This window comes from Hesperophylax consimilis, chromosome 18 (genome assembly GCF_061612785.1).
Source record: "Hesperophylax consimilis isolate HC1 chromosome 18, BYU_Hcon_1.0, whole genome shotgun sequence".
Classification (NCBI taxonomy): Eukaryota; Metazoa; Arthropoda; class Insecta; order Trichoptera; family Limnephilidae; genus Hesperophylax; species Hesperophylax consimilis.
In genome coordinates this window covers 28,374,639-28,446,727 of record NC_142853.1, presented here as the reverse complement: position 1 = coordinate 28,446,727, position 72,089 = coordinate 28,374,639, and positions in this window count along the sequence as shown.

Sequence of the window (72,089 nt, the reverse complement as noted above, 5' to 3'; positions counted from 1 at the left end):
TTCGGCGTCGAATTAATTTATCAATAAAAGCTCTACGTTTTTAGCTGCGTTTTTGGTTTAATCCTTCAGTTTGTTTACTAGTTATAATTATAAGCGTATAAGCTGTTATTATCCGGTTCTCTCCACTTCGACCATTGCTTTAAATCTTGGTAAGTTTGTTAAAGTAACTAGATGATTTATCGCACGACTTGTCTAATATTATTGTCGGTAAATTTTTCGGAGAGCAAAATATATCAGAAGGATCGTTTTTCTGCATTTTCTGGTATTTTTTCTTGGTTTATGTAATGATATGAAGAATTCTGCATGATCGAATACTCAACATTAATTTAAAACAAGCAAGATCATTGTAGATCTGCTTCACAAATGACTTCATGTCACAATCGGTATTTGGTGTCGGGTCGGTTTATCCGTAACCTCGTTCTCGGAAACCTTCCCTGCAACCGGGTACAAACATGCAGGAGACTCTCCCAGATATTGTCCGAGGCTTGTGTTATTTCTATTTATAATTGATTTGACTTTGATTTGGAGGACGTGCAGATGGCTTGAACCACCACCACCCCCCGAGAGCCTTCGACATTATTTAATGTTCCCGCACTCGGCTGTGCTCTGACGATACATTTACAAGATTTAAATACTTAATGAACGTGTTTATTTCCATTAGAACAATACATTTACAAGATTTAAATACTTAAAGAGCGTTTTTATTTCCATTAGAACAATACATTTACAAGATTTAAATACTTAATGAACGTGTTTATTTCCGTTAGAACAATACATTTACAAGATTTAAATACTTAAAGAGCGTGTTTATTTCCATTAGAACAATACATTTACAAGATTTAAATACTTAAAGAATGTGTTTATTTCCATTAGAACAATACATTTACAAGATTTAAATCCTTAAAGAATGTGTTTATTTCCCTTAGAACAATACACTTAGAAGATTTAAATAATCAAATAATGTGCTTATTTCCATTAGTACAATACATTTACAAGATTTAAATAGTTAAAATAGAGGTGGAATCAGTTTATAACATAAATTAGAATACGTGCGCGGTTATTTTTAAATTATATTGACTACTTTAAATGTGTCATTAGCGGGAGTCTGTTATTATATTGTCGTTTCGAATTAATTTATCAATAAAAGCTTGACGTTTTCAGCTGCGTTATTTGATTTAAGGCTTCTTTTTGTTTACTAGTTATTATTACAGGCGCATATGCTGTTATTAACCGGTTAAACATCAGATACTTTCCTCACATTGGAAATTGTTAAGATTCTTGCTAGTTTTGTTAAATTAATTCCTCACAGGAATATTTCTACTATTTTCGTCAATAATAACTATCGAAAAAGTTAAATTATATCAGAAGTATCTTATTTCTGCATTTGCTGGTATTTTTGCTTGGTTTATGTTTATACCTGCTGAATTCTTTATTATTAAATACACAATAATACGCCATCGGTAAAACATCAGTTATTTTCTTACACGCTAGAAATTTATTTCTATTTGTCCGTTTTCTTTATCAGTACTTGTTGAGAAACAGCTCAGAAGGTTTCCCCTCATCTTCTTGTCGGTCGTACGAAAAATCGAATTTTCCCATGGTGTTCTGCCTCGAAGTAACACACCACAATAAAATATGTGTTCATGCCGCAATCCACTCGAAAATCACCGGAACTATTAAATAGTATCGTAATGTTTTTGACTATAATTAACCCCACCACTCATTACAGCAAACAACGCAACGAGTTTTTTCGCTGAAGATTAACCAATATGTTTATTTTATTTTTTTATTTATAAAATACATGATAATACATTAAAATACTGCTTGCCACGACACGGCGCAAGTGGCAAGTAGGGAAAATCAATAAAATGTGAACATCAGATCCTTTCCACCAAGTTGAAAATTGTTTCGATTCTTGTAAGGTTTGTTAATGTTTTTTGTCAGTAATACTTATCGAGAAAGTAGCATTACATCAGAAGGATCTTTTTTTAAATTTTTTATTTGATATTATATATATATATAAGTGGGTACAGTGGTGTTATATAAAATACATATGGGTACAAAATATATTTATAACTAATTTATGCTACTGAGCTTTTACATAAAGATCACAACATAAATTTAAAACCACAATAAAACACAAATAATAAAGCATAAAATACAGTAAACTTAAGTTAAGTTATTATCACAATTAACTTTAAAGATACTCTTTAAATTTATATACGTGTAATGCAATAGGAAAGTATATATCTTTGTTCTGCATTTCTGGTATCTTTGCTTGGTTTTTATGTTTTTTTTACCCGCTGAATTCTTTAAAATTATAATGCGTGCTTTTTTCACTTACCTAATGTCTAAACGAAATTTTCTATATTTTGTTTAGTTACACGGCGGTAATGTTTTATGAATGACTCGAAAAAATACTTTATTAAAATTCAATTACCTACGTTGTTTTCAATAAGCTATTTTTGCAGTCAACACTTAAGATTTCTCTTCTTATATTAATTAGATTCTCAAAATATATTCCACCTTTTTTATGCCGAGATTAATGAAATTTTGTGCACTTGACCTTCTAAACAAGAGGAAGGTCACTCTCTGCATGAGATTTCCCGTCCTTTAAAGCAAAATTTTGGTTCTTGATGTAATTTGGAAAAGGTGACCTTCAAAATGGAATGACAGTCACTGTCTTCACTGGATTTCTAAAACAATCCCACTCCTTAAATTTTGGTACTTGTTAATGCAATTTTGCGCACTTTGTCCAAAACCCAGTAAAATTTGCTCAGTTTTGTGCTCACATTTTGCTAGATAAGCTATAGTAAACTATTGTCGTATTTATTTCCTCTTAATATAAATTTATCGTGATTCTTTATCAAGTAACGATCATCCCAATCATCTGGCTGCAGTCCTTCGCCATCCTCTTCTGGTACTCAGTCCTAACCGTCTTTGGTAAAGTCCACTTTACCTCTTCCTCGTTCTGCCTCTGGGTTGCTTCCACTGGGGCATGTTCTGGGAAATAATTTTTGGTATCCTTACATTTGGATTCAGCTCAACATGTCCAGCTTATCGCAGTCTTTGGGACCTGCAGAAAGGTACTCAATTTAATTTTCGTTTTCATGGTTAATTTTATTTTTGTATTATCCTTTTTCAAGTGTACATAGAAATATTTTGCTTTCAAAGACTGTAAATTTGATATCTTCAGTTTTGTTTCTTTCCTACATACTATAATACTACCAATCTGTTCTAGTAATTACCGACTAATTACGTAGGTAAACACAAACTATGAGAAACTTTAAAATTTGCAACAATTTATAAGTTTAAAAGTGGAAAAAATGACTTGTTCCCCTACATACTCGTACATATGTATCATTCTCAGCAGCTTACAATGCTCTATGGCCAAGGCTTGGTGTTAAGTAAATATATATTAAAATGTTAGGAGGGTATTTCAATATCTCAGGTTGTGGACCTTATGAAGGCGACTATAATACTTGGAGTGAGCGGAATATTGAATTAATTTTAGTGTATTTCAATGTAGAAGAAACAAATACAAATATTATAAAATATAAAATCTGAAGTAATATGGGCTGGAAGCAATTCAATTCAATTTCAATTCTATTCAATTCAATTCAATTAGTTTATTCCTTTAAAATCGCATTACAAAATTAAATTTTATTTCCTTTTTAAGTACCTACATTTGTAAAATGGTATTACATAATAAGTAAGCGGTGTATCAACTATGCCAGCATCAATAGAGCTTGCCTTTCAAAGGCAGCTTCACCGATGCTAAATATGTCGATATCCGAATTGATTCTGTTCAACAGCATGACTGCTCTCCCCACCGGCATGACCATTGGCAAGTTAGCCCTGCAGGCCGGGAGATAAAACAGCAAATTAGGCTTTAGTGTTAGGTTGTTACCTGATTTGAAGACGAACTGGTACTGGCGTATTGATCGAATTGAAGACGAACTTGGTATCGCGGATATACCCTCCATAAGTGAGGCATCTCATACCTTCATCTGTCTGCTGACGGATGCTGAAACGGTGGGCTGGAGTAACAGACAGGGCTCCAACCTCGCGGTTCCTGGTGACGTCAAATCAAGTCGCCAGGGAGGTGTCAGCCAGCCGATGGTAGACCGGCCGCTGCCGAGGACATCAGGTCCTCCCGCGCAACTACTTCTGCACACCGCAGGCCTCAGCGCAATCTCGTGAGGAACAGCTGTTCAAAACGTCTTTAAAGAAGACTTCGCTTGGGTTTCCCAAGCCCAATAAAAGAATATTTATCCATAAATAAAATCTTTTATTCTATGAGGGTTCCGATGGTCACGGATGATGATTCCAACAGGACGAAATATACAATGATGGCGAAGATGTCGACCAGCCCCAAGAATGGTGACACTTGGCTAGTCAAGGAATGAGTTCAAGGCCAATCTTGATTTCTTAAATCCTATGCACAGATGGTCAGCCTCACCAACTGTGCAGAGACAAATATAAGTTATACCAATATTATAATTCCAAAGTGTCAGGTACCTAGATGTAACAAACACTCACAGAGAACTTACACTGAATATCCATCCATATTACTATGTTTATATATTTGACATAGGTTACAGTCTTTTCGAATTTAATTGCTTGTCATTCAATATTTTGGTGACTGAAAAGGCCGTTATTACTATGTTCTGTTGGATTTTGTATAAAACAAATTTAAAAAAAAAAGAAAATTAGAGGTTAAAATTTAAAAAAAAAAGAGTTTTTTTAGGTAACAATATTTTATTTAGGTAGGCATGGCTTATAACGTTGATTTTTTAACTGTATGCCACTGCTTAGTCATGAAGAGTTTCAGCTTTAAAATGATTGACCTGTAAAAATATTTCATACAGCAACAAAAAAAAACAATATTTGCCTGTAGGTATCAATTAAATGTGATACAAATTCAGAACAATAACATCGATAAGAAAATAACAAAAACTTTAATTCAAAATTTAACGGCTATTGTAAAAATGCTTAATTTCTTGTGATTTACCATTTGTCGCAATTTGCAGATTAAATTTCCTAATTCCAGAACACTGATACGATGGATACTACTTGTAGCTAGCTGCTTTGCTACTTCAGGGGAGGATGTTGTCAAGGATTTGCCAATTTGCGATATCCTCGAATCCTAGTGACTTCTGAGAAGATTGAAGGTTTATTTTGGTGAGTCATCGAATGCTTTAAACCATAATGTAAATAAATATAGTCAAAACATTTTAAATGTCCGGTCCAGTGAGACAATGTCCTCCCAAATTATTAATTTTTCATATTACTCGTACAATTAATTTGTAAGGTCTCGACTACCATACATGCCCGTGTCAAGGTAGTCGTTCATAGTGCCCTATGGCTTCCCAAGTTTATTTTATGGTGATGCGATTATGGCATATGGTCTCCCAAATTAATGTACGTTGTGAGACGATTGTGGCCACTGACATCAGTGTAAGTTGTAATGCGATTATGGCCCAAATTAGTGTACGTTGTTGAAGCGATTATGGCCTGTAGGCTCCCAAATTAATATATGTTGTGAGCCTATTATGGCACATGGACTCCAAAATCAGTGTTATGTTGTGGGGATTATGGCTAATGGCCTCGCAAATTAATTGGTTTGAGGCGATTTTTGCCTATGGCCTCCCAAGTTAATGTATGTTGTGAAGGGGTGGGGATGAGAGTAGGAAGGTTGGGAAGTATATAACTATTCAGATTTACATGCCATGATTTAAAAAAAAAATCCGAAAGTGTCTTTAAAAATAAAAAGCAAAGATTGAGTACGGTTTTAGCAATGATGTATCGTATTTAATGGATGCAAGTCAGGTGCAATTTTTGTTAATGTTACGGTATCTTTTTTTGCAGGTTTTTTTCTGAAGACTGCTGAAAAACTCTTAAAATGGACTATGAAAATCGGATCGAAGAACAGAATATCATGAATGCATTGATTGATTGATTTCAATTTTCTTGAAAAAATTTAAATCTTTACATTCCATATCTTTCTGGGCAGAAGGAATGGTTATTTTACTTAATTTGAATAGTGTAAACACTGTCAATAATTTCAGTTGAATTTGACGATTTTGTTCTCCTTATCGTAAAGAATTACTGCGGTAATCGACACATTGATAAAACATCAATGACCGCGGAAGATACAATTACTTTTTGTGTAGAAGTTATTAATTTGTTTACACTTTATTACAGTGCATTACAGGTTTATTTAATCCATTACTTACATTAATTACATTACCCGTGACATAATTTACATAACATTAAATAAATGCAAAATTTAAAAATAATATATTATATTATAGTCCTTGCTTAAAATTACTTTTAAGGCCGATGTTGAAAATGTCAAGAGACCTAGAGATTTCATTTAGCAAGCACCATACCTCTTGTCATGGTATGCTGGACCAGAACGTCCGTTCTGCTATGTAGAATGCAGAGCAAGTCATGATGTCCAACCCTGTAAGAACAATTTATAACATTCCAGGAGGTATGGGCTGTCAGTAAAATAGTTAATAATTTTTAATGCTGTTACTGTAGGGGACCATTCCTCCTAGATTGGAGATGTTCGTAGCGCGTTTCAGAGAGCAAGTCCATGTGATGCAAAATTTGCGGGTACTTGCAATGCATTCTCATATATAGAACTTATTTTGAATTTGTTTTAGTAATTATAGATATTATTGCAGGTATTGTGGCCCAAACTGCATAATATAAAATAATATATATCTACAGAGAAAAAATGTTTGATTTGTGAAATAGAATCAGACATAAAGGCATTATTTTTGGTATAGTTGATATAAAATTTCATTGTCTAGTTAAATATTTTAGATTCATTCAATAACTTCAATCTTGTTGAAAAACTGGCAGTAAGTATATCAATGTATGAATGGTAATGACATTGGTTGTTAGGTAATTTATAATTTTTTTTTTTGTGTACTATTCTGAAGCCATTGATCACTGCTTTTCAGTTTAACGATTAAAATGAAATATTTGCGACTCACAAAGAGTAGTCTATCTGCAAATGTGTATATTTTATCTTTATTTGATTATGTTGTTCGTAGTTTTTTTTTCATAATTTTTACTATTTTACTTTGTACATGGAGAAAAATGATATTGTTAAAAAAGTGATAGAATTTCAATTTCCTGATAAAATATTAGTAATTCAGAATATAACGAGAGTACGTATTCTTTTCTCCCTCCCTAAACAATAGTTATTCTCAATTAAGGATGCATTAATTAATAGCTTGGAACATACATTATATACTTACCCTCATGAAGATCATTTTAAATAACATATTGTTGTACACCGTCATTGGACGGTATTATCTTTGGATTATACTTTGTTATTTCTTTGTAATTTTTTTAATGTTAACCCTCTGTTTGTTGTACACTTACTGATGTTCTTACTTTCTTCTATCATTATGTATTATTTATAATCACTCTGAATATATATTATGACGGAATGCGACAATATTAGTATGTCAATGTCTATATCAGTATTTCAATGAACACATTTTCCGCCGTCCTCGTAAAACAATTGCTTTTAACAGATACTTTTTTGGGAACTCTTTCAATTCATTCGTTATAGGCCTGCAGTCCCATTTTTAATAGGAAAAGGAATGAGTTGACAAGATATTTAACCAATTAACAGTATTCCATATTCCAGAAACCGACTTCCAAAGAGAATACTTGGATATGGGCCACAGTTTGTTGCGTTCCTTGAATATTTATTTTAAATTTAGATTCTTCATCGTACAAAATCTATTAGGACTCAATTTTATTGATATATGTATGTATAAAGCTGTGTTCATTTTATGTTATTTACTATTCATAAATACTGAATACTGTTGGCAATAATTTAGAAATAAAACTTCGTATGGACAAATCATCAATTTTTAGTCGATAGTTTCAGTTTTGTATATATTATTGAATGTTGTTGGTAATAAGTTGTCCGATATTATTGTCAATACTTCGTCCACGCGCCACGAATCAGTTATGTAGTCAATGAAAATGTCTGAGTAATATACTACCGTCATAAATGCTTTCATACACCTTATTTTGCCCTTTTGACGGCTGAATTCTTTATTTCCTAGTTTGTTATGTGTTTTATGCGTTGTTTGAACGGTCTCAGTCTGGATGAAATATTGACGATAGTAATATTGATTATCTCGGGAGCATTGACAATATAGTAATTCGTTTCTTTATAATCTTAATCTTAAGGTAAAAGCTTGATTTAAAGGTGTATTTTATGTCGTTTCCAGTATTTAAATTGATAAAATTTATATTATCAACATAACATTATATCCATTGGCTGAAATTTGTGCGGTCTGAAAAGTTGAAATTTTGTAATAGTTGTCAGTTTTAGTTTTGTCAGTGCAATTATTTAAATTGCAACTGTCACTTTATTTGATTTCATTACTATGTTTTTATTGTCAATCACAACGCACTGCAAGAACATTTGAGAAGACGATCATCATCCCGAAGAGGATTATCTACAATCTGATGAGATGAAACACCGATCTTGAAGAAACCCTCACTGTTTTTGAAACCAAAAACGATGAAGACCAAAAATCTTCTCTACACATTACCAAAGAGAAGTTATCAGGATGCGATTGAATTTTAAGAACAAACCTCCTCAAACCATCTAAAATAAACACGCAAAAGATGATATCTAACGAAAGCTGCTATACTATTGAAGGTAAAAAGAATTCCTTTTATTAAATACTATTATTTAATAATTGAAGATATGAAACAGAAAAGATTCAGTCGCATCTCGGAATAGAACCCTGCCAGGGGTAGAGAGCAAAACCCCGGCAAGTGAAATTATGAAATTAAATATATCAATTTGAGCTTTTGCTCAATAAGTTATTACAATATAAAAAAAAATATTTATTGACGCCCTATTGGGCAAGTACATAACAATTACAAATTTCATTTTTAACAACATTATAAAACAAACAATAGAAAATCGAAATCAAATATAATGATTTCTCATACATTATTTACATTTAAAAAGTGGTGGACTAATTTAGCTATAAATGCATTGAAGTTTAAATTAAATATGTCTGCGACATCACTTAGTTCATTGCCCAACCTATGTATTCTTTCTAACACAGAATTCGTAACGAAGTTATTGTTGTAGAATAAAATATTCCGTCTAGTATATTTTGGAGGTATGTGTAAAGATAGCAAATTTATAGTGTCAGGGCAGTCCAACCTTGAATGAACAATTTATATAATAAAAGGAGATCAAATATTTTTCGCCTTTCAGATAATTTAGATAAGTTAATTTTACTGCGTAAATTGACATAATTGATTTCAATAATAGGAATACCGATTTTGAAATTAATAAAACGCAAAAATTTATTTTGAATTTTTTCAATTTGTAAACAATGAGAGTTGAAATGAGGACACATGTCTAATATTGAATTATTATTTTTCTTAGAACTCTTTTATTAGCAATTTTCAACAGTCTCTTCTGCACAAATAATTGTATTGATTTATTCTAATTGTGTGTTTCTTCTTCCGCAGATTACTTATCGTACAACTCTAACATAAAGATTGGTATTCTTTGGAACAATATGAGAAACGCGAAACCCTGTGGAATTGCTAGAACAAACTTCTCCACATCCCAAAATGAAATCAATTAGTATCACTAAATACAAGAGAGGCTGTAGAAAGTCATCAATTGGGATTTTGATTTGGAAGAAGACCGCATAGATGATACGTATCTTATCTGATGTACGTTTCAGACATGGTGAACTCAGGTCCACCAGGAGAAAAATTCTTAAGGATGCAACCACTTATGAGGAACATGAGTCTTCAAAATGGAGTCTTAACTTCATAAGTTTTCCTGGATTTCGATAGACATACTTGGTTAAATCACCAACAGGAGAACATCGCAAATCCTAACGAGGTTGGTACCTATTATGTTGGTATATTTATGTTGTGTTGCCAAAATATTACAGTGATTGACTATTGTACAATTTTACCGTGTATGGTTTCCTCTTTCTGTTTGAGCCAATATTAAAGTGTCCATCATCAACGCAAAAGATCTGCCCTGATGATGTTCACTCAAAAGTTAGTCAAAAAGGTAGGCTCAAGAAGGAGGAAGATATTTTTTTAAATCGATTGTCTTTCTATATACAATTTGTTTTTAAAACAAATCTACGGTTTTAATTGGCGAGTGATGAAATCACATATTCAAAACAAGAAGAAAGCCACCGTCTACATGAGATTTCTAAAACCATCTTATCACCTTTTCCCACCCCTTAATGTATGAATGTTGATACTTCTTGATGAAATTTTGCCCACTTTGTGCAAAGCTCGGGCAACGCCCGGGGGTAAAGTGCACAAACTTCGTGAAGTGATTCTACATGACAGTACAAGTAAAAAAGATTTAAATAAAAAAAATCGAAATTTCAACGTTTTAAAGTAGTTTTCAGGTAAAAAAAAAGGATAACTGTGTGCATGAAAAAAATAATATTCTAATATTCTAATGGAAAAATATTTTGGTATGGGATAAAACTACGAAATTTCTAAAAATTTTGAATCTATTTTTTACTTTTACCATCACGTAGAACCACCTCCCGAAGTTTATGCACTTGAATTATTTGCATTTAAATTCCTATTATTTAATATATTATTTCAGAAATTAGTTCCAATTTTAGCCCAAATTGTCGTTGCTCATATTAAAATATTATTTCTATATTCCACAGAATTCCATCCGTTATGTGGTAGATGAGCACAAGTTAAGTGTGGAACCAGGAACCGAAGCGTGGCATTGCAGCTCATGATGGAGACGACTTCTTGCCATAGTTTCTACTGGATCTTCACCAAAGATGCCTCATGAGAACCAGCAGAAGAAGTAACACTTCATGTACTCGTATGTGGTCATCGGAATGCAGTAGGAGTCATATTATATTCCAACATGACGTCATGACATCCTGAGCAGGCCCACTTGAGAAGGTTGTGTTCATGGCTAGAACTAGACGAAGAGTAATGAACATCAGAGAGGGAAGAAAATTCTACGTAAATAATTTTTTATCGGACGAGTGGTGATATTTATTTTTCATGGTACCTAAATCGTTACATTTGTCTATTTTTTATTCTTTGTATTTTCGACTGTAATTATTGTTTTTTTATTGCATTGCAAATTCTTTCCGCAATAATTTCTATTCTTGTTATTTTATCTTTTTCTATGGAGCTTACTAATAAACGTGTATTAAATTTCACATAATTTTTAACCAAAGATACGAATTATTCTCAGATCTAGGGTCTGCGTCTCATTCTAATGTAAATTTTAAAACACATTTATTAATAAGGGTGTAAATGTTTATTCACCAATGATTTTGATATCAAAATTAAACTTATCAATAATTTACAAACTTCTCTGTGAAGGCGTCCAAGGATTTAACAAAACACTTTCTTTATAGTATTGACGCATCTGATTTAATAGATAAGTTTGTAGATATGTAAGTGTAATTGGAAACCTATGCTAGATGTACAGACTTAGTTAAAAATATATGTTTTTGTTGGAACGCGCCATTCTGGCAATTTGCAGTCCGATTAAAAATATGAAAATTTACCATATTATTTAATTAATATACTTCCTCAAAATATTAAAATGGAAACATCTGAATTGGTTACAACGATTTTAAGTCAATGGATCCACTTAGATTTCTCCTTTTATCTCATATTTTTAAGTTCTACACATTTGGCACATAATGACTGAAACTAGACTTAAAACTTTTTTGCAAACAAGCCAAAAATCGCTCCAAAAATCGTTCTAGTGGATCACATAGAATAGTATATAAAAAACACTATATTATTAAAATTACTAGTTAGCTACAAATGAATTAACCATTTATAATTCTTATAATTCTTAACTAATGCTTAATAAATATTTAATTTTATTTAAAATATTTAATTCTTTAACTAATGCTTAATAAATATTTAATAAATTTTTATTATTTCTTGTCGTTGAGAGACTTTAGTCGCGGCGACAGTTGCATTGCAACAGTTGCCGGTATGTGGAGGTGCGTCCACGAGCGACGCGACACTAGGGAGAATTTTTTATTGAATTTGTATGAATTTTTAAATAGTTTCTAACTGTCGACGCGACTTAAGTCTCTCGTATGCGGGCGTCCTTAGTTATAATATTTTTCTAAGTGATTATTTACCATTATTATATTATATATATAAACTCATTAACAAATTTCCAAACTTCTGTATTTAGATTTATTTATTCTGTATCTGATTCCACATATAGGTTTATAGATTTGTACTTGTAAATTATTTGGAACCTACGCTAGATATACCAAAGTTTGTTTTGTCAAAATAATTCATTTTTAATGGTAATTGCCGTTCTGGCAATTGGCAGTACAATTAAAAGTAATACTTGTATAGTCATAAAAAAAATCTTTGTAAAACACTTCTTATAAAGTAAAACTGGTTAGTTACAAATTAACTAACCATTCATCATCTTAAGCATATAACTTATCAACTAATGTTCTGTAAATATTAGTTAGTTGTATTTTATAAATAATCTAAATTTCACACTCTTTATTATTCTTATGTTGTTCTTAGTGATTTTATTTGTATAATACATAAATTATTGTGAACGGTAAACATTCCGTTTCAGATAAATAAAAATAAATATTTTTAAATTTAACAAGGCGTTTTCATAATGTTTCATTACCATTTACCTACATGGGAACACTTTTTAAAAGTGATAAAAGACATAAAAATGGTGGCAGAAAAAACTAGAAATTAATTTAGTTTTCTAGGCTACTTTTTTCCGTCATTTAATGACTTTAAAAAGACATTGAGTTGTCATAGAATTGGTAAAGCATCGTCTTCGGATCCAGAGATCGCAGGTTCAATCCCGGAATACCCAAGTAAATTTAATTTAATTCAATTATGTTATTCAAATTTAATTAATGTAAAATAAAGTATAGTTTACTTGTGGCACGTTCCAGAGCGGTAGAATTTCATAGTCCCACTGGATTCAGACATGTGTTGTATTAATGTTAAAAAAACAAATAAACTATTTAAAATATTAGATAAAACTTTAGTAATTTAAAAAATATATTTTTTGATGAAATGCTAATATCGGGCTAGTTATTAATTTTTTGTTTGTTGAAACTAAAAATTTAATTATGGGATTGGAAAGTAAACATTATTTATTATCCCGGGAAATACACTTAATTAAAAAGCTATTAATAAGTCATGACTCATCATTTTTTGAAGTATTGTTGTTGACGTAAATCCAAAAATGGAAACACCCATCATTAAGATCATTTGTCAAGTCTAATCCCATAAACCCCAAACATGATAATTTGTTACCTTAATCTACTTTTATTTTTATAATACTTTTCGTATATAATTATATTATATAAAGAAGAGTATCTGTGGCAGGTGGACGGCGTGGATTTGATTTTTGTACATTTCTGCATTTTTATTCGGAGATTGATGAAATTTTGTCAACTAGACATTTTAAATTCAAACAAAATGAAAATTCCGAAGGTTCCGAAACCGCGGAGTTCTACGAAGGGAGAGCTTTGGGATTAAAAAGGCCTAGTTTTTCTGTCCTTTAATTTTCAGTATATCATCATTTTTTAGCAAATATTATCATTTAAATTTTGAGCATTTTTTTATAGGTTCCGAAGCATGATAATTCGAATCTTTGAAAACAGTTATTATTTTATTAAAAATTCAGCCATAAATTACTTTTACAATACCGTATTGAAGATAGATAAAATAAAAATTATCGTGATTTATTTTGGGGGTATTATACCGTCTTGGGCTACCTCCTCCTTTAGCCAACGTTTCACACTGTGTTACACCATCCACCATCAGGGAAGATATTTAATTTTTTTTTTTTTAAAAAGAAAGACAAACATTCACGGGTTACGAATAACCTGACAATATTTGAAAATCTCCTACTTCCACCACAGTAAGCTGAAAATGTTGCTTGTGTTGTGATGGAGGACTTAGCCACCCGAGGAATTGAACACACTACGCCTAGGTGGGACCCAAACGCGATGTCAACTCGGCCACCGACCGGTCATATGTAATAATAATAATAATAATGTGATGTGCATTACACATATGCCCTGGTGATGAACACAAAAATAAATCGCAGTAATATTTTAACCGTGAAAATCTCAAATCATATCGAAGATAAAAGATTGTTGAAACACGGGAGATGCCGGGTAGGAACTAAGTACATTACAGCGCCCTTGAGGTGATTTTGAACAAAAACGGCGCTATACAAATCACCCTTATATTATTATTATATTACTAGCAAATATAAATTGCAAAAAATACATAATGATTTTAACATATTTTTTCGACATTAGCTCCACACAGGAGGCCCTAAGGAAAATAATTTGTATTAGGGGCTATTTCATTTTTGGAGATGCTTTGTGGAGTGTTTCTCGGAGTGGTAAAAACATCTCCCTCAACCAGTCTCTCCAAATCCGGCCCGCAACACGTGGGCCGATACATCCGCCACAAAAAACCTAGACAATCCTTACTCTATAAACCCGGGTACCCATACTAAGTCACTAAACGTAGCGTTACCTTGGGGGCGACCTATAGTAGAGGTGTTGGTTATCCAATGAACGGTTCCCGAGGCAGCGGTACCCATATTAATTTTTTTAAATAGCTGTGAAAATCTCAAATCATAATAATAATAATTGGATGACTTGTATAGCGCCGTTTTTGTGCAAAATCACCTCAAGGGCTCTGTACAAACTTTTAATAGATTTCTATAGTGATCTATGTTATAACTTAACTATTTATGGAGATAATATACAGTACAATACTTACCTGGTAGGTCACTTGAGATTAACACGTAATTAACATTATCTAATTGTTTATTAGCGAAATTTAGATACAGGATTTAGGACATAATTGGAAAATTGAATGTAACTGGACTTTCTCTTAGGAATTGTATATCTAATTTAAGGGTACGTCAGCTTAAAAAGGTAAGTTTTTAGTTCATAATCCTAGTTAAATTATTATTGAAAATCAGGAGATGCCAGATACACTAGCAAATCATAAATTGAAAATATAATGATAATAATAAGGCATTCCACGAAATGATTCGTTTCCTGGCTGTTTAGTAACTACTGTATAAGTAATTTTAAATAAAATATTCTAATTGTATTAAGTGCGATTATTCGGTCAAAAAATTCCCGCTATTAGCTTCGTTCCTTAATTACCCTGACTTGAAATAACCCATTGTCTGTTAGAATTTAATGTGTTATCTCTTATATGGTAAGCGAATCAATGACTAAATTGTATTATTTTTTCTGAGAATTGAGTAATGTGAATGTTTTCGAATACTCAAGTTTCAGGAAATATTAAACATTAATATTAATATTATTTAGTAAGATAATTTTAATAATAACTTGTAAAGGAATATTGCAAGGATTAATTTTTAATGCTGTTTTCAGTTAAGGGTTGATAATTATCCATACATACTGATGAGCTGTTATCTGCTAGGTATAATATATTCCTGCCAACAGTAGAAAATCACGCATTATCTTAACCTGAGATCAAATAAAATTTGTATTGTTTTTCAGATAAGATAGAATATTTAATTTGGCAGTCAGGCATAGGTAATGCCGCCCGGGAACCATTTATTGGATTAACAACACCCCTGACAAAGGTCACCCTAAAGTGGTTCACTAGGTATCATGACTTAGCAGATGTGCCCGGGTTTATGGGGTGAGTTTTCTATATGTCTTGGCGGCGGATGCATTTGCCCAATTACTGCATGGCGGGCCGGATCAGGAGAGACTGGCTGCTTACATTAATACGTCCGTCATCCTTGGACAAATTGACCCCCCGATTCCTACTCACCCATCATACCTATTTCCTTTCCAAAACTTCCTCTCCTCCCTTCCCTTAAAAGACCCTTCACACAGCATCCCCAAATATGAAATAACTAATGTAAAAAAAATATATATAAATGTATTTATTTTTGTTTTTACACACTGAATTATCAAAATATAAAATATAGTAGATTCATTTGCGGCACGTTCTTAAGAGGGATATTTATATTTTATTTAAGAAAAATACCATTACACATATAAAAATTGTGGTCTTATAAACATATATATTTTAAGACCACCATTCAGAATTAAAACGTTGTTTTTTAATGGCTTTAGCCATGTTTAGTAACGAGATCTGAATAGCCAGGTTTTTCCCCACCTTCCTCTTCCCCATCTCATAGAGTGCCAGAGTGGAAGATTCTCTCAGTATCGCCCCGGTGTAAGACCACCATTCAGAATTGAAACGTTGCTTGAAACGGCTTTAGCCATGTTTGGTGACCAGATCTTGCTCTTACCCATCTCCTCCCCCTCCCACTACCTTCAACCTCACAACTTACTCCAATTGGAGATGCCATAGTTTCACTGGCTCCAGATGGTTGGTTGCAGTTAGGACTTGTGTGTGGTATTAATGTTAAAAATATAAACTCATTTGGAACAAAAGAAAAAAATTTAATGAATTTGAAAAAAAAATATATATATATATATATATATATATTATTTTTAAATAAAATCAAAGTACCTACTCGCAGAAACTATGAAAACAAATTTGTTTTTCAAAACAGCCATGTTAAAATAGATTTCGAAAATACCATTAAAATAATAACAACGTAAATACCCCAAAACTCAAAACAGTATTTATATACCTCTCACTTAAATCCATTGTCCGGCCTGCAGTGTCCTGTAATGACTAATACTAACTACCCTTCGCTAATTAGGGGTGAATCGTATAAATTGGCTGAAATCACAGTACAGCCCAACAGTGTTGATTGTCAATTTGAAGAGTTAACACCTGCGAAGATAACTTTATAATAAGTTTTTCATAAGTGAAGCTAATAAGTTAAAGTTATTATTTTAATTAATCAAAAATGGCAGTCCCCTGTACATTGTGTGCTCTTCAACGAGGGAAGTGGGATGATCTTCTACAGAGAAACATCGCAGCCCCCAAAAAGGTAAATAATTATATTTATTTTATTTAAATGCGGTGTACTTTAAAAAATTCTGTCCCGGTGTGCGCAAGTAAATTTTAGTTGATTAATTTGTGTTATTTTACATTTCATGGTGGAAGATAATCTCAGTATCGCCCTGGTGTAAGAGCACCATTATAAATTTAAACGTTGCTTGAAATGACTTTTGCCGTGTTTGATGACCAGATTTGAATAGCTAGGTACTTCCCCGCCTTCCTCTTCCCCATCTCCTTCCCTTTCCAACATTCAGCCTCACAATATACTCCAATTGTAAGTGCCATAGTCTCTCTGGCACGGTACGGAGCAGTTAGGATTCTTTTGCGGTTTGACATAAAAAAATTCCTGTCATTTTTCATTTTACCATTTTGACTTCTAATTTAAGAATTCTTTTTTTCTGAATTTGTTTAAATTATTGATAGTAATAATGTTTTAATGAAGGGTCATTTTTATAGCGTCATTTTCCTGGGAAAATATTATCATAAATATATCACCATTTTTCCACCAAGGAGAAATTGTGTAGTTTAAACATTCTTCAGATATTTAATGACTTTCAGGCGGATCAATTTATGTCAAAAACATTTACCTAAAAACCACCCACAACATAAATACATCAATTAGTCGTCCTACAATATTAAAAAAAAAACGTTTACATCAAATAAATTTGCATTTGAAGTTAAATTGATTCCTATATCAAATGTGTGTGCTCCAATTTAATAACTATTTATTTTTCACAGTATTTCCTGGCCAAATTCCAAGAGGAGTCTGATAGGATAGTTGGCCCCATTTTGAAGGCCATGTTCATTTACCCGAAGAGACCAAAAAGAGTACCCCAGCCAGTACGCGTAGCGCGCGCTCCCGGAAGGGTTCTGACCTCCACGGAGAACATTCCAGAGCGTCCCAAAAGGATCATCAACAGGCCCTCGAGATACGCCTCAGGAGAGACCTCATTCACAGACACCGTAAAGACCATCAAGAAGAAGACTACAAAGAAAGCTGCCAAAGTACCCTCGACCAAGGCGTCTTCAGTTGAGGAAACCCCATTCAAGAAACCATACCCTGTTTCTGCAGCATCCAAACAAGCAAAACAAATCAATATCAAAGTTTTGGCAATTGTTCCTAAAATCAATCAGAGTGTGCAGCAACGTGCCTTTGAACTATCTTCTAGTGAAGTACTATTGGACGATCCAATGAGTCGTTCTAGGTTGATTTAATATGTTTGTTTGAAGTAAAAAGACCATCACCACCTAAAACATGACCAGAAGATGTGATACCGTGGTGTGAATAATTTTTTGAATTAATGGGAAAGTATACAACCCAAGTAACTATGAGATTTTGTTATGATGCCAACGTACTAATCAAGTACCGAATAGCTTTATTATAATTTTAGTAATGTACAGCTCAAGTAACTGATAGCTTTATTCTATATATGTAAATGTACAACTAAATTAACTACATAATAACGTTAGAATAATTATGTTGTTATATCTTCTAATAGATTTATTACTTATTAATATAGGTACACCTAATAATATAGTATATAGTCAAGTAAAAAAATAGCATTTAAGCTTTTTAAAATTAATTCAATGTACAAATCATGTAACTAATAGCTTAGTTATGTTTTATTTTCAATGAACTAGACTCTGTTTTATTTTTAAGTAAGTACTATTTTTGCATCATTCTTATAATTAATATTTCTCTGTAACCCATCAATTGTTATGAAAAATTATATCTTTTATTAATCTTATTTTGAGTGCATTATTGTTAAATACATGTTTTTTCTATACTACTGCATATGTTTTAATTTTATGAGTTCCCTAGGTTTGCGGTGAATACAAAGCAAGATAGAGACATTTAATGTTCATAATTACTCAAATTTTGTCCTAATCATGTCTGCCATTTAACACCCACAATCTCTAAAATTTTGAATAGCAGTAGTCACTGGTCTCTGGGTCTATTGCACCCCCAATAGTGAAGATATTTGGGGAATTATGTGATGGAAAAGGAAAAAAGTTTCAGTAATTTTTATATTCAATAATTGCAACTTCATGGCATCACTTTAATTTTTAATCATTGTATTCGAATTTAATGTTTAAAAGACCCAATCATATCTGATTACGTCTAAAAGGGATCGAAATGACAATCTACTTCCTTCAACTGAAGCAATCTTCCTAACATGCCCTTGATAAGCTCAGGCACGGAGGCTCCATCGAATAGAGTCCAGTTAGCCTTTCAGAAGCTGGGCGTACTGTACAGGAACCACAGATACTTCAGATAATAACTGCAAACCCTCAAAACTGTGCGCCACTGTTGAATTTGGTAGCAACATCTGATCTGGGTCACCAAAATACCTCCACTTAATAGATTTTCCTCCCTTAACAAATGGATTTGCAATCCATAGAGCACAGGCGTCAGGCAGGTATGGCGTCCTTGTTCTACCGGTATTACAATGGAAGATGCTCCGAGGAACAAGCGTCATTGATCCCTTCAGCATCAGTGCATATTTGGCAAACACGTTTAAATTTGTACACGGCTGACTTTTATCTCATATGAGAAAGGGTCGCTTCTGAGTTCAACAGCTCGGCTGGGGAACGATTTACCTGACTCTGTCATTCCTCCCTTCTACAAAATGGGTCTCTTCAAGACCACAAAGCATCCCCAAATGATGACATAGGCCCTGAGGTAAATTATTTTCCTCCGGGTCTCAGTGTGTAGTTGCAGTGTGGAGTTGATGTGAAAAAGACAAATAGAAAGAATCAACTTGTATTTAATACATAAATTATCTATGTATTTCAAAACCAAAGTACCTACTATAATAATATTGGAACTTCATTTATAATACACTTCGCATCCTGATGAAGGAACCTTTGCTTTTGAAATATTTAGATTATTTTACTGAATTGGGTAGAAGTTTAAGCAAAGTTTATTTTTTTCTCAATTTTTACGAGTATAACGATGAGTGTACCCACTTAATTATTTTGACATTTAAATACATTATTGAATATAAGAAAGTTTTTTCAGCAGTTTTCATAAACACAATCAAAAGAGACACTCAAAAAAATATCTAGGGATTATACACATTGGTTGATAGGTTATGAATTCATTTCAAAATATCATAATATTATCAATGTATCTACGTAGTAAAAATCCTTCTAAACTTCTAACCTTTACTAGTCCAATATTTATACTGTATTTAACTTTACCCAGTTAATTTAAAATAAACGAGAGCTCAGAGTGGGTAGAGTTTTGGTTGCGAGGGTGAAGAATCAAAGGGTTTGATATCGATATAATAATATATCAGTGTTCATAGTTCACAGTACAGGGTTTAGCGTGTACTCCCAACTCCACGGGCTGGGAGTTGTAGTTATAGGAATGAGAACACTGAACACTGGGTGTTTGATATTGCTGGGGTATATACGTAATATAATGATCTTGCTGGGGTGTATACACAATAATATTATCTCAATATTTATGAATATATAATTAATAATTAAATTTTATAAAAATATTGTTTAAATATGCAGTGCACAAAAACATAAGAGGTATCAGAAAAAACTTTGACGAATTTAAAATTTTAGTGAAATATTTCAAAGATAAACTTTATATAAAATAATTCTCTGAATTTTATAATTCTGCTCAACGCAATACGCCAAAAATTATACTAATGACGTTGGTAAATGTGTAGGTTATGGCTTAGTGATACACGTGTCATCGATAGTTGCTCCCAGACGAGCCGCACAAAGCACGCGAACCGCTTCAAACTACAAAATAAATAGTTACGCAATCAAATTATTATACGCAATAATTAGTCTCCAGAAATATCAATACAAATTGAAAATATCTACCGAGTAAAAATAATCATTTGTGCTATGCATAAAACACCTTGTCTTATAAACATTAGTTTATCATTAAAAAAATTATAACGCAATCATTGACCGGTCATGGGTCGGTTTTTGCCATGGCACGAACAAAAACCACACAAGCAATAAATTTCACTTTCTGCGATGGTAATAGGAAATTTAAAAATATTTTCAAGTTATTCGCAACCCGGGAATGCTTGTGATTCATTATTTAAAAAAATGGAAAAATAAAGTGTGTGAAATCAAATATGAGTATCATAGTGTATTAGGCACTTCACATAAATATTCAATTACTTAACTTACTTGCTAGTTGTGAGAGTTTTGAGCGCATTTTGTGGCCTGTCTGGAAGCAAGTAATGGAAAATAACATATTGTACATATACTGTCAGTATCGCCATGGTGGAAAACTACCATTTATAATGACATTAACTGTGCTGCGAGACCGGAGCTGAATATCCAACTCAACCTTCGCAACCTTTCTCTTCCCTATTTAACACCATTAAATTCAATTTGCATTCAACCAAGTACGTAACAGCGAGTAGACGCGATATTTGTGCTCTCACTAAAACCGCTTAAAAACTGTGAATAATCTGAAGATTTATATTCAAGTGAGTGAACTTACTGATAAAAAAAGTTTTCCTTAAAAAGGTGGCTAAACATACTGTCATTCAAGTGCTTTATCACGGTGCATTTTGTAAATTTAACTGTGTTCTATTGGAGTCCATTAGAGCTCAACCAGTGATTGTGACAATAACACACAACTCAACGAAATAAACAACACAGTGTAAATTGGGGTAAACATGACGCACACAAATAACCACCAATTTATGGAATCATGCAAGACGGCAATTCAAGACCTGTTGGAGGCAGTACAAGATCCAACAAAAAAATTTACCAAGGATCAACAAAACTTAATTACATTAAAAGTGAATACAATATTGGCACTGATGGGTCACGTCGCCATTGAAATGACTGAAAACAATGTCAAACTTGAGTCGTATGACCAATCAGTAGATAAAAAACGATACTTAAATCGAAAAAACGAATTTTCCCTAATGATTACCCCTAATCAAAATAATAAAGAAACAAATGAAAAACTCCAAAAACGAATCCAAGAAAAAATTAAAAACGGAAAATTAAGGATTAATATTGACAGCATTAAAAAAATTTCTCAAAACAGAATAATCATAAAATGCTTTAAAAAAGAGGACGCACTGATGCTGCAAAAAGAAATTTCCAAAGAATTACAGGATGTAGAAGCAAAAGAACTTATGAAAAAAAAACCTACACTTATATTCAAAGGCATCTTCAATGACTACAACACTGAAGATTTTACTGATGACCTATTTGAACAAAACGAATATCTTAAAGTTTTTACACACACTACAGATATCAAATCACTAATAAATGTGAAAAAGGTTGTTAAAAATAAATACAACGACACGATGAACTTCATTGTAGAGGTAGACAAGGACATCCGAAGAACTATAATACAAAAAGAAAAAATAAATATCGGATATCAAAGAATTTACGCCGAAGATGCAAACCCGCTGGTACAATGTTTCCATTGCTTACGCTTTGGACACACATCAAGTAGATGCCTTGGGAAAGAAAAGGACGCAGCTAGCTGCAGCTATTGTGGAGGCCCTCACACACATACGACTTGTATTAATATAAGCCAAGCACCCAAATGTCTGAACTGTGAACATCATAACCTAAAAAATAAACTGACATTTCCATCAAATCACCGAGCAAATGACAAGATTAATTGTAAGTTTTATAAAAAAATGCTTGAAATTGCACACCAAAAAATCGATTATTGAAAATCGTAATGTTTTAATGTTTTCTTCATCAGGATGTCATAAAATTGACATTTCTAACTACGTTTTACAAATCCATATTCTTGAAGTTTATTTTGTACTCTATAGTAGTATTTTGCGCATAACTCTACAGCAGTATTCTCTCGTATTATTATTGAAACATATCTCTTTTTATATATTCTACTTACACGCCGATATTATTCAAGTTTGTTTTGTATTACTCAATACTAGGTTGTACATAGCTTCTCGGGAAATAGTATCAAATAATACTAAACCCAACAACCATAATATTAAAATATACGAGGATAATACTATTATTACAAACAGTTCGATATTTTTCTTTATAAGATGCACAAAATTAAAATCTATTTTTCAATTGATTTTTTACAAGCCTACAATATTCAAGTATATTTTGTACATCATTATTATTTTGTACATTATTAATAGATGCTATATCTCAACTTCCAACCATTATACTGAATGTTACGAGTATAATATTATATTATATTTTTAAATGGCTTTCAACTATATTGAAAATGATACTGATGTAGAATTTACCCGAGTAAGCAATTTAGAATGTTGGATTCACGCACAAAATATTAATAAAAGCAATACTAACCTAACCTGTGTCCAAATAAATATAAGATCACTAAACAAGTATTGGGATATTCTTCATGCCTATTTGAAAAACTGTTTGAAACACATAGATGTAATTATGCTTTGCGAAACTGCAATTAACGAGGAACTTATTAAATTATATGATATTCCAGGATATAAATCGTATTATTATTGCAGAAAAAATAAACAAGGAGGTGGAATATTGCTGTATATAAGGGAACATTTACATTTTAAACAAAAAATAGTTGAAACCATTCACTTTGAAAATGTGTTTGGAATATTGACATTACCTAATAAATGTAATTTTTATATTTTAGCAATTTATAGACCACCTAACCTTAATAAAAAGGGATTCTTAAATGAAATTTCTTGTTTTTTTTGCAATAATGTAAACTTTAATGATAATATAATATTTTTTGGGGATATTAATCTTAACATACTAAATCAAAGTGATTCAAATATAATAGCTTATGAAAATATACTTACCAGTAATTACTTAACAAAATGTATTAATGATACGACTAGAGAAGCAATCGTTGCTGGTCAAATAACCAAATCCTGTATTGACCACATATATGTTAGATCTAATAAATGTAACTTGTCCGCGTGTGTAATTGATTCGAGAATTGCTGATCATTTTATGACGGGACTAAATTTACAATACCATGACGTCAAAAATATTGAAAAAAATGAAAAAATCACAATTCTGTCTCAAAAACGTGTTGATAAAGAAATAAAAAAATATAATTGGAATATTCTTTTGAAAGAAGTGGATTGCGTTACTCTGTATAATAAAATTAAAAATAAATTTAATGAAATCTATGAAAAAAGTACTGTAGTAAAGTCTTATAAACCTCAAATCAGACCTAATGCCATAAATGAATGGATAAATGAAGATTTATTATCAAAAATCAAATTAAAAGATACACTTTACAAAAGATGGAAAAATAATCCTACAAATAAATTTTATGAAAGAGAGTACAAATGTAATCGAAACAAAGTTACAAAATTAATCAGTGCATGCAAATTAAAATTTTTCAACTTAAAATTTAAAAATTACTTTGCCGACTCTAAAAAAACGTGGGACGAAATAAACAGATTGTTAGGGAGGAAGAGCAAAAGTAATTGCGACCAAGTAATATCAAACTATTTTTTAAAAAAAGAACAAACGACTGAACAAACATCTAACAATTTTGCAAACTTTTTTTCTGACAATGTTAAGCAACTATTACATAGATGTGACAAAAAAGCTTTTCATATTCAAACACATAGACTTCCACACAGCATGCTCTTAACACAAGCAAAACTTTGTGATATTGAAAAAGTAGTCAGAAGTTTAAAAAATAGTCAATGGCCGGGGATAGATAAAATTAGAATGTCTGACATTAAAAAACACTTTAATATCTTAGGACCTATTTTAACTCTATTAATTAATATGATTTTATCGGAGGCAATTATACCTGAAGATCTTAAATGTAGCATAATCCGACCCATCTACAAAGGTGGTAAACACAGTGAAATTGAAAACTATAGACCGATCAGTATTTTACCTGCAATTGAAAAGATCCTAGAAAAATATATATCTGTAAAACTAATAAAGTACCTTGAAAAATTTTCTATTATTGATACCCATCAATATGGTTTCCAAAAAAATAAAAGCACAGATCTACTACTTCAAGAATTTTCAAATAAAATTAATAATGATCTTAACAAAAGAAAACATGTACTCGTATTATTTATTGATAATTCAAAGGCTTTTGATACGATTGATCATAGTAAATTACTTAAAACTCTAGAAAACATTGGAATTACAGGAAACCTACATAAATTATTTGTTAACTACTTTCAAAATAGAAAGATTTGTGTAAAAAATTTTGATCATTTTAGCAAAAAAAATATTGTTTTCGCAGGCGTACCACAAGGGTCCATACTAGGCCCTACCTTGTATATAATATATGTTACTGCAATGAAATTTATTTTTTCTCATGTAAAACATTACGTTTATGCTGACGACACAGCATTAGTTATTTCACATGAGGATTTATTAATAGCGAGTAATTTACTGCAAATTGACTTTGTCACTCTTCAAAAATGGTCACATGATGTAGGTTTAATAATCAATGCTAAAAAAACGAAGCTTATGCACATCAGATCTCCTCATAATAACATCACCATAACTCCTAAAATTATTTCTCATGACTTTAATTGCATCCATAACTTTGTAATACAACCATGCTCTTGCAAAAATATTGAACTTGTTTCAAAATACGTATATCTAGGCTTAACAATTGATTGTTATTTTAAATGGGATATACATATACAAAAAGTGTGCACACGGCTTAGAGCTATAGTGAGCAAACTTTATAGATTAAAGTTTTTTGTTCCACCAAATACCCTTAAAATAGTATACCTATCATTGGCGGAATCCCTAATAAGATACGGAATAACTTCATGGGGACATTCAACAAAAACAAATCTTCTTTCAGTCCAAAATGTACAATATTCTTTGGTAAAATTATTATTAAACAGAACTAAATACGAACAAAGAAATGACGTACCAAAGTCATTACTATACAACTCTGTAAATGTATTATCTGTTCGTGCTTTATTGTGGCTTAAAATTGCGAGTCAGCATACATTTCAATCTGAACATAATAAAATAGTGACACATGTTCATAATACAAGACTAATTGCAAACGATGGACTTGTAGTTCCCAGATACCTGAATAAATATGGTCAAAGAACTCTAGAATACCTCGTTCCAATAATTTACAACATGTTACCAGACTCAATAAAAAGCTGTGAATTGACTCACAGAAGGAAATGTATGTTAAAAAAATGGTTATGTGAAAGAATTTTTTTGTACTAATGTAATTATGTGTATATTTTATGTACTTGTTAAAATTGTATATGTATTTAAGAAGTAATTGTTAAAAGAACCCGTTGACAAACTGATATCAATCAGTTTAACGGGACTTAAATTGTAAAAAATGTATTTTTGAAAGTTGATAAATAAAAAATAAATAAAAAAAAATAAAAAAATGGAAAATTAGTCAGTTAATAAGCTGGGGTAAAAGGCGTGAAAAATCCTTAAAACACTCCCAGGTACTTCGAATTAAGCTGTCTAAATTTCACCAACACACGAATTTAAATAAACAGATCACAGACTGGATAAAAATTGGAGGCATCACTTTTTTTTCGGGTGCGAATGAATGCAAATCTTGGGAGCGGAAATTAACCAGGTTCAGTAACCAGAGTTAAATAGCCAGGTACATCTCAATATTTCAATTTCCTCTCCACTTCTTTCGTACCCCAAATCAAGGTATACCATTTTCCCACCGTCATCAGATAGTTATTCAGTAATACGTATTAAATTTCTTTACTTTTTAAAACACTGCCTAATCCGTTGAGAGGAGGACAAGCTTACCACTATCTTCAGTCACATATGATATCTATCGCCAAATTGGGGATGCCATAGTCCCCTTAGCTACAGAAAGTTGAAATTATCGTTAGGTATTACATTAAACAACTACCAGACTCAATCTTAAAGGGGACTCTTAAAAATAGTCAGCGTAGAGGATTGAGAAAATTTCTCAGCTGTAAATATAAAGAAATGATCTCAAATGCTTTCGGAGGAATTGAATGAAATATGTGGTATTTCTGAAGAATTTCTACAGTATAATCAGCCTGGCTAACGGATGTTACTACGCTCTCAAAATACCTACCTCTTAATCGAGACCAGGAACTCCCAAAAGGACCAAATTCAAACTCAATAAATCACTCACCGGAACGGTGATGAGCTTGGAGTGCTGATCCATTGCGAAAAGTAAGCGAAAGATGTTAGATTTTTTTAGTAAAAGGTTTGATGAATCTTTGAACTCATGTAATAAAATGGTGGGTTCTCTTTTAAATGTTGTGTCTCAGCGCCAGCCGTATATATCTATTTATTTATATTTTGTGTTAGTACGCACAACACAAGATTGTTATAATATTACATTATACGTTTATAAACTAATATCCAGATGGTTACGTTTAATTGATATAAAATTATATTTTAACTAACTAACCATCACGCCGTTTTCCGCAGTGGTAGGCAGAGAAGACGGACCGCCAAACAATTCGGTCTTGGCACACACTTCTTGCCTCATTCACGTTCATGCATACTCTTGTATTATTATGACTCTTGACATGACCTTGAGTATCTGATTCACTTGATGGTGCCATGTCTTCCTCGGGCGTCTCCAACTTCTGCTACCATTCGCATTTGCGTCATATATTCTCCTTATACTCTTTTCTTCGCTCATGCCCACACCACCTAAGCGTCCCTTTCTTAATCTCGTTACGCTTGCACTATTTGCGAATCTCCACATTTCTCACACTATCATACAGGTATGTATATTTTTTCAGTAAGCTTAATAACTTTTTTTAGTACATTATTTCTACAGACTTTCAGGTATTTAATAATACATTTATAGTCCACTAAGCCACAGGTTCTCAAACTTATTTCGACCACCGCCCACTTAAGATATAAAAAAAATTCTGTTTCTCCCTCTTATTTTTTATCTTAACTTTTTACATTACCATTTGTAATGGACACAAACACGGCACCAACTGAAGGATAGTCCGATACAGTTTTCCATAGAACCTTTGAGAAATCAATGAGGGTGATACAATACCTATAGTTCCATCATTAGTGTTTTACGTAATTTAAAAACTAACTAACAAAGTGGTGAATATCCAGTTTTGTTATAGGAAAGTAAAACAAACTATTATTACTTAACTCAGCTAGATTCTGGCAAATTTTTAAAGACAGAATTTGTCTGCCGTCGCCCCTCTAGATTTCTTTAACGCCCCCTAATTTTCTTTGAACCTTCTGCTGCTCCCCTGGAAACCGTCAGCGCCCACAAAGAGGCGTTTTCGCCTACTTCGAGAAAGACTGCTCTAAGCAGTTCGTACTCGTGGATTTTTCTCGTATGCAGCAATCTAACTCTTGTTTCATAATTGTGTGTACTTTTAATTTCATACCCAATTACTACCGATTTATAACAAGTTTCTCATCAACTCTTTAAGTTTTAAGTTTCAAAAAAATATATGTCAATTTTGAAGATAATATCCAAACATTCCCTCCATAGAAAAAAATCGCAAAGTAAGCTCCGAAAATTATTAAAAACACATTTTGTTCTTTTATTTAATATGTTATATGCATGAAAAAATTAACAGTGTATTTTTAAATGCAACTAAAGCATTTGACGAGAGATTTTTGCTCTATTTTAATAAAGTCGTGTTTTATTAAATACTTTCACCGTTATTAATTATTATCGTTTTTTAATATTAGCGCGCTCCTTCTAACATTCGTATTTATTTACATATCTCCCTTTCAAGCCATCTTTGAACACTTACTACGGGGCCTTAAATATTCCTTTAATCTTCTATCTATCTTTTTTATATAAAGAAGAGTGTATGTGTTAGTCTAATGAAATTTTGTACATCAAAATAAGAGAAAGGTCAGTGTCAAGATTAGCTTCCGAAAAACTCTGTGTAAAGCCCAGACGACGACAAACTTCAGCTCGCTTTGTGTATAAAAATTAATACATTTTAAATCAGTCTGTTTTTTTTAATTGAAATCCAACTTAGGTCTTCTCTCGTGTGATTATTTTTTGCATATTTACCTTTCCTTAATATATACATCTCATAACTCTGTTTTAAATCATTTCTTGTTTATTTAGATTTCCTTCATTGGCCGTACATAACATGAAGGAAGTGGAGAGGTGAGGGAGATGGGAAAGAGGAAAGTTTGAAAATTACTAATAAGTAAAATAAAAAAATAAAAAATAATAATATAGGTTTATCTAAAAGACGCTGTCTAGATTGCATTTAGATCGGGTTGAATCTTACGATCATACATAAAGATAGTTGCCAATAAAAAATGTGCGGTGGCAGTTCTTATTCGAAGTATGATACAGTTAAATGTGACCGAAGGGGATAGGGTCCCATTAGCTCAGTGGTAGAGCGGTGCCCCGGCAAGGCAAAGGTCCTGGGTTCGTGTCCTAGATGTTAGCGTATCCTTTTCTGATTTTTTTGTTTCAGATTTTCGCTTGGAAATTGCTAATATTTTCTTCAATAATTAATAATAATTGTTTTTGATTTAGTGCACACCATTTCAAAAATGTATCAACTGTTAAATGCTACCTTGTAGGTCCACGTGAAATGAACGAAAAAAATAACGTGATTAGAACTCTTTTGTGAATTTTGAAAATGTGTCATTGTCATTTTGTCACTGATTTGGTGAAGAATTCAGATAAGCGATAAAGTACCTACTTATAATACAATATTTTAACTGTAATTTCAAAATTGGAGCTGAGCTGTCAAGTATTCAGACAAGCGATAAATTAACCACCTAAAATAAAATAATCTTTTCCAGATAAATATTTAAATTGTATATTGGAACTGTATATTTTTTGTTTACATTTCTTACGGGGTTAATTTGACACGTTAAGTTAGATTTTGTGATTTTTAAAGGATCTGAGCTTTTCTCATTTTCAAAAGGCGTTATAGACTAACTAACGAAGTTTGCTAACAAATTTATTTTTTACGCTAGTATGATATGATAGTCATACAGGAGTAAACAAGTAGTAAATAGTTAGCTAATACAAACATTTGTGATGCCTGCTTTAGTAGATTTGGAATATTATATTTTTTGCTTTATAACCTAAAATTGATAAACTTCACTCGGACAGCTGTCGTCAAAGACGTTGATAAATCTATAAACGTAACAGGACGGAACAATCTTATCAGCGATGAATTTAATTACTTCTAAGGGAGTAGACGGAGGAGTATAGACTGAGGGTGAACCTAATCCCTTGACCTTAAGGTATCCACTTCTTTAAGGTCACGGGTGGGTGAAGTATTATTACCCCAACTAAAGGACTTAAATGTCACGAGGAAACTCAAATTAAGTAAACTCGATGAAATAATAATAATACGTACCTACCTACTTCTAAATTATTTTTAAAATGTCATACGAAGGGCGTTTAAGGATAGTGACGAAAAAATAGAACCTCAAAACCTTATTGAAAGTTTTTGATATAGTATTGAATTGGAACAGTTTTTATAAACATACAAAATAAAATGTAACAAAAAAATACCACAAAGGCAAAGACTAGAGGGAATATTTTGGTGAATATATATTTTGAATTAAAACATTCATTAGTTCGGTGTAAATTAATATTTTCTGTGAATAGTACACGTATAATTATGTTTTTTTCACATTTCTTCAAATGCTTATCGAAATATTATTCCCAAATAACCCGTCTAATTGAAACTAATTGGGTAAACAAACGATATTATAAAAATAAATTAAAATTAAAAATTATATTTTTCATTTATTTAGAAAGGGCATTTTTTAGTTACCTTTGTAAAAATCCCACCACCAACGTGTTTCTTTACCCGCATATGACTGTTTTTGATATCAACCGAAGGAAGAAGAATGAATATACAATGAAAAAAATAGTATTCATATCTCGCAAGAAATTAAAATAAAAAACCTTTTATGTATTTAAAAGATAATTTTTTTTCCATGTTGACTATTAATTTATATATGAAATAAATATTTTGTTTTATAGATAATACACGTTTCAGTAATAAAATTTCTGTATTTGAAACAATCACAGAAACAACATCTTCGAAGTTTTTCGTTCCATTTCTATTTCGTTCGGAACAATCAGAATGTAATTTTCTCCCTTCCACCAACGCCTTCCGCCAATCCCGTCCATGCCGTGTCCCGCTTCCTCTCGGCAATCTAAATTCGTAATTATTCATGGATTGTGTAATGATAAAATCATGGTGGGTCGCAGATTCATGGCAGACACCAAACATCGTACAGCCATCTTCATAATACATTATACACCAATAAAAAATGAGCGAACACTAAACTAGGTAAAGGTTTACAATAATTAGCAAAATAGTTGCGGATGGCTTGACGATAATATTTTTATTGTAAATTTTTTGTTTCACGAAAACTCAAAATGTCATATTTTACCTTTGCCTTAAATTATTTAGAATATTTAGCCCGGTAACCTAGAAAACTGAGTGAGCGCTTAATCAATATATCTAATATAATAAGTTTCCGCCTCATATACATTTTTGAGTTTGTGATAAATCATGCCAACAGACAAACGAATGTTTGGCTGATTGAGAGTAAATTAATTTAACAAAACTGTTTGTTGGTTTCTAGAATTAATAAATTACTAAATTTTTATGACACATTAATGTTTAATAGGTAAACACGCAGTTATGGAACGTACGTGAATTACTTTAAACAAAATTCGTGCAGTAAAAAATACAAACGATATTTTGGTATTTAGTTAAAAACCGAATAAAGTCATCATAAAACCGTCATCACTGGTCACTCAGCCGAGTAACCGCCCAAAACCTCACCGATACGTACTTGTTTTAATGTGTTAAAAAAAACTTCAAAAATGTCATCGGAGAACAAAACCTAATTTACATTGTTTATTCCTAATAATATCAGGGATTACTGCTTAAAGTAAATTGAGGACGTCCTTTAACACCTGTATTTGGCCGTCCTGCAAAAACTACGCGAACATCACATTGATTGTTGATGTAAATCGTTGAGCATAAATTATCACGTTTTGCCGCATTGGTGACACGGAGATTCTGTGACTCTCGATTTTTTTTACATTAGATCCTCACAGGACGCCCTAAGGAAAATGATTTCCCTCGGGGCCTATATCATTTTTGGGAAGCTGTGTGAACTTATTATTTTTACGGGAAGGAGGGGGAGGAAATTCTGTGAAGGAAAAAAGATATGAAGGGTGGGTTCAGGCAGGTTACTTAACCAGTCTTTCGCGATCCGGTCCGCAAAGTGGTATGTATCCATACGCATCCACCGCCAAATCCTAGGCAAACCTAACCCCATGAATCCAAACATCCCTTCTAAGTCACCAAACGTAGTGACCTGCGGCAGAGGTGTTTGTTGTCCAATAAATGCCTCCGTCTGCGGAGTTGATTTGCTTTATTAAAAAAATTGTATATTTTATTACATATATTTATGAAGCTGACTGTAGCTTAGGCAGGAAAGGGTATTGAATACAAGTTGTGAATCGTTAAGTAGGCAGTAGTCATTTTGTGAATTGATGGAGATTACAGTCGTATTGAAACAATATAATACTATACTAATTAAGAAAATATTCTTATCTACACACAGTCTCCAGAGCACGGACGATCGTTAAAGGCCTACGTCAATACAATATTGACAAAATCTGTCATCTTCGGTCAGATATCGATATTTATTTATTTAGACGCCGTAAAAGGCTTTTACAATATACATGATTTATGTTTACAGTGGTTCACAGGAGCGAAACAGTATTATGTTAAACAGAATAATTACTGAGAAATTATGTTGAAAATTAAACAAAAATAACATCTGGAATACATAGGTACATTAGCATTTTTATTTACAATCCGTACAGTAGTTTAGTATTGAGGTTATTGTTACCTTCAATATTGAATTTTGTTGAATTTGCTGAGAACTAAGAGTTAGCTCTATTGAATCAGGGCTGTCAGTAAGACATCTCATAACAATTTTGGGAAAAATTATAGTTTTAATTAAGTATATAAAATTATTAGATAACACTCTTCTGTCTGATATCTGATGTAAGTGCATTGTTTAGGTTCTGTGATAACTTATGAATAGAATGGTATTATGCCTAATAACATTGATAATTACGACAGAGGTATGTTATTATAGCCTTCTTATAGCTATGTTCCGTGCAGTTGAACACATCTACTACTTCTGAGAAAGCATTGCCAACTGCATGCAATCTAGGTATAAGGGAGTTTCTAAATGACGCAGTCCTGATATTGTTATTAAAATTAAAAAGAATTTTGGATCGAGTGGTTCTAGTGGGTATATGGAAGGTAATTAGGCTTAATATATCAGGGCTGTCTATAATACCATTGACAATTTTAAAAATAAAAGTCAAATCGGAAATAAGTCTCCTATCTGAGAGTTTAAGTAGGTTTAATTCTTTCATCAAGTGATTGTAATTTATTGATTCTATAGGTAGACCGAGTTTATAGTTAATGTATCTTAGGAATTTATGCTGAATTTTTTCAATAGAATCGGAGTGGATTTTAAAGTAAGGACACCAAATAGGAGAATTATATTCGATTTGACTTCGAACAAGTGAGGAATATAAGATTTTTAGTGTTGAAATATTTTTAAAGTCTCTGCCATTTCGGAGAATGAAGCCGAGCATTTTTAATCCTTTGTTGGTGACTGTTTCTACATGTGAAAGAAAGTTAAATTTTGAATCGAAAATAATGCCGAGATCGTTAATTTCACTTACAGAGGCGAGAGAAACATTGTTAATTTTGTATTGATAGTTAAAGGGTTGTTTTGTTCTGAAAATTCTTATAATGTGGCATTTACTAATATTGAGATAAAGTTTGTTAGTTTTGCACCAATCTTGAAGTTTATTTAAATTTATTTGAATGTGAATACAGTCATTTATTGTTTTTATAATTTTAAATAGTTTAAGGTCATCGGCAAAAAGTAGCACTTCAACATTTTTATCAAATACAGTAACAATATCGTTTATGAAAAGGAGAAACAGTATTGGGCCTAAATGTGACCCTTGGGGTACACCGCTAGTAGCTATGAATTTGTGTGAAAGGTTAGAATTATTTTTTACTTGAAGATTTCTATTTGTTAAGTAGCTATTTATCCATTCCAATAGTTTACTCTCAATTCCGATTTGACTAAGTTTATTGAGAAGAATTTTGTGGTTAACTTTGTCAAACGCTTTTACAAAGTCTGTATATATTGAGTCGACTTGGGTTTTGTTTTCGAGTGAACATGCTATAAAATTTTCATATAAGGAGACATTTGTTAGTGTGGATCTGCCTGGCATAAATCCATTTTGATTAGTTTTTTTTTTTTTTTTATAGTGAATACCTCACAAGAGTCCCAACTGCTCCCGTCTGGAGCCAGTGAGACTATGGCATCCCCAATTGGGGGATGTTATGAGGCCGAAGGTAAGTGGGGAAGGGAAAGAGGAAGGTGGGGAAGTACCTGGCTATTCAGATCTAGTCACTAAACACGGTTAAACCTTTGGAGCAACGTTTCAATTCTGAATGGTGGTCTTACACCAGAGCGATACTGGTAGTATCTTCCACTCTGGAACGTGCCGCAAATATACTATACATTATTTTAATTAATTAATTGTGAAATAACACAAATTAATCAAATAGAATTTATTTGCGCACGCCGGGTTCGAACCCGCGACCTTCGGAATGGCAGTCCAATGCGTTACCACTGGACTATGCCGGCCGTCAAAGGTAGTTACAATGATGTTGTTAATATGTATGGAGATTTTATCGAGGATAAGTTTTTCAAACAGTTTGGAGATAGTTGAGAGCATGCAAATGGGTCGGTAATTAGTGACATCATGAATATCGCCTTTTTTAAATACAGGTGTTAGATAGCAATTTTTCTATAGGTCGGGGAAACAGCCAGAATTTAATGATTGGTTAAATATATGACATAGTGGATTGGCTATTATTGATGCACAGTTAATTAGAAAGGCAGGACTAATTTTGTCAGGACCCGCTTTTTTCTTTAAGTCGAGTGTTTTTATTTTGCGTATAACATCAGGAACATTTATATGTAAAGCGGGAATGTGGACCGATTTCTTTGGATGAAAGGGTGGAAGTTGAACATTTGGGATATCATTATCGTAAACATTTTTGAAGAATTCGGCAAACAAATTAACGATGTCATTAGTATCACTACTACTTTTCCATTCGAAATACATGTATGTTGGTAGGCTAGGTTTGTTTTTTCTTAGTGAGTTTACATGTGTAAAAAAGTTTTTGGTATTTGAAGGAATAGACTTTTCTGTGTTGAGTATGTATGATTGATATAATTTTTTGGAGAGCTTTTTACAGTCAGTTCTATATTTATGAAATATTTTGTAGTCTGAGATAGAGTTGCTCTCTTTGAAATTTTTGTGCCAGATTTTTTTGTTAATTATTAAGTGTTTTAAGTCATTATTAAACCATTTGGGGAACTTTGATGGTTTGAATTGAATTAAGGGAACATATTTTTCAATAGCCGTATGGAGTAGAAAGATTCAAGATTTTGGTTAAAATTTGTGTTTTTGTCTAAAAAGGACCAGTCTGTACTTTCTAAGTATTTTATTATCAGTGGATAATCTGCCCTTGCAAAAATGTATGAATATTTAGGAACACTATTAGAGTAAATGTTTAGGAAGTTGTTAGTAATGGTGATGTTTAAGGAAGGATGGTGGGAATCTTCGGGAAGAAGGGGGTCTATGGATTTACATAATTTTACTGAAGGATCGCTACTAAATTCAAGATCTAGTAAGTGGTGATTAGAATTGTATACGTTATTAATTTGTTTAAGACCTAGGAAATTTGACATATTTATAATTTCACGAGCATTAGCAGATGTATTAAAATGAGTTGTTGAGTTATCACTATGGGTAATCCAGTCTATATTGGGAGTATTGTAGTCGCCGATTAGCAGCATTCTAGCTTCCGGATATTTGAGCTTGAGGGCCTCTACATCTTCAATGTGGTTTACGTAAATTTGTGTAATTGATCCGGGAGGAATATAAACACATCCAAGAATGATTTTTCCTAGGTTCGTCTTGAGTAGTAGGAAAATTTGTTCTATATTTTTGTGTTTGCATTTTAGCCTGGATGAAGTTATAGATTTGGTGACTGATATTAATACACCTCCTCCTCTTGATTTGGTGCTGGTGGCGGTACTTCTATCTAAGCGGTAGGTGTTGTGTGAAGTGAAGCCTAGTTCTTCTGTGTTAAAGGACGGATCCAACCAAGTTTCAGTCAGGAAATATATATGAAAGGAATGGATTGGAATCGATGATCTTAGCTCATTAAGTTTTGTGCGGCAGCCTCTGATATTCTGATAGTAAGCCATGATAGGTTTTAGTTTTTTGGGTTACTATTTACAATAACAGGTTTATTATTTTTGTATTTTATTGTGAGTCCAATCTCACCGTTTTTGGTTCTTTGGTCTAGTGTTAAACGTAGCTTGGTGAGATAGTTTCTTTGAGCTGGGGTTTGGTCTGAATAAATTTTAATACCGGGTGTTATGTTTGCACATAAGCTTGCAAGAGCTTACTGTATAGTTATGTATGTCAATCACGCGCGGCCGGAAATCAAACATGCACCCAGAGCGTGTAAACACACTAATACATACGCAGGAGCTCGCGACATCACCGCCTGATATTGGTCACGTAGGCTTACAAGTACCTACAACCAATCATATGGCTAAGATGCAAAACGTGTCCTTATAAGGGCATGGGGCACGCGCCAAAGAGTGGGACAAGCCCCCCCCGCGAGCGACCAACGCAGGTCAAGTACTCGCGGCCAGCTACCCACGCTTCAGTTCCCTGGGAAGCGCGTGGATCGCAACATGCTGTGTTGGTTCCGAGTTAACTTTTGCCGCTCAAATCTGTGACGCCGTAAAAATGGACCTGTATTACCTGTACAATAAACACTCATATCAAGAGACTTGTTTCATTTGGGAAATTGACTATATATTAATCCACACCTTGAAGATTGGAGTGCAAGCTCAGCTTGTGTACTCACCTATAGTATATTACTTGGCTTGAATGCTAATGTAACCACTTATAACTATAAGTTACGTTAACAAGCCCTAATGTAACACGGGGTATTCGGTTATGTTGTTCTTTTTCTTCAGTATGTCTATGGCTTGGATGGAACTGTCAAGGATGACTTTAAGAGGTCGAGGTTTGTCAGGTTTTGTGATTCCTAGACGAAAAGTTGCTATGTTGGCTCGGGTGATGGATGAGTTAAGAGTTGTTAGTGTGGTTAAGATTCTCGTTGTATCATCAGTATTTTTTGCTATATGGGAACTGGCTGAGCTTTCAGGGAAGTTAAAAATAATTATGTTTTTTGACCGTTTTTTCCTCTCTTCGAGCTCATCGGCAGCTTCACACATTGATACAGTTGATGAGTTTGTGGATTCTTGTGATGAGTTTGAATCTATCAATTTTGAAGAGACCATGTGCTCGTACGACTTGATCTGTCCCTCGAGAATTCCAACTTTTACACCTACATCCAACATAGTGCCAGAGAGGTTAGACAGTTTATTGAGTAGTTTGGTCATCTGGTCTTTTGTTAGTTTTAAGGCGGGATCCGTTATGTTACTGTATAGAGCACTAATTTCTTATTTCGCTTTATTGATATAAGAAAGAGCATCTGTGGCACTCATCTTGCAAGTTGGAATTTATAAAATTATTTTAATTTTATTTTATATAATATAGCGGTGACAACCCTGCACTTGAGTTGTCTGTGACAAGTTAGATGGGCTATTCACTTGCACACTTCGATACTCTGAATGTGTATGTCAGTAGTACTTCCTTCTGTATGGCGTTTGTTTGTGTGTGTCTAATGCGCTCTGATGACAGTTGAGATTTGAGATATTAAGTTATAAATAAAGAGTTACCAGTTAGGCAGCTGCAACTATTATTACACTGTTTAAGTTTAGATTTTAGTTGAGTTTTCGTAATAAAAATCACTACATAGAGTCCTTAGATTAATGTTTACTGTTAAATTTTGTGGAGCATAAAAAAGTATGTGTTCACTGTGACACTTGGTATTGTTGTTATTTGCGATCACGGTCAGAATATGACGCACAGTCAATAGATAAAAGTCGCTAATTTTAGCGCGGCCCCCAAAGTGTCGGATAAACTGTCAATATGCACAACTTTTTGAATAATTTCTGAATTTCTGAATTTATTTATTTATTTATTCATACGCCCATTGGGCTTTTACATACATAGTTCATAAAAAAATAATATTCTGAAGATTGCAAGTTCACAAAAGTAATAGTAAAAATACATATAACCATATCCATTTGACATATTATAACAGCAAGTAAATAGTACAAAAATAAGAATATTCCTACTCCTAAGTTATACAGACTTAAATTAGTTAATAAGAAATATAAAGTTTATATGTAAATGCTAGGTAGTGGCAGCAGTAACATGATAAAATACAACACATAGTGTATGAGGCCTTTGACTTAGAAAGCTAGCGAAATAATTATTGGCAATATTGTTAGCAAATATACTGCGTTTGACAGGTTGTAGTGGCCTGTTAAATCGAGGGCGATCGGTCAGCCATTTTACACAGTTTATATAAAAAAAATATTGTGAAGATTATAAATATAGAATAGTAAAGCAATAATATAACATTCACCATTTGACATATAAAACCAAGCAAAAAGCAAATCTAATCATGATAGTTTGTAGGTATAAGCCTGTTTTGTCAATCTTGAGGAAATAATTCAATAAGAGGTGCAATAGCTAGATGTTTATTATTTTATTATAGTTCATTATGCAAAATAACTACCTTATTAATGAATGGGTTGGACTAACTAAGCTCTAAGAACTGAAAGAAATTGTACATACGATCCATAGACCATTTAATCCATCTAAAACGCGATCAATTGATTCTGTTCCAGCTTCGATAAACAAAAGTAGTTAGTTATGAGTGTTATGACTAATGCCCTCTTAACCTAATTGATTTCCTATTTAGTTTCAAAAAGTACCTACATGCGGACTGCCAATGCATATTAAAGTTTATATTTTTATTTAACATTGTCAATTTATTAGCCTATTTTAAATTTTTTCGTAACTGTCAATTCGTAGAGATATGCGCTAGTGTTGCCAGCGTATATCGAGTTCTTATTTATTGCTTTATCATCGACCGCGGGTATTTGACCGTGCTCGGGAAATCGGTATAAAACCATCGATAGTTACACCTATCGATCCGATATTGTTAAGTTATCGATTTCACTGAGCTAGTCCCCTTGATTACTTAGTTATCTCTCTAAATACTTTCATAGTTCCTATTTTTTTACTTATATTGTACCCTTTTAAGTTTAGGTTTTGGTAAGGTTTTGGCGTAATAAAGGTTTGCTCTGTAACTACTTTCATAATACCTATTTTACACTTATTTATTTATAACTATTTTGAACTCCCTTGTACAACAGAACCCACTATGATTTATTTTTAAAATCATATTGAGATTTGTAAAGGCAGGGAAGCTATAACGCCACCCGGTTGGGTAGCGTTGTGAGGCGGGTTAAGCAAGGGGCTTTAGGAAGAGATTTATTAATGCGGGTCTTGAAGAGGCCCGGATTACATGAAGGAGGAAAATATAGATTTGGTAACTTGTTCCATATACGAGCCGTCTTACACAAAAACGAGTCGAAGAAACGACCCGTTCTCAGGAATCCAACAACAAGGAGTTTGTGCACCAGTGCACCGGGGATCAATGCTGCTAGCTCCTTAGAGCAGGCTTCAATAAAATACCCGTAGATCAGACTCAGCATACCAACATTGCTTCTGTTGTACCCGCTTATATTGTTCACACTCGGTTTATTATGTTATATACTAAATACCTTTTTTTTTAATATTTTTATTCTAGATAAAAGAAAATTAAATTTTTCACTTATTTAACTAGAAATAACATATATATTAAACATAAATATATTACACACTGATATTATTCACTTTCATTGTTTTGTTGATTGAGCATAAAACTGAACAATTTTTTTTTAAATGTACCTATACTTTTTTCATTTTTAATTTCGTCTGGGAGGCAATTGTATATGTTGCTTCCCTCGTAACCAATGGATTGCTTGCCATAATGAGTATGTATGGTGTTTAAATGTTTTTTACCGTGTTGCCGTGTGAAGTGTGTGTACTTGGGACGTTTTAATGAGTTCTGTATTTGTATGTATGAGTTTATTATTTATTTTGTAAATAAGAAGACATGTATTATATTATTTTACTCCTGAACAACTTAACTATAACAGTATAAATACAGGTAAAACGCTTCAAGGCGTGAGTAAATAATTAAATTAAATATTTTGGCAGAACGTTTTAAGTTAGATATATATTTCATTAAATTATTTTTTATGTGAAATATTTTGCATCGTCTGTGAGAAACAAAAGAATAATTGTAATTTACTTCGAATGAAAAAACAATTAAAAGTTTATTAGTTTCATTTTATTAGCTAGCTTCATTCTGCATATCTCCGCTGAATTAGCAAGATTAGCAAATAATGACGTAGCGCTGACATCATTACATTACCGGCCCGTCACCAGATGTCACTAGTCGTCAGTATTTCAAATCGTAAATAATTACACAGCGACTAGACTGACAGATCTGTACTCATACTTATATTTCGCATACTCAGCTATGTGCACACACTCTTCAATGTGCACGAGTCAATCGAGTTGAATTCGTTCTGTAATTTGAGTAATCTCATTGATAACTGGGTATGCTGATATCATGAATTGTGCCGTAATAGATTGTTTTAAATATTTGGTGGCGATTGGCATTATTTGTTATTCAATATTTTCTAGCTGATTTCTAACAGTCATCATTGCACTGGAATGATGACATCATAGTGGTAAATAGTGAATAACTACTATTAGTATCGCCACGGTGACGAGCCAGAATACCGCAGAAGAGTCCGAACAGCCTGGAGCCAGGGAGACTATGGCACCCCAATTGGGTATGAAGGGGAAGGAGATGTAGAAGAGGAAGGCTAGAAAGTACCTGGCTATTCAGATCTGGTCAACAAACACGTCTAAAACTATTTCAATCGACGCTTAAGGTTCCATGATATTTCATCAAAATGACAATTAAACACACTTTTAAGTAATTATTGAAGACAATATTTGCGATTTCTAAACGAAAATCTGAAACAGAAAAATCAGAAAATGATTCGGTCATATCTAGGACGCAAACCCAGGACCCCTGTCTTTCCGGTACAATTAAATATTACAATTTGAGGTTTTACTCAATAGAGTTATTCCGAAAAATAAATATTCATTCTAGACTTGCTGAAAAGTCAATATATGTCGCACATTAAAAATAAATAAAAATAAGATAGGTTTATCTAAAAAGACGCTGTCTAGATTGCATTTAGTTCGGGTTGAATCTTGCGATCATACATAAAGATAGTTGCCAATAAAAATGTGCGGTGAAAAAATGAAGACAATGTTGGTAGTTCTTATTCGAAGTACGATACAGTTAAAAGTGACCGAGGGGGATAGGGTCCCATTAGCTCAGTTGGTAGAGCAGTGTCCCGGAAAGACAAGGGTCCTGGGTTCGTGTCCTAGATGTGACCGTATCCTCTTCTGATTTTTCTGTTTCAGATTTTCGTTTAGAAATCGCTAATATTGTCTTCAATAATTAAATATTACAATTTGAGGTTTTACTCAATAAAGTTATTCCGAAAAATAAACACTTTTAAGTAGTGATATAGAGTCATTAAAAGTGATGAAACCAAAACTAGATTAAATAGTTACCTATGTAACCTATCACTTTTTGTAGGTGTGTTGAACTGTTATTTTGATAAGATACCCGGTCAGCCTTTTTAAGATATACAATTCCGTATTATATTGATGTACGAGTATCTCATAAGATTTTACAAGCGCAGCGTTAGCAATGTCGTGCCCGAAAATATATTTTTACGATATGATTATAAAATATCGACTTTTCTCTGCTTTTTATAAATATGTATAATATGCAAGTATTAGGTATATATATATATAAACCTTTGGAAGAAATTTTCTCAATGGTAGCGAAAACCCTATCAAAATTCGTTGCGTAGTTTAGAAAAACTAAACGCACAAACAGATGGATTATTATTTTATAATATTTAGAGATGGTAAAACAGCCAACTTTAAAGTACTGCCCAGCTGTAATTTTAGATTGCATGACTTTAGTTTTTTGTGTAGTTTATATGTTTAATACAACATTATTTTTATTTTTTTATTTAGTATGATTGTAAAACTGCATATCTCGACACAGGAATTCCTTAGTGAGATGAGCGTCTGATGATTATATTTATCCCCGTCATAAAGTCACTCCGTCCCTTTGAAGTGGTTTAGAAGTATACTTTTTTTTTGTAAATAAATTAATATTAGTTTAGAAATAATCTGATACACTTGTGAATAAAAAGAGTTATTTTTTAGCGTTATAGATACTGAACCAATCACTACTCTAAAAAACTTAGGCTGTGAAATTATTTCGTGAAAATTTCAATCGTTTAATGTGTAATATAAATATTAGAATGTTGAAAAGTTTTTATTCGGATGTAGTCATACGACATACAATCTAATATATTTATAAAACGTTCACGTTATTCACGTTTTTCGTCTTTTTTAAATATTTTTCGAGACCCCTAGGTAAAGGTTACTTAGCTATTAGTATCGGGAAATGTGCTGTAAAACGCGGTATAAAATTATTAAAAAAACATATCACATACTGACAGGCATAATAATATTATTTTACAAGCAATAATTATTCGACTGAAACACTCATACACATTGAAAAATCTCCTGATAAAAGATACATGACGCCAACGGGACTCGAACCCGTGTCCCTTCGATTTCCGGTCGACAGCTCTGACCACTGAGCTATGGCGGCTTATCTCTTATCCGCGAAATAATTCAATATATACTAGTGTTTCATTCAACAATTACTGCTTGTTACATTTTATTTTTATTTTTTTATTTCGCGGATTAGAGATAAGCCGCCATAGCTCAGTGGTCAGAGCTGTCGACCGGAAATCGAAGGGACACGGGTTCGAGTCCCGTTGGCGTCATGTATCTTTTATCAGGAGATTTTTCAATGTGGATGAGTGTTTCAGGCGAATAATTATTGCTTGTAAAATAATTGTTACCCTCTGTGCTATGCATAAAAAATCTTGTCTTAAACATTAGTTTCCCCAAAAAATAATAATTACATAATAATATGTTTTTATTTAAAAATCTCCCCAGTCACCTTTTACAGCGTTGATTTTAAACAGAAACTTCTAAATTATCTCAATTGAAACAAAACGGTCTACAAAGGTATTCATTACATAATCCTCTGTTATCAGCCACTATTTCTATCTACTAATTGATGAAGGTCTCATCAAGCTGTTGGTTTTTTTTAAGCCCCTGGCATTCCCAATTTCTACCGATTTATAACAAGTTTCTCGTTAAATCTTTAAGTTTTTAAGTTCCAAAAAAATACATGTTATTTTTTAAGATAATATTTGGTACACCGAAAGGTTAATTATATGAAATTCCCTCGATTTTATTTTCTTGATTGAATGTATGAATTAATGGGACTTATCATTTCTCTTTCCAACGTCAAAAAACTTACGTATTTCCGCATGATAGCAAAAAAGATAAAAATACTTTTATAAAATACAATTTTATGTTTAAACATAACTTACTAATTAGATTCTTACACAACATTTCTACGTTGGTGTGGTAAAGCCGGCCTTGAGCCTATAAAGCCTAATAAGTCATCTTTTTCACTGTTCTGACCTTACGCGCCGCGTAATATCTACACCACGTTTTGTAGTTAGGCTGAAAATGTTATTTTTTAATGCCTTATTTCTTATGGATATAAATATTAATATTTAGTTTTTAATTAAAAAGTTTCTGAAATTTGTCGGAAAGGTTTGATGTTACTATCTATGTTTTATTTTACATGAATACATAAGTACGTACTTAAACCATCAACTTATAATAACAAGACTTTCAAAGAAAAGCACTCGTTAGTCAAACCACTAAATAGTAGCTTATCGGGATATTTTTGTATTCTTTTCTAAATTTGTTTAAATAAATTATAAAAATGGTGCTCTATATTAATATAATTGTGATTCAGCTAATGTAGAAATCAAAAAATGCGTTTTATATGCAAATAAATTGAAAAGCAATCTTTTTTCCAAAGTGATATACAAATTTTACATTTCTAGAATTAAGCCCCAGATTTACAGAAGGTTTTTAACAGTAAACAAAAAATATTTGAAATCCGTTCTACCAACAAAATATATTATAAAACGAATTATAAGAGTGTAATGGTTACAAAATGAATAAATATTTTGACGGTGAGGGCCTAGTCACAGTTTGATAATGTACATAGCCCAGAAAATATATGTTGGTATTTTAGGCTAATAATTATTGTTTATATTAATATTATTATAATCCGTTGTGCTTTACATAAAAAACCATGTCTTGTAAACGTAAATTTATCGTTACATGTTATTTTTTAAGATAATATTTGGTTTGCCGAAACGTTAATTATATGAAATTCCCTCTATTTTTTTTCTTGATTGAATGTATGAATGAATGAAAAGGAAGTTAAGCCACTTTCCGATACTAGATAGAGCTGAAACTCATCAGATAGACTCATTGTCGATGACAATGCATTTTATAAACTTTTTTGGAGCTAAATTGGATGACTTTATAAATAATAAGTATGACTTTACAGCAGTTAATTTACGAAATAAATGTCGGTAATACGATTATAATTTGACTTCGGTGTTAGAGTTGTTAAATCTAGTCCCTGGGGAGGGAAGATGTATCATCAGTCTAACAAGAAAAAACAAATTATATGTATATCTATATCTTTAAATACATCTATTAATATAAATAAAGTTTTAAAAAATTTGTTGCTTTGCGTATTTCGATAAGCATTATTCCGACACTTTTAACTCTTGACAGGCCAAGATGTCAAACAAAAAGTCTGTAACCAAGTGGGTCTTTTGACGACCCCATGCATTTTTATGTTTTATGGGCTTTTAATAGAAATCCCAATTATTCAGTCAAATATTAATGGTAACTTATGTATTTGCGCAGAAATACGTAAAATACTAAAATAATATGTCAAGTATTTAAGCTAAAATAAGGAGGATAGTAATTTTGGGTACCACCTACTCCCCCACTTGGCTGCGGAATAGTTAAGATCTAGGTAATGACTAAATGACGATTTTAGTTTGTTTATTTCTCCGTCCGTCCTCCAAGCAGTTTGAGCGTCCATAGTATGCATAGTTGATTAATTATTACTTAATTACCTGATATTTATAATTTTTGGTCGAGGGGTAAAGTCCTCGACTATGAATGCTGGTTCGAATACCGACGTGAAAAAGTTAATTTTATTTAATTAATTAGTGTTATTTCACATTAAATCATATGAAATAATATGTAGTAAGTTTGAGTCACGTCCCCAAGTGTTATATAATATAATATAATCTCATTATCAGCCTGGTAAAAAATAACCTCGAGGAATTTTTCCATCTGTTATCCGGACAATGCATCCTGCTTATAAGTTTTTTGCGTATTCAATTATTTATGAAAATTTTAACCGATGCTGATCTTGAATAGAAACTTTACAAAACTTTCAAATCAACTTTGAAGTTTGGTGAATTGTTCAAATACTGTGAAACAACTGGCACTAAGTTTCAGATTTTAAAAAGTTTTAACTTAATCATACAACATTTGTCGGTATATCAGGCCATGATTCATGCTGATTATATACTAGCCATATCTTATTAAATGGTGTATTTATCTAAATAAAGGAAAATGACTAACAATGAATGTAACACTTATTTGTGGTAGATTATTGAACGAATAAATACTTTGATTAGAGAATTTGAGTCATAATTTAGGTAGAGGTCTAGACGAGGGAATGAATAATATGAAAGAACAAAACTTGTAACATAAAATAGTTTAAAATTCTCTCTGCATAACTGCACACCTTTCGATAAAATATATATGGTTAAATATCCGGTTAAAAACGCGATTGCAGGACTGAACAGGAATGAATCGATAGGTTTTCCGCATTTCGTCATTTTATATTATCAAAGCAAATTCAGGTGCATGAACACCGTGTTCCGATGTTTTAGGAATTTACTATTTTATCAGGAAACGGCTCGCAATCCCGTTTTTAACCGGATGACCAATAATTTGAAGAGATTTTTAATAAAATAGTAAAACTTATTTTTCTCCCTGTAGCTACGTCGTGAAATGTTTGTTTTACATCAAAGTTGCTGTAAAATGAAATGATTCTAATTATATCGATTTCTCGTCAACTCCCATAGATCAGGCAACAATTATTCAATCGCGCGTAAAAACCGTTACGTAACGAGTTACTCACTCATTTATTTTTTAGTATTTTTATTAGGAACTCTGGCAATGAAAATTTTCGCTCTACAGTCAGCGAATTCTTCTTCTTTTCTTTAACATAAAATTTCACATTTGTAAAATTGATTCTTTCAAAGTTACGACATTTCTAATACACTGATGATTGGTGAAGTTTTTTTTCGGTTTTCTAAATTTTGAAGTAAATATTCTATATATTTTGTATTAATATTATTAGTAGATGTTAAACTCTTACTTCATCGTTTCTGTGAATGCAAAATGTCTTATTTTTATTTTATTTGACTAACAGAGTGTGATTATAAAATAATACTCGTACCTATTGATAAAAGTAATTAAGACCATCAGTAAGTGTGCAGCAGACAGAAGGTTAAGGCGATGCACTACGTCGTGTAATATTTTAAATTGAGCCACTATCAATAACAACCCTTACGTAGATGGCGATAAGGTTTAAATTCCCTCTTAACACCAGCCGCCTGTTTTGATTTATGCAAGAAAATAACATGGCCAAAAAGTGCCTTTTATTTTATTTTGTGAATGTTCAGGCATAAATATTAAATTTTTTCATAAAATAAAATCATAACCGAAAATGGCTTCGTAAGTAGGAAATTTTTAACTTTAAAGCAGTTTTCATAGGCCTTTACATTATTTTTTTCTGGGCTTATAAAAAGACTTATCTAAAAAAATACTCGATTATTTCAAAGGCCAAGATGTATTCAACTCGCAGTATTTAATTAAAGCATGTGAAACATTTCTAGGCGACCAAATTTTCAAACCAAAAACAAATGATTTTGCATTACTACGTATGGCATCGCCTTAACATTAAAAAATACAAAGTATATTATATACCAACCGCCTAATGACGGTGTACAACAGTATGTTATTCAAAATGATCTACGTAATGGTAAGTATATAGTATATGTTTCAAGCTTTTAATTAATACCTGCCCAATTGAGAATAACTCGTGTTTATTTTTTTTTATGTTTTATAAGTTTATTAACTATATTCTTTTATATTTTGTAATTATCTTTCGTATTCTAATGATATTTGTATTATTTTATTTATTTCAGTTTTTCTGAATTTATGTTTTGTAATTATCTTTCTGTTACATTAATAAATTATATTATTATTTTGTTTTGTGCAGATTAGTTAACATCATAATATGTTATTTAAATTTATCATCTAGGTTTATTTTTATTTAAACATTTAATGAAATGTATTTAAGCACCCTATAAATAATAATAATAATATTTGGATGATTTTTATAGCGCCGTTTTTGTACAAAATAACCTCAAGGGCGCTGTACAAATATATAATACATTTCTACTATGTTATTACTAACTTTATATAGAGATAATATACTGTATAATATTTACCTGGTAGGTTACTTGAAATTAATACTTAATTAATATTAACTAATTGTTTATTAGCGAAATTTAGATACATAAACTATAAAGGATGAAAGTAGATTGAATGCTGTTGAAATGAGATCCCTGAGGCGTATGTGTGGTAAAACCATGTATGATCGTGTGAGGAATGTGGAGATCCGCACAGAGTGCAAGGCTGATGTAAGCGTAATGAGTAAGAAAGGGACGCTTAGATGGTTTGGGCATGTATAGCGAATGAGCAAAGAAAGAAGTGCAAGGAGTATATACGATGCAAATGTGAATGGTAGCAGAAGTCGGGGATGCCCGAGGAAGACATGGCACGACAAAGTGAATCAGAAACTTGAGTCGGGCCATGTCAAAAGTCAGAACAATAGAAGAGTATTTATGAGACGATGTATGAACGTGAATGAGGCAATGAGTGTGTGCCAAGACCGAGTTGTTTGGCGGTCCGTCCTCTCTGCCTACCCCTGCGAGGAAACGGCGTGATGGTTAGTTAGTTAATTAAGTTAGTTAGGCAATTCAAACACGAAAAATAATTTCTCAATTGAGTTGGGCAGTTTCGTTTAAAAAAAATACACCCTTTCGCAATTAGTCTCGAAATATATTTGTTAATCTATTGTAGTATGTTCGTATATTTAACAAATTAAAAGAATATAAAATATATACTAGAAAAAAGTTATATCTGACATATCCGACTGCAGCCTACATTAGTTTTTTTTAAACAATACAAACTTAACTATTATTTGTATCGTAAGTTTTAGGGTAGTAGAATACAAGGTATCCTTTTTTAACATAAGCGTTCTTTGGTGATATTTTTCAGTATCTCCCTGGTGAAACAGCACCATTTAGAATAGAAACGTTGCTTAAAATAGCTTTAGTCGTGTTTCGTGACCTGATCTGAATATCCAGGTATTCCCCGCCTTCCTCTCCCCCGTCTCACAACATACCCCAATTGGGTACCCAGGAGGTAGGGAGCAGTTAGAACTCTTTTTCGGTTTACATATAAAATTGAGAGCATGCGCAGTAAGTTGCTGTCAAAATTATACTCTAATGAAGTTAGAAATTTGTGGAAAAAATAATATTCCTAATTTGTTTTTGAAAAGTTCTACGGCGAATGAAATATACATCAGAAGTTGTTATTTCTTCCGACCACTTGACTTGAGATTTTTGTGCTTTGAAAATAAGGCTATAAAACAAATTTGAATCATATAAATCTTTTGTGAACTAGTAAGAACGTCCCAGGATCAACGAAGGCAGGAAGGAATATTACAAATAAATTCTTCGTCTATGCCAGACATGTCAAAACCGCTGTCCTAGAGAGAAGCCTTTAACATTATAAAAATGATAATTAAATCATATTTTCAGGACATTTATGAGATCAGATAAGGACTGTCACACATTTGAGAGTATTTTTCATTAATTTTGAAATAAAACAAGTGAATGCAGTTATATTAGGTACCTTGTAACTTTTTAATCTTTAACTTGACTAATAAACAAAAACTACATTTGCTGAAGCAGCAAAAATTCTCTGAAATTATAAAGTATAACGCAAAAATCTTTTAACTCGCTACACAATATTCATCGTGAGGTTGCAAAATTTAACAAAAATGTTGAAAATTATTAAAAAATCGCCATAATTTTTGGGCACAAGATATTTCCTGTACACTCAATGTAGTCTATAAAAGTCAAAATGATTAGGTTAGGTTAGGTTAAATAAAACAAGACGCCATACTGTTTTACAATAGTTTTCGTACCAAGACACTTATTTTTATCTGTTTATTATTACCCCTTTATAAGTCCACAGGGATTTTACATTTGGTAAATGTGGTTACACTGTTTTACACAAAGGATAGTTTCATAAGGTTTACAGTTGGATAATATCAATAAAATATTTTCGTAATAATATTTTCACATGAAAGTTTTATTTAAGTATGTTTTAAACATCGAAGTTGTTAAGGCGATGCCATACGCAGTAATGCAAAATCATGTGTTTTTGGTTTGAAAATGTTTCAGATGCTTTAATTAAATACTGCGAGTAGAATACATCTTGGCCTTTGAAATAATCGAGTATTTTTTATATAAGTCTTTTTATAAGCCCAGAAAAAAATAATGTAAAGGCCTATGAAAACTGCTTTATAGTTCGAAATCTCCTACTTACGAAGCCATTTTCGGTTATGATTTTATTGTATAATGTGGCAAATTAATTTATTTATTAATTGATCGAAAAAAAAATATTTATGCCTGAACATCCACAAAATAAAATAAAAGGCACTTTTTTACCATGTTTTTTTCTTGCATAAATCAAAACAGGCGGATGGTGTTAAGCGGGAATTTAAACCTTATCGCCATCTACGTAACGGTTATTATTGATAGCGACTCAATTTAAAATATTACACGACGTAGTGCATCGCCTTATGTTAAAAATGTCGATATTATTTGTGTATTCGTTAGCTTTATTTTAATACGTTTCCGGTGACGTAATTATTTGTTTGTGACCATTGACAATGAAAAAAGTCCTTATGCCTAATATATAGATTAGGTACTCTATATTAATCAGACTCAGGAGTTTTAATTCAATCCTCTAGTAAGTAATTTAATAAAAAAGTGTTTTATACTAGTTAATTTATTCTAAGGGAATATCTATTCTGAAAAATTGATAAATTGTAAAAACTTTAAGAGATTTTTATATGCACTCAATATAGTTCACGAAAGTCAAAAAGGTTGGAAACCAATGCTTTACAAGAATCCACCAATCTCTGTGCAGCAGTTTAGTGCCAGTAGTTCGTCAAAATAAAAGCCCACATTACTCAATATTGCTCATCTTTCCAAGTAAATCAGCTAGGGCCCGAGGCATTCCGCAGAACTTTGCTTATTCCCAGAGAGAAGAAGATAAGGCCGGGTTCCAGTATTGTTATTCTTCACTTTTGCCACGAATCTCAACATTTGGCAGCGAAATTGATCTAATTTTACTAAGTGGGCGGTTTACGGTTCTTGCAACAACCGTTCCGTGTAAAATTTGCTCTTCCGTGGAACCCAGGAGGAGCGAGCGATAAGTTACCGCGGTCACGTAGATTTTTCCCGGCAAATTCGTTTAATTCACTGCATCTGTCATCACGAGAAATACGAATTCAATATGTTTTATTAGAATTTATTATAAGTGATCATTTTCATCAAATATGGATATTATCTAGGAAAATATAAACCTTAATATCTATAATTATATGTCTAGCTCAGAACCGTGAACAAATCACGCGGTGTTATAATTGTAGAGTTTGTGAAGCTGTAAGAATTTATTGAAAAAATACTTCAAGATGTATAAAGTTCACTCTAATAATGTAGAAATAGTTCAGCACAAATTTCTTAGGTACGTACATTTTTAGCTAAAGCTCCAGTTGAATAGATTAATTGTGTCAGTTTGATGAATCGATTGCATCTAATAACACTGTCTGATAGGAGAATTATGTCAGACCTGGTTGTGTTACACAAAGTCATTAACAACTTAATTGGCAGTACTGCCATCGTTACCACTACTAAATTCCGTGTTCCGACTAGCAACACAAGAAAAAACATTTTTCTGCCATACATACACAACCAACTATCAGACACACTCACTAACAATGGTAACCTCCTATTGAGGAGGTATGACCTGGGCAACAAGTTTGGGGGTACTATTGATATATTTATTGACTCCATTTATAGAATTAAGCATAATCTATACCAGCACTTCGTTAAATCCAACAAATTATAGTAGCGTTGGTAAAGGAGTTTTAGTGATTTGTCATACATGTGATATTGTTCTAGTTTCTATATTATTTTATGTTATGTTTTCATATTCAGTTTATCGGTTTACTGTTCATGCTTTAAAAAATGTGTGTAAAATTATGTATCGTATGTTCTTAAAATCCATGTAGAAGCTCAACTGGGCGTAAAATCAAATAAAATAAAATCAGATCATTTCAAAAATTGTCAATTTTAGAAACGGTCAGAAATTTACCCTTCTTATGAGCACTTTTAGCTAACTTAAAAAATTACGACATACTTCAAAATTTAAAGAAAAGAATTACACATTTCAAATACAGATCAAGAAAAAAATAAAATAGTGTTGGTAAGTATTTACTTTACGTTTGTCTTAATTGTTCCCACGATCAGTTTCAATGTTGAAAATCAAATCAAATTCATGTTCAAGTTTTCTTTGAACCGGAGTTACAGGCAGACTCACAACCGAAATTAGTATATGTAATTATTTGAAAAGGAAGAGATTACACTGAAAATGAATGTCTAAATACTTAACAAAACAATGAGAGAGGTAGCCACGAATTACCGATGAAAAAGAAACTAATTACTCCTTTCAATTATAAACCTTAAGTTTCATAACGCGATAAATGCGCGCCAAAACGTTGACAGCTGATTACAACGCGGAAAAAATAACTTTTAAAGCATCAAGTTCAGACATACGAGTATTAAAATTAACAATATAATCAAACGGGTTTTTCATAAGAACGGCTTATCAATGAGAAATAACGAATGAATTGTACACTTTTTAAAAAGTACTACAAAAATACCTGTACCTACCTTGATTGGCCGTCAATTTTGTTCTTTTTATCACGGGGTGAAAGAGAAATCATTTTTACCAGGTGTTTTGAAACGAAAAATTGTTCGATAATTCTAAGCCACTGCGCAGAAAAAGACCTGATTTATTTGGAGAAATATTCAGACAGAGAGGCGTTGAAAATATTTGCTTAATAGGTGCCTAACATATTTTTTCTATTTGATATCCGAAGCGTTCTTATGAAATAAAGACGCAGAACTGTAATTAAAAAAACATATAATTAATATGAAGGTAAAATTATATCACCGAGTAAAAAAGTTACATTCCTACCATGAAATTCTTTATATAATGTTGGTAGTAACGTCTAGACCTTTTGATGATTTGATTTTACTGGACAGATTTTTAACGAAGGTGGGTATGAGATTTGTATGTGGGTCAGTAGAACGTGCGGCGGCCGTGGAATGAATGCCGCCAGATCGCCAAACCCAGTTTACTTTGGGGACATAAAAATAGGTGCGCCGATATCCGTGATACTGTAAGCCCGGTTATCAATATTTCACCGGAAGCAATTTCCTGTGTGTGTCCTTGGAACTGGTATAGATTTTCAAATACATTTCTATACATGGAGCGGTCAAGGCAATTCATAATCGAGAAATCTTAAAGCGAAAATCTTTCCTTTTTAAATACATCTAGTAGAATTTCGCTTTTGTTTACGGTAATGAATGAATGCAAGTCTTGGAGGCGGAAATTAACCCACTTCCCTACATCCGATCGAGCCAAACTCGGCAAAGAGTAACCTTGTCGATGACAATGCATTCTATGAACTGTCAATCAAGGACACACATCCGGACTTACGCATTTCTCTGAAACGCATTATTTCATATGGAATAAATTTCGACACTCTGAACATTTTATTTAATCTTTGTATCGAAAAGCTGCGTAAAAAAATAAATAAACATATTTAATTGAATTTTTTTTTTCAGGTAAAAGAGAAACAGAGGAAGATCGACAGAATCAGAGGGATAAAGAAGCCAAAGACAAAGAAATGGAAGCGAAATACAGTCAGTGGGGAAAAGGGTACTTTACTTTCTTTCTTTCTACATATATTACAATCCTAAGGCCTTCCGCACAGCATCCCCAAACGTGGATTTCGAAGCCATGAATTGGTCCTACCCAATCGGCATTTGGCGAGGTTTGTAGATTTGTCGACTCCAGTTCCCGGGTAGGAAACTTCAATCTTCAGTGAAACCTATTTTTGAACTAAGTTTAAAAAAACCTTAGTTTTTTTTATAAATTATTTCATAAAATTTTTAATGTGTCACTTTAATATTTCTGAATCTGGTAAAAACATTTATTTTATTAAGTACTCTTACACGTTTATATAATTAATTCGTGAACGCCCTATGAAGACATGACACACCCGGGTCGTCATTTTCCACGTTACGTATGAGACGATGTATTATCGCGAATGAGAAAAAGATTGACACGACAGATTTTTCGCCCTTTAAGTTTATACCTGCTGTGAGTTTTAACTCGATCCATCCGACTGCGACCTGAACGTATTAGGTGGGTACCTCTGTCGTTTAACATTTTCAGCACCACATTTTTGTTTCCACATATGGAGCATATTTCAAGCCAGATAAGACTTTAGATAATTATTGGAAAATGTTTGGTGTGTTCCTCTTTTTAAACGTATATGCTTAGTAATTAAGACGTTTTCTAATTTAATCTGTATTGTTTTTAGGCTTGAACAAATCATAGAGCGGCGGTAGATAAAAGAAGAAGATAATAAGTCAATTCAGCGGCAAAAAAATGACGTTGCCATCAGGTTAGCGCTAAAGTCGAAGGAAACGTAATGCATTTTATAATAAATAACTGAAAAAAAATCGAAGAAGTTTGAACACGGAATTGGAGTATTCAAGGCGCCAAGGATCCAAGGAACCCAGGTTCAGATAATATGAAACACCAAAAAGCCTTCAGGTTTTTTTACTGGAAGCTCATTTGACTCATTTGGCTAAGGGTCGGTCCTGCATCTGTTTAGCAAAATTTGTGCTAATAAAGAAAAATGATTGATTAAATCAAATGTATCAAATGGCAGGTATTTTTCTACAATATAAAATGTACTGTAAGATTTCGTAGAGAAAGCTTCCAGAATTAAATACAACCATAAGAGTATTATTAAATTTATAAAAAGTCATTAAAAATACATCAAAATGTAACACGTGTTTATTGTGTACGTATATTTACGTCTGTTGCAAACACTGTTGTCCGACCTTGTTCAAAACAGAAATTCTACTATTTTCAACCTTGAAAATAACCTAATGCGCAGTTAAATTTAATCGGGACACCCGCAAGTCCACTGGGCTCGCGTTATTTGGGTCTTTTACGATCAGCTGATTTAGTAGCACACTCACTTGTGATTTCATTATTTGCTCTCAATTATTTTGGGCTACGATACACCTAACGCTTAGTTTCTACCTTTAATAAGGAATTCCTATTCATCTTCATTCAGACATTTGGCAACGTCCAAACGTTTAGGTTGAACCTGTCTATATTATGTAAAAGATTATTTTTTCATAATATCTTTGGTGACTGTTGTAGTTTCAAACCTGTTTTCACAAAAGGAAATTCCGGTAAAACGGAGTTCGTTTTTAAATACATGTGCTTGAATTACACTTTTGATTTCAGTATTGAATGAATGCAAATCTTGGAAGCGGAAATTAACCCACTTCCTGACATCCGATCGAGCTGAAACTCTGTAGATAGACTCGCTGTCGATGACAATGTATTCTGCTATTTGTGGCAATCACGTAAACACACGTAGACATGGGCATTTCTCTGAAATCGGATGACATTGCAGTAGTTAATATACGAAATTTTGTTGTATTATTGTGTAAAAACCTTTGATATTTACGGTTTAATTTTTAATACCTTATAAAAAAACATACACATTCGATCAATATATGTTTGTACACTTCTCGCTAAAAACAACAAGTACTCGCCGACCAGACAAAGTACTTTTCTCAGTAACGTTTGGCAAGGACATCAGTGTCGGAAGTGAAATACCTACATTTGCATCAATACACACAAGCCGAAGTTTGGTTTGTTTTGGTCAACTTTAATTGCTTGACTTTTAATCTATAAGATATAGAATACAATTGGAAATAAAAATATAATTAAGTGCTTGCGTTGCTGTATCGACATTCTCAAGATTACATTGTGTATGCCGCGTGCGGTGACCGGATAAATCATCAAAATAATAATTCATCACATCTTTAAAAAGTTATATAAAGTCATGGAAAGTGATGAAACAAAAACTTTATTAAGTGGGTTACGTAAGTTAGGTTAGGTTAGTTTAGGTTTAAATTTTTTTTTTCATAGTTTCTAATGACTTTATATCACTTTTTAAAGGTGTGTTGATTTATCATGGAACCGCCGCGGCCGCGTACATTTTTTTGTTACTGTCCTGTTTTTCAGATACCCACATAATATGTTCTAACTCTTGGGTTATGTTAGGTTATGTTAAGAGGAGCATTATGAATGCTGTCGTGACATTCAACTATTTCAATTGTCACAGGAAGTCATTATTACAAATTCATTTATCCAGTCGAATGATTTTGGCATATTATGGCGAGTTTACTAAACGTCTTTAGCGATCGCTTGCCAATATATAGAACCTAAACATAATAAAACTAGGTAGAGTCATTGGCTTTAAACCGCAGCAAGCAGTTCAAATGTTTCCATTTTCATATTTTGATTTGGTATTTTGATTAAATCGAAAACTGAACCCCAATTGCTCGAGTGGATTCAACAAACGATCAGTACATACTCGTAATAGCCCAATTTTAGGCTCGTTTCCTTCTTTTTCCCTACATTAAGTTGATGTTTTTTTCTCTCTCTCTTCTATGTTTCCTAACTTATTACTGTTATTCCTTTTTTAATGATTGTGTTTTAAACACATCAATGACCTTTTGACATGTGCACCGATTCATTGCTACGCGGATGACAGTACAGTTCATGATAGCTTTTTGTTTGACAAGCCCCCAAAGGGCACACAAACTCCAACGGCTCGGAGGGCTTTGAAGCAGAGAATGGACGGTTATCTCGAGAGTATTTCCTCCTGGGGTAAAAATAATCTCGTCGAATTTAATGTTTCAAAGACTCAATCCTGTCTGATTACGTCTAAAAGGGATCCAAATGATAATCTAGTCTCCTTCAACGGAAGCAATCTTCCGAACAGGCCTTCCATTGATATGCTTGGTGTAACTATAAGTGACCAGCTCAGGTACGGGGGCTCCATCGAAGCCAGAGTAAAGTTGGCCTCTCAGAAGCTGGGCGTACTGTACAGGGCCCGCAGATACTTTAATAGTACACAACTGCTCACCCTGTACAAATCGCAAGTGCGCCCTACTGTCGAATTTGGCAGCCATCTCTGGTCTGGAGCCCCAAAATACCTGAAAAAAACCCTTGACTCTGTGCAGAAACGGGCGGTCCGTTTGATAGATTCCCCAATCAAACGGACTGCAATCTTTAGAGCACAGGCGTCAGGTAGGTATGCTGTCCTTGTTCTATCGGTATTACAATGGAAGATGCTCTGAGGAACTAGCGTCATTGATCCCTTCGACACCGGTGCGTAGTCGGGATACACGCCAAACGCGCGCCCAACATTTGTACACAGTTGACACTTGTCACATGAGAACGGGTCGCTTCTACGATTCGTTCTTAAGTTCAACAGCTCGGCTGTGGAACGAACTGCCGGCCTCTGTGTTTCCTCCCTCCTACAACATGGGACTCTTCAAGACCCATGTTCACTCCTTCCTCTCCAAAAAAAGACCCTCCACACAGCATCCCCAAAGATGACATAGGCCCCGAGGGAAATTATTTTCTTCAGGGCCTCCTGTGTGGAGTAAATATAAAAAAAAAAAAAAAAAAAAAAAAAAAAAAAAAAAAAAAAAAAAAAAAAAAACAACCCCAAGGAAGGTTCAGGATAAACAGAAACCGGTTGGTTTATATTTTCAAATGAAGTTGTGTACAAATATAATAATATTTATACAAAACATAAGAAAACGGTTTACAAATACTTTTAATAGAACAAAAAACACTTTGTATCAGTTATATAATATTGAAAAGCAAGTATTTCAGTTTCTGGAAATAGAAAACAATGCACTTTTATAGCTATGTTAACTTGACGTATGTTTTTCACGCCATGTTTTGATATAATAATATTAAAACAGTTTTTTTAAGGTGGTTTTTTTTCTTTTAACCCAAACTAATAAATTGAGAACTTATTTTAAGATCAAAGGTTCATATTTTGTGTAAAATGTGAAAAATCAATTTTATATTTAACGAAATAGTAAATAATGCATTAATTTCCATTTCAGGAAACTGAAATACTTACTAACTGCTCATTTTTATCTAACTGATTAAATGTGTTTTTCAACGAGTGTATTAACCGCGTCCCAATTTTCTGTACATTTACCAATATTTCAATTCAAAATTATAATATTAATTGTATTGGACGGTGATCGGTTATATCATCAAAATGACCATTCAGCACACCTACAAAAATACACCTACAAATCACTTTTTGTAGGTGTTAATTGTCATTTTGGTGAGATACCCGGTCTACTAGGTAGGTATAATATCTATGTAACCTATTTAACCTAGTTTTTGTTTCATCACTTTTTGTAGGTGTTAATTGTCATTTTGATGAGATACCCGGTCTACTAGGTAGGTATAATATCTATGTAACCTATTTAACCTAGTTTTTGTTTCATCACTTTTTGTAGGTGTTTATTGTAATTTTGATGAGATACCCGGTTTACTAGGTAGGTATAATATCTATGTAACCTATTAAACCTAGTTTTTGTTTCATCACTTTTTGTAGGTGTTAATTGTCATTTTGATGAGATACCCGGTCTACTAGGTAGGTATAATATCTATGTAACCTATTTGAGATAGTTTTTGTTTCATCACTTTTTGTAGGTGTTAATTGTCATTTTGATGAGATACCCGGTCTACTAGGTAGGTATAATATCTATGTAACCTATTTAACCTAGTTTTTGTTTCATCACTTCTAATGACTCCATATCACTTTTTAAAGGTGTGTTGAATTTTCATTTTTATGAAATATCAATGTACCGTATTGGACTATAGACGAAAATTTAGACACAATAGAATCATGGAATAAGGAAGAAAATCTACCGTATTCATAATGTTGTATTAATCAAATGATTGGCTCACTTACTGACAACAAAAAATCAATATTATACAATTTTTGCAACCAATTGTTTAATTTTGGGTAAACACCTTTTTCCATGACCTTAGTGTATTTAACCTCGTTTATGATGAATAGTAACAGGTATTACGCTCGAAAAATTTGTGTAGACCATGGCATGCATAAAGATGGTTTTTTAAAGGGACTACGTAATAGTTCATTTTCCTACGTCAAATTTAATTTCACACACATTTCCGGAATGAAAAGTCACATAACGATGTTATGTATCCGTTTATACGACTTTCATTTTACGATTGATCTATGGTATTTGCCAATTCATTGACCCAATTTGCTAGCACGTGTGATACATAACTACGTATACCATTTTTTTCATGATGACTGATGACCTAAAATTTCCAGAATCTTACATTTATGATTCGGTGACAATCGGCTTGTAACCCATACATTATAGTAGTAAGTATTTAGGTACCTCACTTACCCTACTTACAGAGGGGGGTACCTTAATAAGTAAAATTTATTAGTATTATTGTAGAAAGCAATCACTTTGTGGTTTGACATATTTAATAAAATAAAATACTTTTTGTTTTAAAACCACTATATTACAGTAATAATTTTTGTACCCTGAAGATGCTTGAGTAAAGCGTAACCTGTCGGTCCTAAAAATTATTAAAAACTCATGGTTTCAAAATAAAAAGCATTTTATTTTATTAAAATTTATTAGTACTATTTGAAGATTTTAAAAATTTTCACATTACTACCAATTTTTTTAGAATCAATAAAATAAATATTTTCGAAAGTCTTTATTGCTACCATTCGCATTTGCTTCATATATCCTACTTACACTCCTTTCTTCTCTCATTCGCTCTGCATGCCCAAAGCATCTAAGCGTCCTTTTCGTAATCTTACTCATTACGCTTACATCGGCCTTGCACTCTCACACGATCATGCATGGTTTTACTACACATACGCCTCAGGTATCTCATTTCAACAGCATTCAATATACTTTCATCCTTCCTCTGCCAATTCCATGCCTCACTTCCATATATCAGGGTAGGTACCAAAACTCTATTGTGGAATGCTAACTTCGCTTCTTTGATCATTTTTTGGTTTGCGCCAACTGTGTTCAGTCCTCCATTAATGGAGTTACCTGCATTTACCCTTCTTTCAATATCTTTCAGCCAATTATCCCCCATAATATATTTTTTCCTCTTTCTAAATACTAAAACATGTATGTCGTTTAATTTCATAATCGTGATTACAATATCACCATAACTATATACAATTTTACAAAATCCTGTATTCGAACAGAAATACTGAACAGTATACTATTTCACAAAATTATTTTTGCACTATAATATATTGTTTACTGAACAGTATACTATTTCACAAAATTATTTTTGCACTATAATATATTGTTTAACTGTTATTTTTCCCAAATATACACTACTCTTCCATCCACAATTCTAATTATTATCTTACGTCCAAAAGTTATATGAATAAAAATACCTAAAATGAAATAAAAATCTGTTAAAGAATTACTTTGTGTATTGTTTATATAAAGTATCTTTAAAATTAATTAGCGCATACCCGTGGAAAATCACGGAAAAGTCGGAATTCTTGACGAATCAGTGCCAATTTAAAAAAATAATATAATACATATAGGTAATTTATCGCTTTTTTTAATTATTTCTATTATAAAATCCATTCGCATTTTCTCATTCACCATACATGGCTCATTAACTTATCACTTCAGTCGTATATAGGCTTTATTACAATTTAATAACAAAAATAATAATTGTAGAAATAAAATAATACAATATTATAAAAATAACAACAATAAAAACTAAAATTTAACTGAATGATAAAAGTAGATATTTCAAAGAAAATAGAAATCAAAATAATCAAATAATATGAAAAAATTAACACATTTGAACGAAGTGAGGTCTTTTAATATATTTATTTTTTTACTGTAAAATAGTTATTAAAAATTATATTATCTCGAACAATCAACACAAATATTAATTAATAACATCGATTTTATTGGCTTTACTACAAGCTTTTTCTTTATTTAGTAGAATCACATCCACTCTTACTAAGCCCAGTATTCTAGGTTTTTGATTAGTTACGTACCTGTAATAATCAACTGAATTCACTAAACTTTTCTATTTAAATTGCATAAAATCTTTCGCCGTATAAGCAATAAAGTAACAACATACAAAGTCGCAAATCTGTAGGAAGCTAACGTGCTATGCAGGGTTAGGAAACCTATCGGCTACCGATTATGTGTCTCTCTATACCAAAGGAATGAATATTATGTCCGGGTCATATATATTATAATAGGTACCTACTTTAAAATTAGACAGCTGTATTTATTTGGTAGTACATTTATTTCATTAATTTTTAAATTGAGGTAGGGGCTTGGTAGCTTGGGAGCAAGCGAAAGAAGAACAAATTTTGACGTACGGGTGAATTTTGCTGGAAAGGAAAATTTGTCCATTCGAACAATATTTGTCCATTGGCATGAACTTTTCGACAATTAGACAATATGTTGTACAATTCAACGATATTTTTGTCCACCCGGAAAATATTAGAAAAATTTTACTTTTTTTTTTTGAGTCTGTCCTCATAACCGGTGCATCCCATGACCGCGATATGACCGATTCACGAATTATGGGAAAGTTACAAAGTATTCGAAAATCATTTTTACATTATTTTTCCATATTTCTACAAAATGTTACCAAAATTTTCCATTTTATAGTACTATTTGAACAATTCAATGTCCTGTTGGACAATCAGATTTTCATGGTAAATTAAATTCCAACGAAAATAACGCCGAATGTGTCCTTTTAGTCTTTTAGACGATCTTAGGTGTAAGATAGCTTCATCCACAAATCTATTAGTTTACTATTTGGACAAATTTTTGTGTATTTTTTGTCTTGTCGGACTATTCAATTGTGCAAATATCGTCGAATTTAATTATTTAACACCTAAAACACAAGTAAACATGAAAAATACGGTAAACCACCAAAAAATTGGTTAAATACAGTAAAACATTGTGTAAAACTACTAAAATGTAAGTAATGTTTTCGCGGGTAGGAGCCGAGGGTTCTCCACCCCTGGGCTACTGCTAAGGGCCACGTGAATGTGTTAAATTCAGACTTCTTCGCTGATGAAAGTGATCCAATATTATTGAAAGGTATTTGCCAACAGCTCTGAAAACATTTGAAGTAGAGAAGATACATTGTTTTATATCTCGAGCTGCAGTATTTTACGATACGGATAAAACTGAATACATAAACTTTACTGTAAGTTTCGCAGAGCATGGTACAGATATATGATATGTAGGATTTCAAAGTTTTGCCAATATTCTTACCTGAAATTCAGTTTTCAACTTTACTCAATATGATTTCAATAAACAATGCATATCATATTGAAAGAGTAACTTTTAAATAAAGGTTTGAAATTATTTTATTTTTACTTTAAAAATGCGCTTAATATAACAGTCTAACTTTGTAATCACATAAAGAAAGCAGCCAAAAAAAAATTAGAATCAATTGAGGATATTATTGGTAATTTTTAAATCGAGATATGAGATCGACAAAAATGAAGGCACAATTTCAGGTATCCATAGCTAAGTAGAGAGATCCTGAGTTCGATCCCCAGTTGCTACAGTTGCCTTTATTTTTATTTTCCGTGTCTTGTTCTGTTTCATTCTTCAATAAAATTAATCACATTTTTTTTTAAACATATAACAAACGATGTTATATTCCCATGAGTTATTAAACTCATTAAGGGATCGCCAATTGGTAGGTTTGAAATAGAAGAGTAAAAAAATAAAAAAAAGAGTTTTGTACAGAAAAATTAGACCCAACCCAACCCAATGTGCAGACACAATGTATGAAGAAAACATTTCACAGAAGCAACATACAGACACAACATATGAAGAATCACTTTACAGATATGTCACAAAAAAAATGTCTTATAAGACTTTATGAATCATTATAATCACTCATTTGATTTATGTACTGTTGGTGTCAAAAAGTTGAAAAAGTATCCTCAATGATGGACTATAGAAATGCATAAAAACAAAATCAGGAAAATACATTAAAAAGTACGGGCTCATAAATAAACATTTGGGCACACAATTTAATTGGTTCATTTATAAACATTCATTTTAAAACAACGTCTTCAGCAATATCTTTATTATGTGTATGTACACCTATATTTGTACAGCGCCCTTTGTACAGGCGATTTTTCGCAAAAAACGGCGCTGTAAAACTATACCAAGTATTATTATTATTTTTAGTACTTTATTCAAACACTTTAAATGTAAACAAATTCCTCTAATCTCATTAAAAAGTTACATATATTTCGCTGCACTTGCGATTTTTTTAAATATATATTATTATTAAAATATATAGTTTCATTCAAAAGGACCAATCACCTGCATACATCTTTGAGTGTAATAGATTAATCACAGTAATTAGTCTAGTAACTTAAATTTACATCTAAAGGCTTTAGGAAATAAGGTAGACGAGATGGTGTTATCTTCGAATCAAGGGTGATTTGAGATAACGAGGGGTTGATTTGTTGGATAAAAATATAACCCATTGTGTTAATGAAGCTTAGTTGAAAATAGATATAATAATTATCAAATGAAGATGTATTTTTTATGAAGTCAGAAAGGTACGATTTTAACAAAATTGAAACACACGATACAATTTAGTTCTTGACAGTAGATGACATGAGAACTTTTTCATAAAAATACCAACATTGTACGACATCACTTTCACACGACGAAATAAATGTAGCTAACACCTAACCTTTTCAACAATTGCTTTGCTTCTTTAGTAATTTACATGCATAACAAAGAACTAAATTGGATCAGATCAGATGAAATACCCCTTTAAACCTAAATGGATTGCTGCTCAACACTAAGATACTTACAAAGTTAATGAAATTTTGCACCCTTAAAAAATGTTCTGAGAAGGAGGTATGTATTATCATTGGATTATCATAGGACACTACACGTGTAGTCCAGCAAAGAGAAGCAATAAGTGTGGGATGTTTGAATCTTAGTATTGAATAGGTGCCATTCAAAACATTTGAAAAAAGTTTACAGGGAAAGGTACTCTGTTAAAAAGTTTCCCCCGGGCATGGAAGAAATGGATATCAGGCTTTGAGAAAAAAACGAATGGCAGGCATACCTACTAGGAAAATCGGAAATCTATGTTTTTTTTATATTTGAGTTATGGGTGCCACAGATTTACGCATGTTTTTATTATCTTGTGTTACAGAGTTTAAGATATTTATAGTAAAAAATTGAATAAACAATCAGTGAGTTTAAAGTAAATCAATAGACACGTCATTGTTTCATAAAATTAACCCAAAATGTGGTGAAAATGACAAACACTATTAAGCTTCCATTATTATAATTCTTGATTTAAACGGTTTTCGTGTATGACAAAGATAGAATTTCAAATGACATGTGTGTATGAATGAAAGAGTTATGGGACCGAGCAGCGCTTACGTACATAAAAGTTGCGGCGAATTACTATATTCTACATCACTGGTGTGTCGTGACACTGAGATTACAAGATACGCTTACTCGCTTACACTAAGACGAATGCTTAGTAGGTTGTCTTCCTTATACTTGTGTGTTGCTATGTTCGCTATCGCTCTTTATTTCATTTCGATACTCACCGTTCTCAGTTACCTCAAAGCCTTGTGAATAATTGTATTTATTGATATTATTTACGAATGGAACGCAACTGCATGAGATCTGTGTTTGCTCGTGAATGATTTCTGCACCTCTCAAAAGCACAGGAAGGCATTTTATTCACAAAAAAAGAGTCTAGAGCGATGTGTTTGTAGCAGCTGGTGACATCTTTTCTGACAAACTAACTTATGTGCAATACAAAACGCAGTAAATTTGAAGTATGTCCACTGGACTTAGTTCAGTGAAACCACCCGCGTTTTCTCAGTAACCTATATTTACTTTTATAAAATTCGTATAAGTAAACTTTTATTTTGAATAAATACCGTTAAAAACGTTTGTAAAGAAATATTCAAGTAATTATTGAAGTTGCTTTTTACTAAAGTATACAAACGAGAAGAAAGTTCTCACACCAATTATACAACAAAACTATCACAACTTTCTCACGATTTTTCAGAAGCTGAAGTTTTAATATGTAATAATATCTATCTCTCTTCTACTATCTATCTATCTATGTATGTAAAGTATATATAATATATATAAAAACATTGTATAATAAGAGTGCCCTGTTGTGTGTTTGTTTTTTTAAACAAATTCAATTGCAATGTTTTAATCAGTCTTCGAGCAATTTCTAAAAAACCACCCACACTCCTCGTTTCCCAGCCCTCAAAGCAGAATTTTGATACTTCAAGAAATTTTGCAAACTTGACGATCAAAATAAGATGAAAATTACTGTCAACATCTGATTTCGAAAAACTCTGTGTAAAACCATGGCGACACTGGAGACTTCTGCTAATACCTACGAAATAAATAAAAAGGTTTAAATATCAATACCTAAGTTTATTAATATGAATGCTTAAATATTAATCAGGAATAAAATAACTAACTACATAAAGGAATTGTAAAAATAGTATTCATATTTTACCTATTTTGTTTTAAAGTTTATGCATATACTCGTACATGTTAATACTTATAAGTAGTATACTTATAGCAAAATACAATTTTTTTTTTCATTTTTGTGAATACTAAAAATGTATGAAAATTTTTAATCATCATATATACCAATGAAAACAAGGCAATCATATTAAATCTAAACGAAACATCGAAACCAGGATCTCTAACAACGCCTCTAACTACTCGGCCATTGGGAAAATATTATTTTATATAATTTTATCTTGTTCTGTTGCATGTATTAATGTTATCTTCTTCCTCAATAATGTATTACATTAATGGGTACAACCTTACATTATTAAAAGAAAAGCTGTTACAATAAAAATTCATTACATATTTAAGTAAGAATCTAAACCATCTTTTCTTAAAGGGATGTCATGCAATAACAATATTATTATAAGCCCGCGATGTTCTTTGTTTCGTTTATAGGTGCAAGAAATACCTACTAAGCTAAATATTTTAGCCTAGATCATAATAATTTGTATTGAGCAATAAGTAATATCCAGTCACAGCTCTATGAATAATTAATACAATTTCTAAGGTCACGTGTCGCCTTCGAGAAACTTCCACGAGTTCTGCGAAACTGGTGTCGATTTCGAAAGACGTCGGAGTTCCAGATTATGAGATGGGAATATTCTCCAGTTAGCTACAACCTACTGTCTACTAACTGGTAGCTACAACCTTCTAGCTGCTAGCTACCGGGGAAGGGTGGGTGGTTTATCCTCCTCTGGGACCTGGGGGTGGTTGGAGAAGGAGTGGGGGAGGATTTAATGCCTCAATTACAGGACTATTGAGAATACTGAGATAACTTTTAAGTGAAGTTCGTGGAAAGAGAAAACGAAACAGAATGATTACAAGTTATAACTAAGAAAAATAACATCATATCAGAGAAAACTGTAGAAAATTTTAAGTTTATGAGATCTTATCATATTATCGAACGCTGCAATTCTTCTAATACTTTTCTCAGACATAGTGACTTACATAAAGATTTGGTAAATATACAGAAAATGGGGACAAGTTTAAAAATCCTTTTTATCAGTTAGACAATAATGAGAAGTAAGTAATTCAGTTTCCGCCAATGAAAATACTGCATTTTAGTAGCTATGTCGGATAATGTGAAATCTTTTCTTTTTCATCGGAAATGGCGTGATGATTAGTTAGTTACTTTTAGTTTTATATTCTGGATATTTACAGAAGATTTAGTTACAAAATTTTATAAGTAGCAAAATTTTCTTTTGGGGGTTCATTAAGAATATTGCCTATAATGCATATGCCTAGAGAATTAATCTCAGTTTCAAAAACTTTTTTTGTTGTGGTGGTTCAAATTATTATCAGTATTTTTTCATCGGGCTCCAAAAAATCTTCTTACTCTCTTCATATTTAAAAAATCTCAATACCCTTTCGCTATTCTTGAAAACGTACTGAATGTTTTATAGAAATCGAACTTAATCATAAGTGAGAGGAGTACGACATTTTGACGAAAAATAATATAAAAGTTGTCCAAACTAACAAGATAATTTGGCCGTGGGTTTTTCTAAGAAATCCTCACACTACCCGAAGTATTCCTATAGAACTGGGAGGTTTTGAAGGTTCGAGGCTTCCCATTTTCTGGAAAGCAACCCCCTTCAATTTAAAGGTCAAATTTCCGCCCCCGGGAAAGTGTGCTCGCGCCTGCATTGGCGATAAAGGTTACATCCCTCTTTAAAAAATATTCAACGCCGGAAAAAACACGTTTTAAATGTCTTCACAAAATTAAAATTCTAAATTATTTGGCTTTGACGGTAGACAGTAAATTTAGATAATCGGAAAATTTCCATTTTTTTCTTAGTCATATTTGACATTTTGATCTTAGGGCCTTTGTAAAATATGAAATAAGCTAAGTGCTGATATAATTGAACCCTTGATATTTATTGCGATGTAATAAATATTTATTTGAAATACCGATTTGCATGGGAATGTTGTGACTCAAAAACGAGAATGGTTTGAGAAATAAGCCTTTTTGATAGGGACCGAACAGCTAATGTCTTCATGTTTCGATAATTCTGATTGGAAGCCTCTAACGTCCTCTATTCTGAGATATGTAGGTAAGTAGTTAACAGTGTTACTGACAAGTATTTAGCTATTTATTTTTTATAGTTTTCACCTATCCAAACACGCGCCGACGTGAACGAATATTACTTGTTCATCATATTGAACCCGACACAAGTATTATTTGGTTCACTTGATAGTGGAATATTTTCCAAAGGCGTCCCCGATTTCTTAGTTAATTCCAACTTTGATCAAGAATTATTATAGTGTAAAAATAAACCCAAAGGTTTGAAATTTTTTATGGTTTTCCATCTCGTATGGTAAAAAAAACGATAACGATATGGGCAGTAGAGATGTCGTAAAAAATTTCATCATTTATTGCTAATTTATTAAAAATTTCTTCAAATTATTTGTAATTCGATTAAAAATGGATTGCAGGCCATTTCCTGATAAACTTTTAGTAAAATCCTAAATTAGGAGTCCTAATATACCGGAACACGTGCTCATACACCTGCATTTGTCTTGACAGTATTATTATAATGACGAAATGCGAAAATATTATTAACAAGTGTTCCGCCATTGTGATAATGCATACGTATTGTACTTAAGGTTTATCTAAAAACCTATCAATTCATTCGTTAAATTTCAAATATTTTGAAGAGATTCTTAATAAATAAGCAATTTACATTTCTCTCCGTGTACCTACTTATGTCTACATAAAGTTAAAAATATTTTTTTAAATGTTATGAGTCAGCTTTGCGTCGAAATAAGGAAACGATGTGACCCACTTTTTCATCATACCTGTGAGCAATTAAATTTGTTGATTGTATCGTTAAATTAATAAAGTTCATAAGTATTTGTTAACAGTATAAAAGTCAAACAAGTTCGATTTCAATCCCCGTGCCTACAAATAACTTCATTTATAAATGTTATTATATGAATTCAGTTTTGGTGTGATTTTAAATGGCTTAAGATTTGTTGATTACCAAATGGAGTTTTAAACGTTAGGTCCAAAATAACGCATTCTTTACCCCAAATAGGTGATATGTAATAATGTTCTAACACCAAAAATAATAGGTACTATTTTCTCACAAGTAGCAAATCTTTAACAAAATTTGAAGCCCAATTCTTTCTGAAATTTCATGTTAGTTTTATAAAATATGTACTTCTTAAAAAAATTGGTTTCTTCAAAAAAATTTTTTTTGCCTAAATATGAAAAGCATTTTATTATGTAACTATCTGTACCCCGCCACGCATTGCTTTACGTCCAACAGTTTTACAGAGTTGAAGATCGCGTTATGAGGAGATATTATTTCAAAGAATGCAGATTTACAGAGTTAAAGATCGCGTTATGAGGAGATATTATTTCAATGAATGCAGATTTACGGAGTTGAAGATCGAGTTATTAGGAGATATTATTTCAAAGAATGCAGATTTACAGAGTTGAAGATCGAGTTATGAGGAGATATTATTTCAAAGAATGCAGATTTACAGAGTTGAAGATCGCGTTATGAGGAGATATTATTTCAAAGAATTCCGATTTACAGAGGTGAAGATCGCGTTATGAGGAGATATTATTTCAAAGAATGCAGATTTACAGAGTTGAATATCGCGTTATGAGGAGATATTATTTCAATGAATGCAGATTTACAGAGTTGAAGATCGCGTTATGAGGAGATATTATTTCAAAGAATGCCGATTTACAGAGTTGAAGATCGCGTTATGAGGAGATATTATTTCAAAGAATGCAGATTTACAGAGTTGAATATCGCGTTATGAGGAGATATTATTTCAATGAATGCAGATTTACAGAGTTGAAGATCGCGTTATGAGGAGATATTATTTCAAAGAATGCAGATTTACAAAGTTAAAGATCGCGTTATGAGGAGATATTATTTCAATGAATGCAGATTTACAGAGTTGAAGATCGCGTTATGAGGAGATATTATTTCAAAGAATCAAACGATATCCCATTTTAATCCCTCGTTACTGCTTTTATTCAGCACCAACGCTGTATTCGCCTTTCCGAGTCTGTGTAGAGATATTCGTATTAATTAGTAAGCCTGTATTATTTAAAAGTTAGTAAATAAATATTATCATAAAACGCACTAATGTTGGCTGTTGGTCTCTTTTAGAGTGACAGTAACTCTGGTTAAATGAACTCGGATTTGCTTAAAATTTTAGAGTCATTTTAAAGATTAGAACTGATGTGTAGATAATTTAAACAAATGATAAAGTACCTACCTTTGATATAATATTTTAACAGAAATTATTGTGTTAATTTTCATTTTAAGAATTGGAACGGAGGTTTTAAGAATTCATACTAGCGGTAAAGTATTAACCTATCAATAATATAATATTTGTTCACGAAAATTTGTTTTTTCTAATTATATTTTCGGTACATATTATTATATTATTATTATATTATTATATATTATTATCCCCCTGTTCATTGTGTAAATGGTAACAAGCAGATGCTCATGGTTTGATTGTTGGCCGTGGAATTTTTTTTTTTTTTTTATATAATTGCCACGGGTCTGCCCGGAGAAAACTCGCTGATATGAAATACTGTTTTTTATTAAAAAATCTTTTCAAATTATTCGTTGTGCTGTTAAAAAAGGGACTGCAGGCCTATAACTAATGAATTGAAAGAATTCCTAACAAAGTATCAGTCTAAAGCGAATTTTTTATGAGGACGGTGGAACACGTGTTCACACGAATACCGAAATTGATAGTGACATACTGATATTGTCGTACTCCGTCATGTTATGTATTAGGAAATGACATGCGCTCTAGATGTATATTTTGATACGTTCTGGATGTATAATAAGTCGAATATTTTGATAATTAACAGAAAGATTGTTGATATTTGATAGAAATGAGATAGTCGATAGAAATCGCTGAGATTACAAATGAGTCGATTATTTTAATAGTTGATAGAAATATAGTTGATATTTGATAGAAATTATATAGTTGACAGAAATCGCTAAAATTACAAATAAGTCAATTATTTTGATAGTTGATAGAAATATAGTTGATATTTGATAGAAATTAGATAGTTGATAGAAATCGCCACGATTACATAAGATAACTATTTTGATATTTGATAGAAATCGCCACGGTTACAAATAAGTCGAATATTTTGATAGTTAATAGAAAAATAGTTGATATTTGATAGAAATTATATAGTTGACAGAAATCGCTAAAATTACAAATTGGTCGATTATTTTGATAGTTGATAGAAATATAGTTGATATTTGATAGAAATTAGATAGTTGATAGAAATCGCCACGATTACATAAGATAACTATTTTGATATTTGATAGAAATCGCCACGGTTACAAATAAGTCGATTATTTTGATAGTTGATAGAAATATAGTTGATATTTGATAGAAATTAGATAGTTGATAGAAATCGCCACGATTACAAATAAGTCGATTATTTTATTATTTTTTTGCTGGCTTGCAATCCTTCTGATCCACGATATCCGTACAGATGAAAAGCATCAATTAGGTCATGAATCATGAGAATTTACACCTCGACGTGTTTGAGCCCGCAGCCAGAGTCAAGGCTGCTTTACCTGAAAGGTCATCAGATATCAAATAATATAAATCTACCTACCTTTTACGTAATGCTGAAATCCTGCCTATATTCCTTTCCTAACAGCCACATATTAATAAAATCATCACGGCACGACTTCTGGCAATTTGTTCATGATACTTGACTCGGCGCAGTCACTCGCAGTGTGAAACTTAATTTGAATAAGTAACAGTGAAACTCCGGCGAAGGACGCTTCAGCTATCCGAGCTAAATAAAAATTTTAAACAAGAAACTAGTACCTGTTAAATAACTGTGCACTGCATTACCTGTATTTACGACGATTCTAATGCATTTCTCACTGTGGATTATTTAGGTGTTTTTCTAATTTAGCTTCAAATCTAGTGATTCGCTTGAGCAACATTAACATTATTCGCCCAGAGGGTCTAGCACAGTGAAATCGCTAACTTTACAATATCGGATTGACACCGATTTCCCGAGCACAGTCGCGCTGTTGATAACCAGACCGATATTCAACACAAGAGGAATGTCTATGAATTGACATTACGAAACGTCAAAATTCAAACAGCTACGTAAAAAAAATAACGAGAAAAAATGAGCATTGTCAGTTCGCTTTGACTTTTTGACACTAAAAATTAGTTGATTTTTTTTTTTTTTTTACAGTATTACCGCACAAGAGTCCCAACTGCTCCCGTCTGGAGCCAGTGAGACTATGGCATCCCCAATTGGGGTATGTTGTGAGGCTGAGGGTATTGGGGAGGGGAGGGGAGGGAGATGGGGAAGAGGAAGGTGGGGAAGTACCTGGCTATTCAGATCTGGTCACCAAACACGGCTAAAGCCATTTCAAGCAACGTTAATTAATAAGAGTTAATTAGTTAGTAAAGTTTTCATTCACAACTTGTTGTATGAACAAATACCGTTCCTCGTTGTATTTACAATGAAGCGTCATTGACCCGAAAAGATTCAACTCGCCGCGTATACGACTTCTTTCAATTCTAAGAGCTTCGTTAGTTCGACTCCGTTAATAAGCCAGTAACTTTGCCTAACGAACTACATTATTAATTAAACCGGGGTTTCGAAATATTCGCACATTTCAGAACACCTTCGGAACCTTCACTTATTTATTTTATTTATTAATCTTAAGTTAGCTCACATCTTCGTGTGTGAATCATCTTCACTGGCTCAAGAATCCTGAAAGAATCCAGTACAAATTGTGTTGGATGGTGTTAAAATCCATCTATGAAATGTCCCCACCCTACATCTCTGAACTATG